The sequence below is a fragment of the Notolepis coatsorum genome (genome assembly GCF_963971535.1).
Source record: "Notolepis coatsorum genome assembly, chromosome: 6".
NCBI lineage: Eukaryota > Metazoa > Chordata > Actinopteri > Aulopiformes > Paralepididae > Notolepis > Notolepis coatsorum.
Genome location: NC_140170.1, coordinates 107,439,499 through 107,511,587, shown reverse-complemented (window position 1 = coordinate 107,511,587; position 72,089 = coordinate 107,439,499). Strand labels below are relative to the sequence as shown.

General features: G+C 47.8%; 2 protein-coding genes across 2 annotated transcripts; one reads left to right on the top strand and one right to left on the bottom strand.

The window, feature by feature from the left end:
* Positions 1-43,526: 43,526 nt before the first annotated feature.
* On the bottom strand, positions 43,527-44,156 carry LOC311230964 (transcription factor HES-5-like; the record flags this gene model as incomplete). The annotated part of the gene is made up of 2 exons (XM_084317420.1): positions 44,065-44,156; positions 43,527-43,958 (listed from the first exon to the last, which is right to left on the bottom strand). The coding sequence occupies exons 1-2, from the start codon at positions 44,125-44,127 to the stop codon at positions 43,527-43,529; spliced, it is 495 nt and encodes a 164-aa protein (XP_084173546.1). The 5' UTR covers positions 44,128-44,156.
* Positions 44,157-60,045: 15,889 nt separating this feature from the next.
* On the top strand, positions 60,046-60,645 carry LOC311229640 (transcription factor HES-5-like; the record flags this gene model as incomplete). The annotated part of the gene is made up of 2 exons (XM_084315717.1): positions 60,046-60,134; positions 60,229-60,645. The coding sequence occupies exons 1-2, from the start codon at positions 60,075-60,077 to the stop codon at positions 60,643-60,645; spliced, it is 477 nt and encodes a 158-aa protein (XP_084171843.1). The 5' UTR covers positions 60,046-60,074.
* Positions 60,646-72,089: the final 11,444 nt, after the last annotated feature.

The following is a 72,089-nucleotide window of genomic DNA, read 5'->3' as shown; positions in this document are numbered from 1 at the left end:
ATCCAATCAGAACAATATTTGTTGGCTACATGAATTGTAGAATCTCTAGTAAAAAAAATAAAAATAAAAAGTATGCTGTGTGAGTGTGTGAGTGAGTGGAGGGTAAGCATCCCAGTGTAGCCTACTTGCAACATGTGGCAAAATAAAATCTTGAATCTTATATATAAAACATATAATCGAATATATAATATAACTCTAACAGGTGATGAGGTCAGGAAACACAAGACGTCTTTGTTCATGTTCACAGACATCAGGGTATAACTTTGCTGACCTCTGTGATCGTCTGGCATAGGAAACAACACTGTGTTGAAGCAGCCATTGAATTCAGTCCATTGTCCCAAGCTCCGACGCCCCTGACTGGCCGAAGAGACGACGACTTGGACGACAAGCATAAATGCAGAGTAGAAATGCACGAATCTACAGAGAAGAGACTCTGCTCACACAAGACCAGCTGCAACAGGAGCAAGGGATTCTTAAAACCTAGGTTGTCTTAATTTGGACTAAGACCAAAACGTCAACCCTTTTCCCTTTGAGAGGCTGTAAACACCAAACTCACATCTGAAAATGCCTCCCTACATGGACATTGCTCTTCAGGTCAGTGTGAAGGAACAAGCCTTTAGGTGAGCTCAGGTTTTGTTTCACCCAATAAAGAGGCCTTCCGCTAACCACATGTTTATGTTTATGTTTATTTAGGATCCCCATTAGCTTTTGCACTTGACAAAAGCTATTCTTCCTGGGGTCCGGCACACACAAATATACAACAACATTCAATACATTACATCATCATCAACATCAACATCAATCACATCATCAATTACATCACTATCAACATCAGTTAGGATGATATTATACAAGATATCCACCAGCAAAAAGCATTCAAATAAAATAACTAAAATCAAACAAATAGTGCTTCCTGAGCAGCACTCACCGCCATCAACTTAAACACAACCAACAGTCAACTGGTTTTCACCGCTATGCCATAAGGGCTCAGTGCATGCTCGTCAGCAGATGGCACTTTAACTTCCTCTTGAAGGTGGCCTTGGATTCTATTTCAGCTAAGTAGCTTGGCAATGAGTTCCATTCCATGATAGCTCTGTAAGTCACAGAAGATTTTAGTAGATTTGTTCTCGGTTTAGGTGCCATTAGATGGCCTGACGTAGCTTGTCTGGTCATATGGTCATGTTCTTCTTTTATGTAAACTATATGATCATAAAAATACTGTGGTTTTTTGACAACTTGAACATTTCTGAGAAAAGTAATGAGACGGGATTGCAGACGTTTCTCAACCGGAAGCCATGATAATTGTCTGTGCATAACTCCAATGTTAGTGCGCTTTGAACAGTGGAGAGCTAGCCTTGCAGCCTTATTTTGAGCTATTTGTAGTTTCTGTATAATGTGTTTTTGCTGCTGATGACCATATGACGGGACAGTACTCAAGATGTGACAAAACCAGAGCCTGGATGACTTCTTTCAAAGTGGTTGGTGTTAAATACTTTGTGCATTTTCTTGTCACAGCTATGCTCCTTCCTATTTTTGTTATGATACTGTCAATTTGCTTTGTCCACTTTAAACCAGAATCAAGAACCATGCCAAGCAACTTAGCCTCTTTTACCTGTTCCACTGGCTGACCAGCCAGAGTCAGGCTTAATTGTGGATCGCTGCTTAATATGTGCCTGGATCCGAACACCATTGCTTTTGTTTTTGCAATGTTGAGTACCAGTTTGTTATTGTTGACCCAGTCTGTTATGGCTTTAAGCTCTATTCCAAGTATATTGTTTAACTCACTACATGTTGATGCTGTACTGTACATTGTCAAATCGTCAGCATACATGATTACACTAGATTTATTTAATACATAAGGGAGGTCGTTTGTGAATATTGAGTATAGCAAAGGCCCAAGCGAACTTCCCTGTGGGACCCCACACTGCAACACCTTACTTTCAGAAAAGCTCCCATTGAAAAATACTCTCTGGCTTCTCCTAGTCAGGTAGGTCTCCATCCAACACATAGCAACAGAGCCAAAGCCATAGCATTTGAGTTTGTTCAGCAGCAGACTATGATCGATCACATAGAAAGCTGCGCTAAAGTCTAACATCACAGCTCCAACAAGCCTCCTATCATCCATGCTCTTAAACCATTCGTCGGTCATTTGGGCAAGTGCTGTACTTGTAGAGTGACCATCTCTATATCAGACTATTACTTGAAAAGTAGTTTTGAATTTGGGTGTATAACATTTTTTCTATTATTTTACTTAACACTGGGAGGAGACTTATGGGTCAACTATTGGAACCAGTGAAGGTTTTTCTTTTGTCTTTAGGTAATGGGATAACATTGGCTTCCTTCCAGATCTCAGGGCACACACCTTGCTCTAAACATTTATTGAAGATGTGACTTAATGGCTTAGATATGTATTTGGCAGTCATTTTGAGCAGTTTACCATCCAAGTTGTCAATACCAGGAGATTTATCATCAGACAGGTATAAAAGCATATTTTCAACATTTTCCTCTGTAACATGGTGGAATTCAAACATGCACTGCTTTTCCTTCATGATACAATCTTTAATGATGTTATGTGACACTGTCTCTATTTGTAACTTTATTTGTAAAGTAATCATTAAAATGATTTGCAATATCTGCTGGCTTGGTAAGGAATTTACCCTCTGTTTCTATAAAGGAAGGATGCATGTTTGAGTTCCTCCCCATTATGTTATTTAACGTTCTCCATAATTATTTCCCATCATTTTTAGAATCACTGATTTTCTGCATGTAGTATTCCTTCTTTCTACATTTATTCAATTTGGTTACCGTGTTTCTTAGTTTACAGTAATGTTGTTTGTCCCATGGATTACCTGTTCTATTTGTGTTTTTTTTTGCATCATCTCGTTGGACCATCAGACTTCTCATCTCATTATTCAACCACGGTGCACAATTTGTCCGTGCATGGGACCCTATTTGTGGAAACAATATGTATGGTAGTCAATGGCGAGAGACAAATAATCTTTTTATCCTGTTTGAGTTGTGCCATGAATGTCTCTGTATGTGTGTGAGGATGTGGCCAAGCGGTGGAAAAATATATTCTTGTGGTGGTTGGTGGTTGGTTTTTATGTTCTGGTTTCTTTCGTTCCCCAGTGGAAAAAAACTGGCAAAAACGTATTTAACATAATTAAACAAGAACAAAAATACAAAATGACTAAACTTCTCCTACAAACAAAATATTGCCCAACAACGACGCCTTAGCACAACTGTGTCTCTCCTTCTCCTTCCACTTCTCCCCCTGAGAGGAGCTTCTACCCAGGCTTTATCCTGGAAGCTCCTCCTACAGAGACAAACCAAAATTACAAACAATCAATTAATCAATACAGACAGACATTATTTTACAGATTAAATAATTCTGTACCACATGGTTACAGCACTCCATACTGACCTACCATTATGAAACACTAAACAGTGTTTAGGGCACTGTATAAGTCTATTCCCTAAGCGGCACGTGGTGTAGTGGTTAACACTGTCGCCTCACAGCAAGAAGGTCCAGGGTTTGATTCCTGCTTGGGGACCAGGTTTCTGCATTGCCAGGTACCCAGGTGGGGTATCCCCCAGGCCTTTCTGTGTGCAGTTTGCATGAACCCCCCCTGTACTCTACCACACTTGGTACCTTCCAAATCTCCCCTCCAGAAAAGTCTTTGGCCTCTCCCAGTTCTGGTTGGGCAGCCAGAGATTCTACCAGGAACCAAGTGTGAGCACAGACAAACAGGGTATTTGATCATTTAAATAAACATAACATGTTATCATTTAACATAATGTTTTTGTCTTGTGCATGGGTTTTACTAATATACTGTGGTAAATTCCCAAACATAGATCTCATGATTAACTAATGTGTAGAAATACTTGGCTCTCAAACAATAATTCATAGATTGTGTGTGTGTTTACATAGACTGATTGCCATTGTGGGCACACAGAGGTCGATTTACATATGGAGTGAGTGGTCAAATGATTCTATTTACGACAGGAACCCAAGGGCCAGCTGCCATGCCCTTGGAAGAGTTTAAGACAATGGGCTCTGTAAGATCGGAACAAAAGACCAAAAGGTCACGTAAACATGTTATCTCACTAGGAGTCTCCTGACACACAGACACACACACACACACACAGACACACACACACATACACACACACACACACACACACACACACACACACATAGTCACACACACACACACACACTCACACACACACTCACACACACACATTTACACATACACATACACACACACACACACACAGAGAAGATCACTATTGCTGTAACTAAATGTATGTTTAAATCCTTAATTTGAGCTCCAAACAAGCTATCTATTTCCTGGTATATTGTACTTGTAATCTTGAATTCTGAAGTCATTGAAGTAAGTTAAAATATAATTAGGTTTGGTCATACTTAAACTAAGTAATTAGTTAAGTGAAAATAAGTCACTAAGATAAGAAATGTGTTCAAGTAAAATATCTCTGTGTTTATGTGGGCAATTGTAATTCAAATATAGATATTAGGAAATGAAAATAATGCAATGTTTAAGGTAGATTGTTAGTATTAAACAAATGACAGTATATATTGTTGACTGTGTAAGGACAGCCTCCGTTTGCAGTTATGTGAAGGGGGTTGGGCTATTAAGCCAAACCCCTAATTTCAAATGTAAGCTTAGCCGGCCTGGCATTGGAGGAAAGAATGTGGTGATGTCATCATTCCGAGACACTGGATCTCGGCTATAAGATCTGGGTGTGATGGGGGGAAAGGACTCTGAACAACCCAACCGACACGACAAGACCTCTACCATCTCATCCACAAAGCAAGGCGGGCAAGGACAAAGGAACTTTTTGGAGGGAAAACCAACTCTTTGTTATCAACAGAGAACAGAGACTTTCAACAACTCAACAACTAGCATTCTCTTTACTGTAATATTAGTCTGGTATAAGGGATCAGTGGCATAGTACTTGAGTACCCTTATATCATTGCAGAATCCATTTCTTTACTTGTAATTTGTATACATTCTTAACTTTGATTAAACAGCTGATATACTACCTTTTCCTCCTAATTCCTTCTGCCTGCACCGCTCAGTTTGAACAGAAGTAATTCCCAGAGCTTAAGAGATATAGACACAACGCAGAGGGAACAGAGCACCCGGTTCTGAAACAGAGCAGAACTGAAACAGCTTGGGAATCCACTTCATTTTGGTGTCGTCACCCGTGAACGGCGGCTGCCCAGGACGTGAATCATTTTTTTTCTCCTTCACTCATCAAACTCTTCAGCGGGCGACAGGGTAACAGCGGCGGGATCTTCGTTCCTTGAGACAGAGGTGAGTGTTATAGGACAATGGGCGGTTCTGTTCGAACTACAAGGGGTTGGAATAAGCTATTGCTTCAATTATGTGAAGTAATTACAAGGCCTCATATTGTTGTGATGTAATGATGTATTGAGATTCAGCGCCCAGCGGTTTGCGAGACGGTCATAAGCGTCGTAATGCGACTGACTACAGGTCTTTCGGGCCAATGGACCACAGTGGTCTAGTTGCATGCGATAGGGTGCGCTTCCTGAGTAATATTAGTACCCCAAAACGGTATGCTCGGGATATGGGGCGCGGAAATGAGTGTTGATTTGAGTGTTCTGAATGAAAAGAGAGCTGTGTCCGATGGCAATTATGACCCTGCTTATAGTCACAGATACGCGGGACGTGGGGCCGTGAGTGAGTGGACAGTATGGGCATTAATGCGTCGGGCTCAATGTATAGTGAGCTCTGTTGTCATTGAGGACATGCAAGTCGCGTGTGGTAAGCGTGAGAGGAGGCCTTCGTGACCGGGGAAATGGCGTGTGAAGTTACAGGGGTATGGATACGTGGTTTTTGATAGAAGCGGGGTGTGTTCGTGCTTGAGGGGCCCAGTAAGGGATGGTTTACTGTCAATTTGCGTGATAGTCTGGACGTTGTCTGCAGGGATTATTCGGCCGAATTAAACGGAGGTGTGTGTTCGTGGTTAGAACCGTGCCGAGCGGACCGCAATGGTCTTGTTTGACTTTAAGCACAACACTATGTTAGTTAACTACTCTACACTGTAACAATAGGTAAGTACTTAATGAAACAATTCGGACTGATAGGTACTTAGTGGGAATTCAACAAAAGCTATGGTAAGCTTAAGCGTGCTGTATGAAAGTGTGTGCGATTACGTTTGGTCTCGCTTTCTAGTCGCGCTGCTGTGCGACGTTCGAGAGACGAAAATGTGCGTGGATGCTGATTTTGTATTTTTGTTTGTGTTAGGAAGCGTGTATGAATGTGTGGTTGGCTAGTGGCTATGGTTAGTTGGCGAATGGCTATGGTTAGGAGTGATTGGTGGTACGTGTGAGAGTATAGTTGTATTATTATGTAATTTAAGTCACCGGTTGGCCGTGGGGAAATGTAATGGTAACGCCGGTTTTCCGGGGCCCGTGGAACGCAGCAGCAGTTAGCTGTTGTATTAGCCTCTGAGGCGCCGGAGGGTACGGCAGGACAAATAGGCATAGGGTCAAATGTATAATGTCGATCGATAGTGTCTTGCGATTACGGGGATGTGTAAGGCACTTAAAAGTTTTCATATTCGTGGCGGATAAAATGGCTATATAATGTTTTAGGGAAGTGGGATTATATGTTGCGGGGACCCGACCCGGAAGTCGTTCTAAGCTCGCCGGTGATGACGACGGAGGGGTCAAACTAGTGTTTTGCTGTTGTGTTTTTATATTTCTATTTAGATCACTACACTGGCGTTTTGAGGGAATTAGGATTCTGTTGTGGGGTATGTGGTGTTATATTAACATTGCGAGGAGACGGCCCGCGCGGCGGAACGGGTCGTTGGGGGACGTTTTTATGGGATCATGGGTGAAGCTAAGCTAATGCTACCTAGCCGCGCTAACGGCTAAAATGGTCGCCGGTTGTGACGTCGTAAGGGTGCGCGGTCTGACGGCCCGCGACGTGGCGAACGAAGCTAAGCTAACTGTGCTGACGTCATGGCATGACGGGGCTCTCGGGATGTCTCGCGAGGGGGCGTCCATCTTAGCAGGGGCGCCGGCGTCCATCTTGGGAGGGCACCAAGCGTCCATTGTTAAGGGGAGGGTGGAGTTTATTTAGGAATACGATAGGGGGTGGAAGAGGACAGGATGAATATTTTTGGATTCTGCTCACAGAACGTTTTCATTAGGGGGTTAGTGTGCTGGTAAAGTGAGGTTGGATTGTTGTGTTTTAATCTGGCGGTGGATTGTGGGGCCTTGGCCCCCCCTCCCCCTCGTACACTCTCTCTCACCCTCCCCCCTCTCCCTCTCTCTCTTTCTTTCTCTCTCTCCCCCCCCCCCCCCCTCTCCTTCTTTCCTTCTCTTCCCCCTCTCTCACTCGCTTTCCTTCTCTCGCCCTTCCCCCTATCCCTCTCTCTCCTTCCTTCTCTCGCCCTCTCCCTCTCTTTCTTTCCTTCTCTCTCTCCTCCCTCCCTCCTCCCTCCCTCTCCCTTTCGCCTCTCTCCCTCTAACCTTCCCCCCCTCTCTCCCTCTCCCTTTCGCCTCCCCCCCTTTCTCCCTCTCACCTCCCCTCCCTCTCTCTCTCTTTCTCTTTCTCTTTCACCCCTCCTCTCTTTCTTTCCCTCTCACCTCTCCTCCCTCCCTCTCCCTTTTCGCCTCTCTCCCTCTCACCTCCCCTCCCTCTCTCTCTCTTTCTCTTTCGCCCCCCCCTCTCTTTCTTTCCTTCTCTCACCCTCCTCCCTCCCTCTCCCTTTCACCTCCCCCCTCTCTCCCTCTCCCTCTCACCTCCCCCCCTCTTTCCCTCTCCCTCCCTCTCTCTCTCTCTCTCTTACCCCCCCCCCCTCTCACTCACTCCCCTCATTCCCACACCGCCTCTCTTCCAGATATTTCCCCCCCCCCCTCGGCCCCCCCGAAACGCTCTCTCTTTCTCTCCTAGTTTGGGCCTGTATATGAATATGTTTTTTTTATGGGTTTCAAACGCGGTGTAGTGCTAGGTATATTGTTTATTGCTGTTTACTGTAGGGTTCAAAGGCGGTAGGTTGAGTTTGGGACTTATTGTGCGTGTTGATGTTCCATATTCAGTTTTATTGTTGTTTTTAGGGAATTTCTAGTGCTGGCAGTGGTATTGGCTGGCGTTGGCGCTACGCTTTGTTCGACAAGGCGCTCGTACTTCTTTCCTTGCATTTGGACAAGCTCCGGCTGGTAAGGCGGGGGCTCCGTGTCAGTTCATGTTGGTGGGCCGTAAGTCGGAGCATAATTACTCTGCTCGGCTGCGCCTGCGATGGGGGTGTGGGTGGACAGTTCGTCGTGGCTCACTGTCTGCCTCCGCGCTTTGACGGGGATGCGCTGTGTGCGGCTCGTCGGTGCTCGCTGTCACACTGCGCACATTTTTCATTTTACAAGGGGTACGGGGACTGCTAAACGTCGTGGCGGGGGTGGGCTCGCTGTCTGCCACCGCGCATTAACGGGGGTGCGCTATGCGTGCACTCGTCAAAGGCTCGCTGCCACACTACGCGCGTCGGATTATATTGTGTGTGGGTATTTGGGTGACTGGTTACGGTGGTTGAGTGGTATCAGGGGTGCTGTATGTGTGTGGCAGTGGTTGTGAGTGGAATGATCTTTGAATATCCTTGAGTAGGGGGCCCGGGGTTTCGCGTTCCAGGTTGCAAACTGGGGGTGATGCCGTGGGCCACAGGACGAGTTGACCAGTGGGATGTCATTGGTCGGCAGGATTTTCAATGTGGGGATGGTGTCGGCGGCCTGTGGTTATGAACGGGTTGTGTGACACTGTTCTAAATGCACGGGGACTTCAGTGACATAAGACACTGATAATTGATTTCTGTTCTCGTGAGAAGCGCGTTTTAACACCTAAGGGGTTAGGTGTTACGGGGGAGATATAGTAACTGTGTGAGAAATTATGAATGGAAAATATGTATGTTACTGATATGTATAATGTAGTATGAGCGAAATACATACTAGGCTTTCACGGACAGAAATAAATATAGTTACACATACACATAGTCATTTGCAAAGAACAATTAGAGTAAAAGTGAGATTATGCACCTAAATTACCATGTCCAATACAGATGTTTAGAAATGATAGGCTGTAAATAACACATTTCTGATTGACCAACAGAAGGAGGAGGCTGGTGCAAAATAAGTTCCCCGGAGTTGTATTAAGGAGGATCATGACAACAGGATTGAGAGTCTGGGTTTCCAATGGAGACAACTGGAAAAAGATTAAGGCTGTGTCATTGATAAATCAAAAACGAAAATTGCACAAATGCTCTCAAGTGATCTTAGTATAGGAGATGCCCGACATTCCATGCTTAAAGACAAATGATGGATTGTGAATGGGAAATGTCACTGATAATTAAGTGTATTTTTTGCTTCTCTCTTCACAGCTGCTCCGGGACGGATGGCCAGCGCTGACAATTCCGAACCCCAACAGGGAAATCAAAGAGACTGTTGACAGTCAGGGGGTATAGTATCACAAGAGCGAGTTATCAATTCCTGTTTACACCAATATAGAAGTGTGAGTGAAATTAACTCAAGTTTGGTAAAAATAGTTTGAATACAGAGAAACTTGCTTTCCAAACGGTGACGTTACGAGTGTTTGAAGAAAGGTGAGAATGGAAAATACACAGATAGGAGCAACCGGAGGGTTAGATGCACTAACCATAGAAAGGGTAGATAATCTGTTTATTTCAACGACTGGAGATGTCACAATAAAAGTGACGAAAAAATGGCCAAAGATATTCAGGCCATTACAGAACCTTGTGGTTAAAGGAGGCCGGTATAGAATGCGTACCCAAATTAAGAAACAGAAAAAGAGATTACGAAAGGTGATAAAAAGAGATAATGTCGGTAGTGGGGTAATGCCGATAACCTCTGCAGACATTACATTGACCGAATTGGATGGTGACGTTAACTTGATTGACTGGAATTTGATTGACTCCCCTCTAGTGTCCAGTGTGACGGAGGGACTGGAAATAATGTCTTTTACTCCGCCACAGGGGGTCGTTGCAGCAAGCGACCCAGAGACAACTGTATTACCAGAGTCGATCCACGCTGAAGTGTCCGTTGCAGGTGACTGCCAGTTAACCAAGAGTCAAAGAAAGCAACAGAGGAGAGCGATGTTGTTGCAGCAGTCCCAGGGAGTTGACGCTGGCCGTACGGAGACCGACAACAGGTATGCGATACTACATGAACAGTTTCTACAGCCCACCTGTGTCTCGTGCCCAGGTTTTCTCCACCCCCACCATCAGTACCAAACTGAGGGATGTGGCCCGATGACTAGGAGTCAGTCAACAAGGGCCAGGGTGGGGGAAGAGGAGAAGACGTGCCTCCCTCTAGAACAACAGCTAGCCGAGGCTAGACAGGTGGTGGAATACCTCCAAGGCCTAATCCAGTCCACACGGCCCGGAGGGGAGACAGGTTCCAATGGAGAACCAGATGGCCAGAGACGGACCCAGGTGGGAACACAAGGGGGTCATGCGCCAGAACAACAACAGAGGTCGAAAGGAGCAATCGGGTGGCAACCACGAGGAAAAGGTGGAGGCAGAGGCAGGAATCTGAATGGGTTCCCGGTGCGGAAGGTGGTGTGTTGGGAGTGTGGGGAGACTGGTCATATCGCACGGGAATGTGGCCTGTGGGACTATCTATCCACAGCAGGAGGTCCTCAAGGGGGGAACAGAGGAGGTGGACGTGGGCAAAACCAAGGTCGGTATCAAGTACAGTGTCCACAGCCCGCTAACTCCCCCTGTCCAGGACCCCCGCATCACCAAGGCCAAGATGAGAGGCGGAGCCCAGCAATGGGGAGTCAAGCCGCCAGCACTGAGATGGGGGAAGAGGCGGCGCCTTATAAGACAACAGGGCGTGTTTGTACAGAAACAGATGGCGGGCCCCTCCCAACAACGGGCCCCTCTCAAGGAACTGTGACTGGACCAAATGGGTACGTGGCTTTCTCCTCCGAACAGGCTCCAGGGAACCATGGCAATGATGGCATACCGCCAGGACAGGTTCTGGGCCCGATGACCCCAGGGTCATCCGGTCACAGGCCACAGTATTGTTGGAGCTGTGGAGTGGAAGGTCATTTTCAAAGGTCATGTCTGCAGAGGCCACCGGCAGAATAAAGATATATACAACTGATTAGGGTAAAGGTGGGATATATTGAATGATAAAATATGCTCCTAATTAGATTAGAATAAAAATAGAATAAAAAAATAAATAGAGGTGTTAGGTGATTAGATTATGAATGAAAGTTACTAAAAACGGATGTATGAGTGACTGACAAATGCATGAACTAATCAGACTAACAAGAGGATCAAATTATGTTAAACAGTTAATATTAGGTATTCAATATTAGAAGCTAGTGGTCAGTAAGTTATCCATGCTTGGTCAACATTCAGATTGGTCAAGGGGTGGACTGCATGATTAAGGAATTAAAAAGACCCATAGTTGTTTCTAGTTTTTTTATGGTATTGATAGAAGCATATTAACAGTTATGAGCAATAGATATAGGTGTTTATTTACTTTTATTTTTACTTCTCTTTTCTAGTGTGGTACGAGCAATTCCTGATTTAGGCCGGGAGCGTTCATTTTGTTTATTCATTTGATTTCCCTTTTTGTTAAGCTCACAAGTTTGGTTTATTTTTTCATTTGTTGGTTTGGCATGGTTTTTCTTTGTGTTTTGTTTTCTGTTTTCTTTCTTTCTGTATATTTTTTCTTAGGGTACCTGGCAAGCTGGGAGTGATCTCGACACATCAGGACAGGGTAGTACATGTCTGTAAAATGGACTGGGAACAAAGTGAAGGAACATGAGCTAGTTATGGATTTTTGTTCTCCGCCCATTGAATACCCGGTTTTAGGGGCTGGGGGTGTGTCGTGATTGGTGAAAGTGTTGGGAAGCATGATTCTCTGTACATTAGTGAAGCTCAATAGGTTTGGTCACTATTGGCCAAATTAGTCTTGTGTAGGGTGTGGACATGTGCAATTGATAATTGGCTTGTAGTGTGGAAGATGAGTGTTTAAGGCGGACTGTGATTTGTTGCCATACACACAGGAGAACTGGGAGAGTGGATGTGTCAGTGCTGACCGTCCGGTCCGGGGTGCAGCTGTCCAAAAGGCGGAGGTAACGATGTTTGAATGTGTATTCCACATCGAGAGGTGGAGGAGTATACTGTTTTGACAGCATAATATAATGAGAGCCATGTGAATTTTTCAGAATTTTGAAAATTAATGATCTAGAAGCCATGAAATATATAGATAAATGATTTGGAAAAGAAAGTTGTCAAAGCTCAGACCAGTAAAGAGAGTCTGAGGGAGGAAAAGTATGGATTCTCAATCAATTGTTGTGGTAGAAGTGACCTGCACTGTCCCCCGAAGCGATATATATTCACTGCAGGATACGGATGGGAGATTGGGGAGACAACAGTCATCAGAGTGTGGTACAAGGAAGACAAGGACTCCATCGGTACTGTTGATCCAGGACACTGGCTAGTGTCTACCCAGCGGTTCCATGGGGAACCACAACACTGCGGAGAACCAGGAGACGCCTACCTCTCGGGCCGGGAGAGTCTTGGCCAACGCAGTGACCGAGTCTTGAGGCTTCAGAGGGAAACGACAGGCAACCAACGAGGAGACAGGCGGCTAGGCCTCAGCAACAACTCCGGCTGTCAACAGAAGCAAGGCCTCAACTATTGACCAGGGGGTCAACAAGCGAAGGGGTGGAGCTGCTATCGCCCCTATCAACGACCAGGCGGAGGGGAGGAGAAACAAACCTCTTCCACTAATCCGAGGGTCAACGGGGGTTGGGCAGCCAGCGATGACCTCCTCACAGCCGTGACAGCGACACCCGAGGAAAGAGCTCCGGGTTCAACTGAACCAGCAATACAGCAGGGGGTCCTACCCCCTAATAGAGGTCAACACGAGTCAAGATGTGCTCGACAGAAGATGGAGTGTGATGAGAAAGGCAATTTGCTTTCTAAATTCCACCTCCCAGAATGGGGAGTTGCACCCAGCAGTCGTGATACTGCACCAGCTCTGAGCAATAAAGAGGAGGCCGGGTCAAATCTAGAAAACATAGACCCCCCTCCTCAATGCTCCAAGTCAGAATTTGACAACTCACAGGTGAAACCAATGGAAATTGATCTTGGTACGAGAACAGGTTGTTAAAGACTGTGCACACGATCACAAAAACTGAAATGGCTAATTTGAATTTTAGGATCTGAGTGTGGCAAACCATATATATTTTATCCTAATATGATTTAAAATGTCTTAAGTATTATCTAGATAGTAGTGTGTAGAGATTGATATCTATGTTTGACATATTAAGGATAGGTAAACTATCTAAGTGGGGAACTGTGGTAAATTCCCAAACATAGATCTCATGATTAACTAATGTGTAGAAATACTTGGCCCTCAAACAATAATTCATAGATTGTGTGTGTGTTTACATAGACTGATTGCCATTGTGGGCACACAGAGGTCGATTTACTTATGGAGTGAGTGGTCAAATGATTCTATTTACGACAGGAACCCAAGGGCCAGCTGCCATGCCCTTGGAAGAGTTTAAGACAATGGGCTCTGTAAGATCGGAACAAAAGACCAAAAGGTCACGTAAACATGTTATCTCACTAGGAGTCTCCTGACACACAGACACACACACACACACACAGACACACACACACATACACACACACACACACACATAGTCACACACACACACACACTCACACACACACTCACACACACACATTTACACATACACATACACACACACACACACACAGAGAAGATCACTATTGCTGTAACTAAATGTATGTTTAAATCCTTAATTTGAGCTCCAAACAAGCTAACTATTTCCTGGTATATTGTACTTGTAATCTTGAATTCTGAAGTCATTGAAGTAAGTTAAAATATAATTAGGTTTGGTCATACTTAAACTAAGTAATTAGTTAAGTGAAAATAAGTCACTAAGATAAGAAATGTGTTCAAGTAAAATATCTCTGTGTTTATGTGGGCAATTGTAATTCAAATATAGATATTAGGAAATGAAAATAATGCAATGTTTAAGGTAGATTGTTAGTATTAAACAAATGACAGTATATATTGTTGACTGTGTAAGGACAGCCTCCGTTTGCAGTTATGTGAAGGGGGTTGGGCTATTAAGCCAAACCCCTAATTTCAAATGTAAGCTTAGCCGGCCTGGCATTGGAGGAAAGAATGTGGTGATGTCATCATTCCGAGACATTGGATCTCGGCTATAAGATCTGGGTGTGATGGGGGGAAAGGACTCTGAACAACCCAACCGACACGACAAGACCTCTACCATCTCATCCACAAAGCAAGGCGGGCAAGGACAAAGGAACTTTTTGGAGGGAAAACCAACTCTTTGTTATCAACAGAGAACAGAGACTTTCAACATAGGGCTGGGCGATAAAACGATAACGATAACTATCGCGATAAATAATTTCCTCGAAATAAACATGAAACGTGGTCGCAAAGTTTCGATATATCGATTTTCCAAGCTTGGCTCCGTTCAGCCTCGGCTCAGCTCACTCACTAACAACAACCAACGTTACGTGATGACGTGTTTACGCACAACAGCTAACAACCAATCAGTGAAGGAGATGGCCGAGAGCGAAATATACCCGGAAGGAGGTAGGACTCACTCAACAAGGCTTGCTAGGCTAATTAGCTTGCACGCCGATGTTTTATATATTTACGTGCCGAGTATGTGTGTGACGTGAATTCTGAGGCCACGTTTATAGTAGTGGGGATATACAGTGGACGTCGTTTCAATATATTGTGGCGGAAGAGAGTATTTTAGTGTAATATTTAGCACATTGTCATGGAATACAGCGCTTAGATACTACAGGCTTGCTAGGCTAATTAGCTTGCACGGCGACGTTTTATATATTTACGTGCCGAGTATGTGTGTGTTTTGAATTCTGAGGCCACGTTTATAGTAGTGTGGGGTATACAGTTCGTTTCAATATATTGTGGCGGAAGAGAGTATTTTAGTGTCATATTTATTGTCATGAGATACTCTGCTTGCTTAACGTGTAACGTGCGCGGACTGATGACGACATCAACTCGACTTGAGACATTCGCAGCAGCATAAGAAGTTAATTAAACTTGACGGACATTATATCGACGATAATTATCGATATCGAATTATATGAAAATAATTTTATAATTTTATCGCGATAACGTTTTTGGTCATATCGCCCAGCCCTATTTCAACAACTCAACAACTAGCATTCTCTTTACTGTAATATTAGTCTGGTATAAGGGATCAGTGGCATAGTACTTGAGTACCCTTATATCATTGCAGAATCCATTTCTTTACTTGTAATTTGTATACATTCTTAACTTTGATTAAACAGCTGATATACTACCTTTTCCTCCTAATTCCTTCTGCCTGCACCGCTCAGTTTGAACAGAAGTAATTCCCAAAGCTTAAGAGATATAGACACAACGCAGAGGGAACAGAGCACCCGGTTCTGAAACAGAGCAGAACTGAAACAGCTTGGGAATCCACTTCAATACCTACAATATACAAACAATGCCAAAGGCCTAAGCTAAATGTTTGGTAATATGACCACATGTGGATGATGTGGGGACCAGGGCTAAACCATAGACTGTCAGGCAACTCAGAGAACCCATTAACCATACACAATCCACAACATTATGCCAGCAAGATGTTATACATAGAAGAGTGGTGTGTGTATGGCCAATGTGCATCCCTAGGCATGGGATAGCCCCATGACAATGTGTAATTTAAATGTAACAGTAAAGTGCAATAGCAATAGCAATGTACAGGCGATTAATATATAGACTGGATATCAAATATATAAATGTAATGTATATCATTTTTTGAGGCTATGTAACGTTAGCTAGCTGACAATTACACTTAAAAAAAATTGTCAAACAAAGGATAAAAAAAGATTTGTCTCTCGTCATTGACTACAGGTCGTATTTCTTCAGAAATAGGGTTCCATGGGGGTCAATGGGAAGGGGAGGGACTTGCCTCTCTATACTCCTAAACATGATTTAATGTCAAATGTATATCTATGTATCATAGAATCTATGTTCATGATTGTTTTGTTTTTCTCAACTCCACACGTTGGAGAGGAAGCGCAGCATTAGCACTGAGAAGCTAAAGGTCATCATTGGAAAACGTCTGCGAAATGGGATCCCCCCTGGAGAAGATTGTGTCTTACTTAGTTCTGAGTATCTTTATTATCATTGTTCTGACTATCTTTATTATCATTGTTCTGAGTATCTTTATTATCGTTGTTCTGACTATCTTTATTATCATTGTTCTGAGTATCTTTATTATCGTTGTTCTGAGTATCGTTATTATCATTGTTCTGAGTATCTTTATTATCGTTGTTCTGTGTATCTTTATTATCATTGTTCTGAGTATCTTTATTATCATTGTTCTGTGTATTTTTATTATCATTGTTATGTGTATATTTATTATCATTGTTTTGAGTATCTTTATTATCATTGTTCTGAGTATCTTTATTATTGTTGTTCTGTGCATCTTTATTATCATTGTTATTCATTATGTGTATCATTATTATCATTGTTGTAGCTAAGGGGCTACAACCCTGACTGTATTTAGATTGTTTAGATTAAACCACTACTAAAGAATATTAATTTAGCCAGACAGTACAGTTACTCCAAATGGCGGACACTCCATTAACTGCGCAGGGACAGGTGTAACAAGTGCCTTGTTGCCTTGTATAGATAATTACACCCCATCACAAAATACACTTTAATACATTCCACTAATACTCCTAAACGTTTTATTTTATTGATTTAAGTTGATTTCATTCCTTTCGTTTTGTTTTATTGCACTTTTGGGAGTTAAGGCTTTTATTTTGAAATCGACACCCTTACTTTTCCGGTCCTCCGGGACACACATCCTGCCTGCTTTCTCGCGGTGAGCCAGCCCCACCTGGAACTCCGTGGGGTGAGCACTAATTATTATGTTCAGTGAAAGACTTCGGTCTAAAAGTTGTTAAATATTGTATGTTACATTCCTAAAACTGTGAAACGAGTTTGTAATGTAACTACTGTTGTTAATATGTACCTGTGCAGTTGTTTTGTGGGAGGTTTGACTGGGTAAAATGCACTTTAATAGCATGTAGGAAGTTTGCACACACGTGCACTGGTAACATGGAGTTAATGGAGTCACGTCTTTTCTCAACCATAGCTCGTGCTGCAGATGTCGTGTTCCTAATGCTGCTGCATATTGTTGCCTTTGTAACCTAACAGGTATGTGTGTACAGTAGCTCCCATGTGTCCGTTTTGTATTCAATTGTGTATATTTTTCCAATGTAACTATGTATTAAAATGTGTCATTCTTATGAGAGAGTCCCACCTGGAACTCCGTGGGCTCGTGCTGCAGATGTCGATGTGTTCCTAATGCTGCTGCATATTGTTGCCTTTGTAACCTAACAGGAGGGAAATAAAGACCGTCAACAGTCATCCATGTCTGTCGTCCTTAACACAACACCGTCAGAGTACACCGGTCACACTTGGTGCCGTTCGACCTCGGACAACGGACAACGCTCGTCTGTCCACCGGGGACGCTGTCTGCACGCCGCTTCTTCATTCAACTGGCTGTGCTGAGTACAACGTCGAACGTTAACGTGTGCGCATAGGATAAGCGCATATGTGATATTGGTTGTTTTTGTTTGAGAATAATATGCTATAGATTGTAATTGTAAATATTATTGTAATGATACAGTAATTGGAAACGACACTAGTTGTACAAGACCATTGTATTTTTTTTTCTTTTTCTTTCATCTGTTATGTATTGTGAATAGATAGCCTATGGTCTAATGTTCAAAGTTTGAGCAGTAACAAGTGTTGCTATCTAACACATGCCCACTGTAAATATAATTAGGAACTAATTTGTTTATATGGTTGGCTGGTAATGAGATATATATATATATATATATATTATTTTCCCCCCCCCCCATCTGTTCTGGTAAATTGTGAATGGATAGCCATACAGTAGCCTACATGTATTCGTGTGTAGTCTAGTGTTCAAAGTCTGAGCAGTAACGAGCGGCCATTTAACACATTCACACATACTTTTCTTTTGTTTATAGCCCTCTAAAGCATTTTTATTTTTATTCTTGAACATGTCCGAAGCAGTAGCACCAGATCTGGAGATGGTGGGTATGATGCCTGTATATGGCAGGGGTTAGTCAGCTCTTATGTATGGGAGGGGAAGACCAGTGGGTCCTACAGAACTGGGTCAGTCAGCTCTTATGTATGGGAGGGGAAGACCAGTGGGTCCTACAGAACTAGGTCAGTCAGCTCTTATGTGTGGGAGGGGAAGACCTGTGGAACTGAGTCAGTCTACAGTTCGCCAGTCAGTGTTTGAAGCAGTGGGGCCAGTGGCCACATCTACTCCAATCACGCATGGCAATGATGCAGCCCCGCAACTCGCTAGGTCAGAGGATTTAGGCAGCCTCGTCACAGACCTTGCCATACAGATAGGAGAACAAATTGCATCTACTCTGCATGCCATGCACCAGACCAGTTATCAGCCCCAGGTCCCCGTCCCTGAGCCCCAGGTCCCCGCCCCTGAGCCCCAGGTCCCCGCACCCCAACCACAATGTTTTTCTGGGTGTGCAGACATGTCAAGGATGAAAGTAATAGTGCAGGCGGAGACTAAACCACCTCCGTTCTTCAGAGGTGATCGCACTGAGCCAGTCTCCATACATGAGTGGGAAGACATGATGCTAGTGTATCTGTCTAGAACGAGTTGTAAAACCGACAGAGAATTGTGTGATCTAGTGATGGGCAGGTTGACTGGTAAAGCTAGAGACATAGTGAAGGTGTCACTGCGTAGCCGGCCTGAGTTGTCTGCCAATATGACCCCTGCAGCTGTGTTTGACATTTTAAAGCGTAACTTCAGCGAGCTGACATACTCCAGTATGCCCATGGCCGACTTCTATGCCATGGTTCCCAGGCCTAGTGAGGGAGTGATGGATTACTGGGTCCGGCTGAATAAAGCAATCGATGTTGCAGATGAGTGTCTACGTCGCCGGGGTCGGTGTGTTGATGATGCGAGCGCCGAGGTCGTGATGATGTTGATCACGCACTGCCCAGATCCCAGTCTAGCTATGTCCTTCCAGCTGAAGCCTGTGGAGCAGTGGACTGCAGCTGAGGTCCAGGAGCGTCTAGATGGTTACCAGAGAGACCAAAGGAGATCCAGTTCACGGGCACAGCAGGTTAACATCTCGGCATGCAGTCAGAGCCCCATGGCTGGTGGCCCATCCCCTCCTGTCCTGTATGGTGGGGCCCAGCAGTCTTCTGTTGTTGTGCAGTCACAGCAGCCTCCCTCCTTTGGCTCTTCTCATGAACAGCTTGGTGAGCCCCACAGGGTCTTAGCCGCAGCGCAGGCCCTCAGCCCTCCTACACCCATCTTAATGACTCCTGCCCCGGCGAGTCCCCCCTCTGTAGACCCTGGCCTTCATCAGGTGGTTGACTTGTTAGACCGTGTGCTCTCACTGTGTTCGGCCTCGCTGGCCCCAGCAGTACAGGCTCAGCCTGGTCAGCCGTCTCGCTCCCACATCCAGCCAAGTAATGGGCAGACGTACCACTCACGCAACCAGGCCAGACCGAGTCAGCAGAGTTACTCGCGCAACCAGGCCAGACCGAGTCAGCAGGGTTATTCGCGCAACCAGGCCAGACCGAATCAGCAGAGTTACCCGCACAACCAGCACGACCCATGCGAAGTGTGTCAAGACAGCAGGCACAACACTTATCAACACTGTATGCTCTATCGGCTGTGCCACCGCTGTTTCCGCCCTGGTCACTATGAGGACTCATGCCCTGGCATCTCCCAGCCATCAGCTGGATCAGCATCTCCCTCCAACAGACCCGCTCAGACCCATCCTGTCAATGCTGCCCCTTTAAACTAGCCAGCCCATGCAGTGAGAGGGATAGTATGGGCAAAGTGAATGAAACCCTCGAGAGAGAACCAGACTTAGAAGCCATCTATGTAAACAGCTGCAGATTACTTCCAGAAAACGAAACAGCCATCTTTGTTGGGTCACAGAGGGTGAACGGAGCTAGTGAACTGTTTTATGCTCCAGTGTTAGTCAGTGACAAGTACACATTGAGGGGGATGTTGGATTCTGGTAGTATGTCATGCATGCTCAGTGAGGAGGGTGAACAAAAGTTACAAACCGCTGGTGTTCTCCCTCGTGTCCAGCCGGCACCTGTGAATGTGGTGCTGGTTGGTTGTGGTGGCTTGACTACTCGACCAAAGTGTGTCTATGATTTGGAGATTGAAGTTTGTGGGTCAAAATTTGTGGTTCCTACGTTGGTTGTGCCAGGTCAGAGAGACGAGTTTATAATTGGCACTAATGTAATCAAGTCCGTTCTCCAAAGGCTGAAGTCGACTGAAAAGTACTGGGAGCTTGTGTCCTGCAGGAACAGAGACCCTGAGTGTGAGAAGTTCCTTGAGCTCTTAAGCTGCACCTCCCGCTGGTCGGGCCCAGACCCGCCCGGGGTGATAGGCACAGTGAAGCTATGCCAGGTGGTTACCCTCCTCCCTCAGCAGGAGTATCTAGTGTGGGGGAAGCTACCAGCCAGTGCACATGTGTCTCCTGGGAGTACAGTCATTGTGGAGCCCACCTCAGCGAGGTCGGCCCCTCGCAACATCATAGTGGGGAGAGTGGTGACTCCCATGTGGGGCGACCGCTGGGTCCCCATGAAGGTCTTGAACCCGACACAGAGCCCCATCACGCTCCGTCGTAATGCCAAACTGGCTGATGTCTCACCTTGTCTTGCTGTTGAAGATCTGTCCATCACTCAGGGCCTGTGTCAGCAGCAGTCTGGTGTCTCCAGCTCCTCCGCCTCTCCTGGCTCCTCGTTAGATGCTGAGCAGATGTTGGCCGACTGTGGACTGGAGGACGTGAACATCAAGTCATGTGAGGTGTCTCCTGATGGGAAGAAGAGGCTAGCTGACCTACTGGTGACGTATCAAGATGTCTTCTCCAAGGACAAGCTGGACTGTGGAGAGGTCAAAGACTTTGTGCACCGTATCCACCTCTCGGACGACCGTCCGTTCCGCCTGCCCTTTAGGCGTGTCCCCCCAGCTGACAAACTGAGAGAGGTGTTGACTGAGATGGAGGTGAAGGGGATAATCTCCAAGTCGATGAGCGAGTATGCCTCACCTCTGGTCATGGTGTGGAAGAAGAATGGAGACCTCAGGATCTGTATGGATTTCCGCTGGCTCAACGCAAAGACCGTCAAAGATGCTCATCCGTTGCCCCATCAGTCCGACTGCCTTGCTGCCCTTGGTGGGAACGCTTTCTTTAGTACCATGGATCTGACCTCAGGGTTCTACAACGTCCCTCTCCATGTGTCTGACCGGCGGTACACTGCCTTCACAACACCACTGGGCTTGTACGAGTACAACAGACTCCCGCAAGGCCTGTGCAACAGTCCGGCATCTTTCATGCGTATGATGCTCGGCATCTTTGGCGACCTCAACTACTCCAGTCTCTTGTGCTACTTGGACGACCTGCTGGTGTTTGCGCCGTCTGAGGAGGAGGCGTTGAAGCGATTGGAGGTGGTCTTCTGCAGACTCAGAGTGAACAACCTCAAGCTCTCACAGAAGAAATGTAACTTCTTACAGAGGTCGGTCAGGTTCCTGGGTCATGTGGTCGATGCCAGTGGAGTCTCTGTCGACCAAGAGAAGGTCTCCGTCATCTCTGGCTTCCAGAGAGAGGATCTGATGGAGTCGGATGGCCGCACTCCCGCTCAGAAGAGAGTGAGATCCTTCCTCGGCATGGTGTTGTATTACCAAAATTTCATACATGGCTGCTCCAGTATAGCCAAGCCCCTCTTTGCCTTGACAGCTGGCCAGAAGAGAAAAGGGAAGACCAGTGCTGGTCGTACGAGAGCCGGTACGTTCCGGAAGCTGACTCCTGAGGACTGGACTCCCGCCTGTGAGACTGCGTTTGAGGAGCTCAAGAGGGCGCTCGTCGAATGTGTAGTGCTGGCTCACCCGGACTTTGAGAGGCCGTTCATCCTCTCCACTGACGCGTCGTTGGACGGTATTGGAGCAGTGCTCTCTCAAGTCCCTGTCGGGGAGGAGAAGGCCAGACCAATCGCCTTTGCGAGCAAGTCGCTCAGCCGCAGTCAAGCGAACTATCCTGCCCACAGACTGGAGTTCCTGGCCCTCAAATGGTCAGTGTGTGACAAATTCAGTCACTGGCTCAAGGGTCACAAGTTCACTGTGTGGACTGATAATAATCCACTCACGTACATCATGACCAAGCCTAAACTTGACGCATGCGAGCAGCGCTGGGTGTCCAAGCTGGCCCCTTACTGCTTTGACATCAAGCATGTGCCTGGGAGGCTGAATACAGTGGCCGATGCGCTGAGCAGAGATCCCTTCGTGAGGCCGCTCAGCCGGCGTCTCTTGACCGAGCCTTACTCCGCTCTTCTGGAGCAGGTGTGTGATGTGGAGAACAGGGGGGTGCAGGATATCTTCCGTCTGTCATGCCAGCCCCAAGCTCTAGTGACCCCTTCTGGATGTGCGGTTGCTGATGTGTCCATGTCGGCGGATGAGACCTCCACGGTGCTTTCCTCCCAGGAAGACTGGGACTCTGCGCCAAGACACAGGGCAGTATCTATGGCGGGTCACCTGTCCACTGTTGTCACTGCCGACCACGACGCAGTCTCCTCCTTGTCGTTGGCCGATCTGCAGGCCCGCCAGCGAAAAGACGCCACCGTCTCCAGAGTCATCTTTTACGTTGAAAGGGGCCGCAGACCCTCCAGATGCGAGCGCTGCTATGAAGATCAGCCCGCCTTGAGGATGCTGAAGCAGTGGGAGAGGCTTGCTATGCAGAACGGCATATTGTACAGGGTTACGAAGGACCACATGACCAGGCACAAGAGGTTCCAGTATGTTCTGCCTGAGTCCTTGAAGTCGGAGGCGCTGTCTGGAGTGCATGACTTGGCTGGTCACCAAGGTCAACCTAGAACGCTGTCTCTCGTACGTCAGCGTTTCTACTGGTATGACATGGAGAAGGATGTGCAGGGCCATGTGAGGAACTGTCCCAGATGCGTACTCAGCAAGACTCCAGAGCCGGCGGCCAGAGCCCCTCTGGAGAGCATAATAACCTCTGCACCACTGGAGCTGGTGTGCATCGACTTCTGGTCAGCTGAAGATAATAACAACAAGTCTGTGGATGTTCTGGTCATAACTGACCACTTTACAAAGCTGGCCCACGCCTTCCCCTGCAAAGACCAAACCGCGAAGAAGGTTGCTAAAAAGCTGTGGGACAACTATTTCTGTGTGTATGGCTTCCCACAGCGCCTGCATTCGGACCAAGGAGCGAACTTCCAGAGTGAGTTGATGGCGGAGCTGCTGGAGTTAGCAGGGGTCACGCAGTCCTGGACCACTCCGTATCACCCTATGGGGAATGGTGGCACTGAGAGATTCAATCGGACCCTGGGTGGAATGCTGCGCTCCCTGCCATCGGAGTCTAAGCACAGATGGCCCCAGATGGTCCAGAGCCTGACCTTCGCCTACAATTGTACACAGCATGAGACGACTGGCTTTGCCCCCTTTTACCTGATGTTCGGGAGGGTCCCGCGTCTGCCAGTTGATCTGCTGTTTAAGAATGTGCTCCAGGACGAGGTGGTCTGTGACTATGATGCCTATGTGAAGTCCCTGGCGGCCGATCTCCAGTCTGCTATGCTGTTGGCCCAGAGGCACACCTCAGTGGAACAGGGGCATCAGGCTGACCAGTACAACAAAAAGATGAAGGGCTTGCCCCTCTCGGTGGGTGATCGGGTCCTGGTGGCGAACAAGGGCGCCAGAGGGAAGCGGAAGCTGGCGGACAAATGGGAGCCGGACGTCTACACCGTCATCGCTTCCAGACCACAGTGCCACATATATCGGATCGGAGACCGGACTGGTCGGGAGAAGACAGTCCACAGGAACCTCCTGCTTCAGGTCAACTTCCTCCCCTTGGACGGGTCATTTGATGATGAGGGTCTAGCCGCGGACAGCGACACCTGTGCGCCTGGTGAAGCCTCCCTCTCAGTCATGCCTGAAGCTAGCGCCTCAGACGCGGACAGTGTGGCGGCAGAGCCTTCCATGGGAGATGGACCTTCCATGGGAGATGGACCTGATGGGGGTCGCACCGCATCATGGGTGCAAGAGGAAGCCTCCCTCCCAGTCATGTCTGAAGCTAGCGCCTCAGACGTGGACAGTGTGGCAGCAGAGCCTTCCATGGGAGATGGACCTTCCATGGGAGATGGACCTGATGGGGATCGCACCGCATCATGGGTGCAAGAGCAGTCTTCAGTGGAGAGTGAGGATGACGGGCTACGTCCGTATTCCCCCCAGGGGATGTCCCCTGCTCTGAGTGAGCTTCCAGTGGCAAGTGCCGCCAGTCCCCCACTGTTGCTTGCTCCACCGAGTTCCCCCCCTGCTGTAGTCCAGCATGATGACAGTGTTGTGTCCACACAACCAGGGCGTACTCCTGAGCTAATGAGTGTCAGTGTGCCTGGTCAGAGCCAGGGTCCACAGACCACTGAACACTACACGTCCAGGTTCGGTAGGGTCATCAAGCCAGTCTTTCGGCTGATAGAGACAATGGTCCAACTTGAGAGTATGATGGGCTTCGAGCCACAAGCCTCTATCAAACGTGTGTGAGGTTAGCTGCAGTGTTGTGTATAGCGCTTACAGCCTGATACAGTGATACAGTGTCCTTTGTGGTGATAAGGAGTAACAGTTTTATTTATGTGTATGTGCCCTCGTCATGGTATGGTCAAGTGTAGCTGGATGGTGTATAAGGCACCGTCGTTATCCCTGGAGGTATGGTGGGAGTTGGCCACTCCTAGTGCCCTCCTGGCCTTTTATTAGGTGACAGGTATCGTTGGATTGTTCCGCAGTGTGTGGTTCTCATAGTAAGCTTGTGACTAGTGTGACACGAGGTAGGCACAGTTTTTTTTCTTCGATGTAGGTGTAATTCTGTGGGGTGAATGTAACAAGTGCCTTGTTGCCTTGTATAGATAATTACACCCCATCACAAAATACACTTTAATACATTCCACTAATACTCCTAAACGTTTTATTTTATTGATTTAAGTTGATTTCATTCCTTTCGTTTTGTTTTATTGCACTTTTGGGAGTTAAGGCTTTTATTTTGAAATCGACACCCTTACTTTTCCGGTCCTCCGGGACACACATCCTGCCTGCTTTCTCGCGGTGAGCCAGCCCCACCTGGAACTCCGTGGGGTGAGCACTAATTATTATGTTCAGTGAAAGACTTCGGTCTAAAAGTTGTTAAATATTGTATGTTACATTCCTAAAACTGTGAAACGAGTTTGTAATGTAACTACTGTTGTTAATATGTACCTGTGCAGTTGTTTTGTGGGAGGTTTGACTGGGTAAAATGCACTTTAATAGCATGTAGGAAGTTTGCACACACGTGCACTGGTAACATGGAGTTAATGGAGTCACGTCTTTTCTCAACCATAGCTCGTGCTGCAGATGTCGTGTTCCTAATGCTGCTGCATATTGTTGCCTTTGTAACCTAACAGGTATGTGTGTACAGTAGCTCCCATGTGTCCGTTTTGTATTCAATTGTGTATATTTTTCCAATGTAACTATGTATTAAAATGTGTCATTCTTATGAGAGAGTCCCACCTGGAACTCCGTGGGCTCGTGCTGCAGATGTCGATGTGTTCCTAATGCTGCTGCATATTGTTGCCTTTGTAACCTAACAGGAGGGAAATAAAGACCGTCAACAGTCATCCATGTCTGTCGTCCTTAACACAACACCGTCAGAGTACACCGGTCACACTTGGTGCCGTTCGACCTCGGACAACGGACAACGCTCGTCTGTCCACCGGGGACGCTGTCTGCACGCCGCTTCTTCATTCAACTGGCTGTGCTGAGTACAACGTCGAACGTTAACGTGTGCGCATAGGATAAGCGCATATGTGATATTGGTTGTTTTTGTTTGAGAATAATATGCTATAGATTGTAATTGTAAATATTATTGTAATGATACAGTAATTGGAAACGACACTAGTTGTACAAGACCATTGTATTTTTTTTTCTTTTTCTTTCATCTGTTATGTATTGTGAATAGATAGCCTATGGTCTAATGTTCAAAGTTTGAGCAGTAACAAGTGTTGCTATCTAACACATGCCCACTGTAAATATAATTAGGAACTAATTTGTTTATATGGTTGGCTGGTAATGAGATATATATATATATATATATATTATTTCCCCCCCCCCCCATCTGTTCTGGTAAATTGTGAATGGATAGCCATACAGTAGCCTACATGTATTCGTGTGTAGTCTAGTGTTCAAAGTCTGAGCAGTAACGAGCGGCCATTTAACACATTCACACATACTTTTCTTTTGTTTATAGCCCTCTAAAGCATTTTTATTTTTATTCTTGAACATGTCCGAAGCAGTAGCACCAGATCTGGAGATGGTGGGTATGATGCCTGTATATGGCAGGGGTTAGTCAGCTCTTATGTATGGGAGGGGAAGACCAGTGGGTCCTACAGAACTGGGTCAGTCAGCTCTTATGTATGGGAGGGGAAGACCAGTGGGTCCTACAGAACTAGGTCAGTCAGCTCTTATGTGTGGGAGGGGAAGACCTGTGGAACTGAGTCAGTCTACAGTTCGCCAGTCAGTGTTTGAAGCAGTGGGGCCAGTGGCCACATCTACTCCAATCACGCATGGCAATGATGCAGCCCCGCAACTCGCTAGGTCAGAGGATTTAGGCAGCCTCGTCACAGACCTTGCCATACAGATAGGAGAACAAATTGCATCTACTCTGCATGCCATGCACCAGACCAGTTATCAGCCCCAGGTCCCCGTCCCTGAGCCCCAGGTCCCCGCCCCTGAGCCCCAGGTCCCCGCACCCCAACCACAATGTTTTTCTGGGTGTGCAGACATGTCAAGGATGAAAGTAATAGTGCAGGCGGAGACTAAACCACCTCCGTTCTTCAGAGGTGATCGCACTGAGCCAGTCTCCATACATGAGTGGGAAGACATGATGCTAGTGTATCTGTCTAGAACGAGTTGTAAAACCGACAGAGAATTGTGTGATCTAGTGATGGGCAGGTTGACTGGTAAAGCTAGAGACATAGTGAAGGTGTCACTGCGTAGCCGGCCTGAGTTGTCTGCCAATATGACCCCTGCAGCTGTGTTTGACATTTTAAAGCGTAACTTCAGCGAGCTGACATACTCCAGTATGCCCATGGCCGACTTCTATGCCATGGTTCCCAGGCCTAGTGAGGGAGTGATGGATTACTGGGTCCGGCTGAATAAAGCAATCGATGTTGCAGATGAGTGTCTACGTCGCCGGGGTCGGTGTGTTGATGATGCGAGCGCCGAGGTCGTGATGATGTTGATCACGCACTGCCCAGATCCCAGTCTAGCTATGTCCTTCCAGCTGAAGCCTGTGGAGCAGTGGACTGCAGCTGAGGTCCAGGAGCGTCTAGATGGTTACCAGAGAGACCAAAGGAGATCCAGTTCACGGGCACAGCAGGTTAACATCTCGGCATGCAGTCAGAGCCCCATGGCTGGTGGCCCATCCCCTCCTGTCCTGTATGGTGGGGCCCAGCAGTCTTCTGTTGTTGTGCAGTCACAGCAGCCTCCCTCCTTTGGCTCTTCTCATGAACAGCTTGGTGAGCCCCACAGGGTCTTAGCCGCAGCGCAGGCCCTCAGCCCTCCTACACCCATCTTAATGACTCCTGCCCCGGCGAGTCCCCCCTCTGTAGACCCTGGCCTTCATCAGGTGGTTGACTTGTTAGACCGTGTGCTCTCACTGTGTTCGGCCTCGCTGGCCCCAGCAGTACAGGCTCAGCCTGGTCAGCCGTCTCGCTCCCACATCCAGCCAAGTAATGGGCAGACGTACCACTCACGCAACCAGGCCAGACCGAGTCAGCAGAGTTACTCGCGCAACCAGGCCAGACCGAGTCAGCAGGGTTATTCGCGCAACCAGGCCAGACCGAATCAGCAGAGTTACCCGCACAACCAGCACGACCCATGCGAAGTGTGTCAAGACAGCAGGCACAACACTTATCAACACTGTATGCTCTATCGGCTGTGCCACCGCTGTTTCCGCCCTGGTCACTATGAGGACTCATGCCCTGGCATCTCCCAGCCATCAGCTGGATCAGCATCTCCCTCCAACAGACCCGCTCAGACCCATCCTGTCAATGCTGCCCCTTTAAACTAGCCAGCCCATGCAGTGAGAGGGATAGTATGGGCAAAGTGAATGAAACCCTCGAGAGAGAACCAGACTTAGAAGCCATCTATGTAAACAGCTGCAGATTACTTCCAGAAAACGAAACAGCCATCTTTGTTGGGTCACAGAGGGTGAACGGAGCTAGTGAACTGTTTTATGCTCCAGTGTTAGTCAGTGACAAGTACACATTGAGGGGGATGTTGGATTCTGGTAGTATGTCATGCATGCTCAGTGAGGAGGGTGAACAAAAGTTACAAACCGCTGGTGTTCTCCCTCGTGTCCAGCCGGCACCTGTGAATGTGGTGCTGGTTGGTTGTGGTGGCTTGACTACTCGACCAAAGTGTGTCTATGATTTGGAGATTGAAGTTTGTGGGTCAAAATTTGTGGTTCCTACGTTGGTTGTGCCAGGTCAGAGAGACGAGTTTATAATTGGCACTAATGTAATCAAGTCCGTTCTCCAAAGGCTGAAGTCGACTGAAAAGTACTGGGAGCTTGTGTCCTGCAGGAACAGAGACCCTGAGTGTGAGAAGTTCCTTGAGCTCTTAAGCTGCACCTCCCGCTGGTCGGGCCCAGACCCGCCCGGGGTGATAGGCACAGTGAAGCTATGCCAGGTGGTTACCCTCCTCCCTCAGCAGGAGTATCTAGTGTGGGGGAAGCTACCAGCCAGTGCACATGTGTCTCCTGGGAGTACAGTCATTGTGGAGCCCACCTCAGCGAGGTCGGCCCCTCGCAACATCATAGTGGGGAGAGTGGTGACTCCCATGTGGGGCGACCGCTGGGTCCCCATGAAGGTCTTGAACCCGACACAGAGCCCCATCACGCTCCGTCGTAATGCCAAACTGGCTGATGTCTCACCTTGTCTTGCTGTTGAAGATCTGTCCATCACTCAGGGCCTGTGTCAGCAGCAGTCTGGTGTCTCCAGCTCCTCCGCCTCTCCTGGCTCCTCGTTAGATGCTGAGCAGATGTTGGCCGACTGTGGACTGGAGGACGTGAACATCAAGTCATGTGAGGTGTCTCCTGATGGGAAGAAGAGGCTAGCTGACCTACTGGTGACGTATCAAGATGTCTTCTCCAAGGACAAGCTGGACTGTGGAGAGGTCAAAGACTTTGTGCACCGTATCCACCTCTCGGACGACCGTCCGTTCCGCCTGCCCTTTAGGCGTGTCCCCCCAGCTGACAAACTGAGAGAGGTGTTGACTGAGATGGAGGTGAAGGGGATAATCTCCAAGTCGATGAGCGAGTATGCCTCACCTCTGGTCATGGTGTGGAAGAAGAATGGAGACCTCAGGATCTGTATGGATTTCCGCTGGCTCAACGCAAAGACCGTCAAAGATGCTCATCCGTTGCCCCATCAGTCCGACTGCCTTGCTGCCCTTGGTGGGAACGCTTTCTTTAGTACCATGGATCTGACCTCAGGGTTCTACAACGTCCCTCTCCATGTGTCTGACCGGCGGTACACTGCCTTCACAACACCACTGGGCTTGTACGAGTACAACAGACTCCCGCAAGGCCTGTGCAACAGTCCGGCATCTTTCATGCGTATGATGCTCGGCATCTTTGGCGACCTCAACTACTCCAGTCTCTTGTGCTACTTGGACGACCTGCTGGTGTTTGCGCCGTCTGAGGAGGAGGCGTTGAAGCGATTGGAGGTGGTCTTCTGCAGACTCAGAGTGAACAACCTCAAGCTCTCACAGAAGAAATGTAACTTCTTACAGAGGTCGGTCAGGTTCCTGGGTCATGTGGTCGATGCCAGTGGAGTCTCTGTCGACCAAGAGAAGGTCTCCGTCATCTCTGGCTTCCAGAGAGAGGATCTGATGGAGTCGGATGGCCGCACTCCCGCTCAGAAGAGAGTGAGATCCTTCCTCGGCATGGTGTTGTATTACCAAAATTTCATACATGGCTGCTCCAGTATAGCCAAGCCCCTCTTTGCCTTGACAGCTGGCCAGAAGAGAAAAGGGAAGACCAGTGCTGGTCGTACGAGAGCCGGTACGTTCCGGAAGCTGACTCCTGAGGACTGGACTCCCGCCTGTGAGACTGCGTTTGAGGAGCTCAAGAGGGCGCTCGTCGAATGTGTAGTGCTGGCTCACCCGGACTTTGAGAGGCCGTTCATCCTCTCCACTGACGCGTCGTTGGACGGTATTGGAGCAGTGCTCTCTCAAGTCCCTGTCGGGGAGGAGAAGGCCAGACCAATCGCCTTTGCGAGCAAGTCGCTCAGCCGCAGTCAAGCGAACTATCCTGCCCACAGACTGGAGTTCCTGGCCCTCAAATGGTCAGTGTGTGACAAATTCAGTCACTGGCTCAAGGGTCACAAGTTCACTGTGTGGACTGATAATAATCCACTCACGTACATCATGACCAAGCCTAAACTTGACGCATGCGAGCAGCGCTGGGTGTCCAAGCTGGCCCCTTACTGCTTTGACATCAAGCATGTGCCTGGGAGGCTGAATACAGTGGCCGATGCGCTGAGCAGAGATCCCTTCGTGAGGCCGCTCAGCCGGCGTCTCTTGACCGAGCCTTACTCCGCTCTTCTGGAGCAGGTGTGTGATGTGGAGAACAGGGGGGTGCAGGATATCTTCCGTCTGACATGCCAGCCCCAAGCTCTAGTGACCCCTTCTGGATGTGCGGTTGCTGATGTGTCCATGTCGGCGGATGAGACCTCCACGGTGCTTTCCTCCCAGGAAGACTGGGACTCTGCGCCAAGACACAGGGCAGTATCTATGGCGGGTCACCTGTCCACTGTTGTCACTGCCGACCACGACGCAGTCTCCTCCTTGTCGTTGGCCGATCTGCAGGCCCGCCAGCGAAAAGACGCCACCGTCTCCAGAGTCATCTTTTACGTTGAAAGGGGCCGCAGACCCTCCAGATGCGAGCGCTGCTATGAAGATCAGCCCGCCTTGAGGATGCTGAAGCAGTGGGAGAGGCTTGCTATGCAGAACGGCATATTGTACAGGGTTACGAAGGACCACATGACCAGGCACAAGAGGTTCCAGTATGTTCTGCCTGAGTCCTTGAAGTCGGAGGCGCTGTCTGGAGTGCATGACTTGGCTGGTCACCAAGGTCAACCTAGAACGCTGTCTCTCGTACGTCAGCGTTTCTACTGGTATGACATGGAGAAGGATGTGCAGGGCCATGTGAGGAACTGTCCCAGATGCGTACTCAGCAAGACTCCAGAGCCGGCGGCCAGAGCCCCTCTGGAGAGCATAATAACCTCTGCACCACTGGAGCTGGTGTGCATCGACTTCTGGTCAGCTGAAGATAATAACAACAAGTCTGTGGATGTTCTGGTCATAACTGACCACTTTACAAAGCTGGCCCACGCCTTCCCCTGCAAAGACCAAACCGCGAAGAAGGTTGCTAAAAAGCTGTGGGACAACTATTTCTGTGTGTATGGCTTCCCACAGCGCCTGCATTCGGACCAAGGAGCGAACTTCCAGAGTGAGTTGATGGCGGAGCTGCTGGAGTTAGCAGGGGTCACGCAGTCCCGGACCACTCCGTATCACCCTATGGGGAATGGTGGCACTGAGAGATTCAATCGGACCCTGGGTGGAATGCTGCGCTCCCTGCCATCGGAGTCTAAGCACAGATGGCCCCAGATGGTCCAGAGCCTGACCTTCGCCTACAATTGTACACAGCATGAGACGACTGGCTTTGCCCCCTTTTACCTGATGTTCGGGAGGGTCCCGCGTCTGCCAGTTGATCTGCTGTTTAAGAATGTGCTCCAGGACGAGGTGGTCTGTGACTATGATGCCTATGTGAAGTCCCTGGCGGCCGATCTCCAGTCTGCTATGCTGTTGGCCCAGAGGCACACCTCAGTGGAACAGGGGCATCAGGCTGACCAGTACAACAAAAAGATGAAGGGCTTGCCCCTCTCGGTGGGTGATCGGGTCCTGGTGGCGAACAAGGGCGCCAGAGGGAAGCGGAAGCTGGCGGACAAATGGGAGCCGGACGTCTACACCGTCATCGCTTCCAGACCACAGTGCCACATATATCGGATCGGAGACCGGACTGGTCGGGAGAAGACAGTCCACAGGAACCTCCTGCTTCAGGTCAACTTCCTCCCCTTGGACGGGTCATTTGATGATGAGGGTCTAGCCGCGGACAGCGACACCTGTGCGCCTGGTGAAGCCTCCCTCTCAGTCATGCCTGAAGCTAGCGCCTCAGACGCGGACAGTGTGGCGGCAGAGCCTTCCATGGGAGATGGACCTTCCATGGGAGATGGACCTGATGGGGGTCGCACCGCATCATGGGTGCAAGAGGAAGCCTCCCTCCCAGTCATGTCTGAAGCTAGCGCCTCAGACGTGGACAGTGTGGCAGCAGAGCCTTCCATGGGAGATGGACCTTCCATGGGAGATGGACCTGATGGGGATCGCACCGCATCATGGGTGCAAGAGCAGTCTTCAGTGGAGAGTGAGGATGACGGGCTACGTCCGTATTCCCCCCAGGGGATGTCCCCTGCTCTGAGTGAGCTTCCAGTGGCAAGTGCCGCCAGTCCCCCACTGTTGCTTGCTCCACCGAGTTCCCCCCCTGCTGTAGTCCAGCATGATGACAGTGTTGTGTCCACACAACCAGGGCGTACTCCTGAGCTAATGAGTGTCAGTGTGCCTGGTCAGAGCCAGGGTCCACAGACCACTGAACACTACACGTCCAGGTTCGGTAGGGTCATCAAGCCAGTCTTTCGGCTGATAGAGACAATGGTCCAACTTGAGAGTATGATGGGCTTCGAGCCACAAGCCTCTATCAAACGTGTGTGAGGTTAGCTGCAGTGTTGTGTATAGCGCTTACAGCCTGATACAGTGATACAGTGTCCTTTGTGGTGATAAGGAGTAACAGTTTTATTTATGTGTATGTGCCCTCGTCATGGTATGGTCAAGTGTAGCTGGATGGTGTATAAGGCACCGTCGTTATCCCTGGAGGTATGGTGGGAGTTGGCCACTCCTAGTGCCCTCCTGGCCTTTTATTAGGTGACAGGTATCGTTGGATTGTTCCGCAGTGTGTGGTTCTCATAGTAAGCTTGTGACTAGTGTGACACGAGGTAGGCACAGTTTTTTTTCTTCGATGTAGGTGTAATTCTGTGGGGTGAATGTAACAAGTGCCTTGTTGCCTTGTATAGATAATTACACCCCATCACAAAATACACTTTAATACATTCCACTAATACTCCTAAACGTTTTATTTTATTGATTTAAGTTGATTTCATTCCTTTCGTTTTGTTTTATTGCACTTTTGGGAGTTAAGGCTTTTATTTTGAAATCGACACCCTTACTTTTCCGGTCCTCCGGGACACACATCCTGCCTGCTTTCTCGCGGTGAGCCAGCCCCACCTGGAACTCCGTGGGGTGAGCACTAATTATTATGTTCAGTGAAAGACTTCGGTCTAAATGTTGTTAAATATTGTATGTTACATTCCTAAAACTGTGAAACGAGTTTGTAATGTAACTACTGTTGTTAATATGTACCTGTGCAGTTGTTTTGTGGGAGGTTTGACTGGGTAAAATGCACTTTAATAGCATGTAGGAAGTTTGCACACACGTGCACTGGTAACATGGAGTTAATGGAGTCACGTCTTTTCTCAACCATAGCTCGTGCTGCAGATGTCGTGTTCCTAATGCTGCTGCATATTGTTGCCTTTGTAACCTAACAGGTATGTGTGTACAGTAGCTCCCATGTGTCCGTTTTGTATTCAATTGTGTATATTTTTCCAATGTAACTATGTATTAAAATGTGTCATTCTTATGAGAGAGTCCCACCTGGAACTCCGTGGGCTCGTGCTGCAGATGTCGATGTGTTCCTAATGCTGCTGCATATTGTTGCCTTTGTAACCTAACAGGAGGGAAATAAAGACCGTCAACAGTCATCCATGTCTGTCGTCCTTAACACAACGCCGTCAGAGTACACCGGTCACACAGGGATACAAGTTGAACAAGCATCAGTTTAATGTTAATAGTAAACATACATATTATTTAACACAGCTCTCCTTTAATACTTTAATATCAGTGTCACAATGTCCACGGTAACGATAGTTCCTATGCTACGGGTACCCGAACCGGTGGAGCTCTGAATGGAGTGGATTGAAACGAAGCACGCAGAACAGGGAAAGCAAAATGGTGGCTGGAAACGGTGGTTCTCTCTAGAGCTCCGGCTCCAGAGAAACTGTAGACTGTTGGGATAATCCTGTCGTCGCTGGGAGAATGGGTCTCGTGTGGGACCGGTCCTTGTATTCCTAGCGCCCGATGGCAGCGTTAATAGCTATTAGTCCAAACGCCCGTTGGCATGGTTGATAGCTAGTTAGCCCTTGGTGCTAGGCTAACCCGCATAGTTATGTCCAGAACGTCGCTGAGTTCCACTATAAGTCTCTCCACGTTACTTCGCTTACACAAGTCACTATACTGTGCCAATAATGGCTCGACAATATTATAGTTGTATCTAATTAGCCATATGGCTCTCTATAACGATACACTGCTCTCGGTCTGTGTACAACTGCACCAGACGTCTTCTCTCTCGCTCTCTATCTTAGTTCCCTGTTGGACTCTGCCAGTTCACCTGTACAGATCAATGCGCTCGCTCCCTTGAACGGGCATGCCTGAACATGTTCTGAAAACATGTCTAGGGGGGCGCGCGCCCTGGCGCCTACGGCGTTAAGAATGGGACATACAATAAGCGAATGATGAATACTGGTAGGTAAACAGATGACGTAAAGATATATATCTTATATATATAAACAATATATAAGTTATACAAAATAATAAACGCAGACTTTCAGTGTTAATCTGGACCTTCAGAACAGCCGCCCCCTAATTAGTCCGAACCTAATTAGCAAATAAAATGTGGGGCACAGATTAAGATTAAGGGTCAAGTCAATTTCTCCATAATAGGCTTTTGGAAGTTGGAAGTAATCTATAAAGTCGGTGGGTTATCGTCGTCGTCAGGGGGGTCAGGGAACGCAGGAAGCTCTATCAACTTAGCTACTGGTCTGGTATAAGTCCACCCATTGTACGATGACCTCTGCCGCTCTGACCTTCCCATCCGAACCATTGATCACTCTGCTCACACGGCCGGCTGGCCACGTAGCTCGGGGTAGTGACTGGTCTATGATCATCACGACGGTCCCCACGGTCAGGTTGTCCCTGTCTTTCACCCATTTCTGACGGGCTTGAAGGGAGGGCAAGTAGTGTAGGAGGAAGCGGGCCCAAAACTGGTCGGCCAGTACTTGGCTGTGTCTCCACATCCTCCGTCCGTTCATTTCGTCCTGTCTGTACACCGTCTGAGGAAGGGCAGGGTCCAGCCGCCCCATCAAGAGGTAGTTTGGGGTGATGGGTTCGATGTCAGCTACGTCGCTTGGAACGTAGCCGAGGGGCTTGGAGTTCAGAACTCCCTTTTCTCGAGCCCTCAGGTAGGCCACTGATCCGTACGCCACTTCTGAGGCGTCGCTGAAGACGTGCAAGTCGATCTCACGAGTCTCCAAGCGCACGGTAGGAGGGAAGTAGCTCCGCGGGATGGCAACCTCGCGGAGTAAGACAAGTTCATCCTCCCCCTCTCTCCATGTGGTGGCTAGGTGCTCGGGTATGGGGTCGTCCCAGCCCTGCTCCTTGGCCCACAGTTCTCTCACCAGCATCTTCGCCCGGGTGGTGTAGGGGAGGATACACCCCATGGGGTCGTACTGGCTGGCGAGTTCGGTACACACTCCGCCGAGTGGTCAGTCTAGTCGTCTCCTGATCCGTCCTCAGAGGTGTGTGTCGGTAGTGAAGCGAGTCCATCTTGAAGTGCCAGACGAGGCCCAGGGTCATCTCTTGTGCTTCGCCTGGGGTGTGCGCCATCCAGGTCTCGCTGCTCGCGGCCTTGGTCTCTGGAGGGAGGTGCCGGAGAACTTGAGGGTCGCTACTGGCCCACTGTCGGAGGTCGAATCCACCTTTGGCTAATGAAGCCCGTAGCTTCAGTAGGATGCTCTCTGCTTCTTCTGGCGTGGATACGCTCTGTAGACAGTTGTCCACGTAGAAACTTCGTTCAACGCTGTGTCGGACATCATCGTCGGCTCCGGGGTCTTCGGCCACGTGCTTCTGTAACGCGAACGTGGCGCAGCACGGGCTGCAGGTGGTGCCGAAGGGGAGTACCTCCCATTGGTATATCGAGGGTTGTTCGTCGTCGAGCCTCTCCCTCCACAGAAACCGCAGTAGAGGCTTGTCTTCTTCCATCAGTCGAACTTGTAGGAACATCCCCTTGATGTCGCCGCTGATGGCCACTTTGTCCTGACGAAAGCGTATCAGGACGCCGAGGAGGGAGGGTCCGAGTGTCGGGCCGGGCAGGAGTAGGTTATTCAGATTCTGCTGTCCAATCTGATAACTGCAATTGAACACGATGCGGTTCTTTCCGTTGTGGGTGACCTTGTGGTGGGGCACGTACCATGACTCTGTCGTCCCTTCTGCCTCGTGGTCATCGATTTTCTTTATGTGGCCAGCCGTTACCAGCTTCTCGATCTCGGTGCGATAGATCGTTGCTTGGGGGGGATCCTTGGCGAGGCGCCGCTCAGTGCTCTGTAGGTAGTGGTGCGTTGCTCCCTTAGGCACATGCAGAGTGGGCATCCCTTCCCGCCTCAAGAGTGGGGTTGCGTATCTTAGCACTCCGTCGACCTCGACCCTCGTAGTCTTCTGCTGGAGTAGAGCGATGGCATACTTGTCCTCTTTGGACCGAACCATCTTGCGTTCGTTCTTGAATGGCAGCGAGTCTAGTGTCCGGAAGGCCCGGAGAGGGGGCCCTGGAGCGTCAATCCCAGTCGGGTCTTAACCGCGGCTGGGCATCCTCGGGATCCGATGTGGACCGCATCAGTTGGGACAATGAGGTCCGCGTGGTCGGAGCCAATGAGTAGGGTCGGTGTAGCGCCGCTGATGAGCGGTATGGGCAGTTGGCGTAGGTGGTCGTACTTTTCCCTCAACTGTGGGATGGGGTAATCGTAGCGTGACAAACCTATGTCGTAGCTCGTGAACGCCTTGCTGATGCTGTACCGCTTCTCAGGCTGGTCGATCGCTGCAATGGTGAACGAGACGTTTTCACCTTTGATTGTCTTTAAGTCTCGACGAATGGTACGGAGGGTCATGGTCTCCTCTGGACCCCGCAGGTCCAACTGGGTCACGGCGGAGGCGAGGAGTGTCTTCTCCGACCCGTCGTCGAGGACGGCGTAGGTGTCGAGTACATTGTCCCCGTGACTGAGGAGTACTCGCACCACCTTGAGGAGCACCCTGGAGCTCCCACTCTTCGCGGGGTCGATGTAGAGTACTTCTGCTCTCGAGTTGCTTTGTGGAGCTGGGTTTCGCTTGTTGCTCTCGTGCAGTGCTTCGAGGTGAGCGCCGTCACACTTGCCACACTTCTTCTTAAGGCGGCATTCTGCTGCCATGTGGCCGCGCGCGCAGCTGCGGTTAGCTTTAATCCACTGACTTACTTCGACGGTGGTCAGTTTCTTGAATGCGTCGCACTGTGACAGCCAGTGTTCATTGTTGCAGTATTGACATGCGATCTTCCATTTTCCCTTGGCGGGGGGGTTGTGACTCTTCTGCCGTGACACCGACTCGGCCTGGTGCATCACTGTGATGGGCCTGCTTTGGTGGTCTTTAGACCTCCTAGGTCCCTCTTTAATGTTCGAGCCACCCCATGCGAAGGTGTCAATTCTTAGGCTGCTAACCTCCCTGGCTAGGAAGTCAGCAAGATCCAGCAGTGACTGTTCTGGGCCATTCGGGTCACGGTAGTTTCGTTGCCGCCGAAAGCGTTCTTGGCGGAATGGGGGGAGCTTCTCCAATATGCGCTCCACGTTGGAGTTGCCGTACAACTCGTACATCCCCCGCTCTCGTTGGGACCCGAGCATCCCTACTAGGGACTGTACCTTGACGGATAGGTCGTCCAGGGCTCGGTTGTCTCTAGCCGGGGGAAGACGTTCGATCTCACGTATCTCCTGAATGACATAGTCCCATGTTCGTCCGTAACGTGCGTCGAGGGCCGCCAGGGCATCAGAGTAGGGAGTCCGTGAATTGGAGTATGCCAGCGCAATGTTGTGAGCTCTAGTTACCTTGAGATGCTTAAGGAGAATGGCGTACTTGTATGACTCGTCTTGTACTCCTGACATGATTGTCTCTAGGCACATAATGCAGCTCGGTGTACTGCGCTCTTCTCTTGTGAAGTCTGGGAATGTGGGTGTCCCAATGTAGGGTGCCATGGATGGCTGTGACACTGACGCACGTGGGGGGAGAGGCATCCGTGGCGAGTCTCCCTGTACGTTGGGTCGTTGGTTCGTGCTGGGCGGGAACCAGGGGGTGGGTTCCCAGGCACTATTCCTTGGTGCCGTCTGGTGCTCGAACTCCCCACTGGGGCGTGTTGGGGGTTCATAACGCAGCGTGTCGGGACTGAGACCGGGGCTGCGCTGAGCCTCCTGGTCTGAGATTGGGTAGTGTGGGTGGGCTTTCTGTCCTCCCTCGTCCTCCGTCAGGCTTTGTAGTCGCTCGGCTAGCTGCTCTGCGACGTAAGCAGGTTCTTCCCGTAGGCGGGGTCCCGTGTAGCTTTGTCGGGGAGGGGAGGGTGCCCTCGACCCTTGTCGTGATGATCTCCGAGAGCTCCGGGTGGAGGAGTGGGGAGTCCCATTCTGGAGCGCTTGCGTCATCATTTGTGCTTGTAGACGGTCTCGCTCCACCTCGCGCTGCGCATTGGCGCGGTCTCGCTCCATGGTTTCTTTAGCCTGGAGGCGTCTCTCTTCCAGTCTGAGATGTTCGCGCTCACTCTCTCATTGCGCCGTGGCGTCAGCCTGGAGGTGTCTCTCTTCCAGTCTGAGATGTTCGCGCTCACTCTCTCGTTGCGCCGTGGCGTCAGCCTGGAGGCGCCTCTCTTCCAGTCTGAGATGTTCGCTTTCGCTCTCTCGTTGCGCCTGGAGGCGTCTCTCTTCCACTCTGAGGTGTTCGCTTTCGCTCTCTCGTTGCGCCTGGAGGCGTCTCTCTTCCACTCTGGAATGTTCACGCTCACTTTCTCGTTGCGCCTGGAGGCGATCTCTTTCCGCTGAAGCGGTTATCGTGGCGATCAGGACTTGCGCTAGCCTCTGGTCGGCCTCGCTTGGGGATGACGCTGATGATGGTGATTTGGAGTTGGCAGGGCTTGGCGGTGACCTGGTCTCCTCACGCGCTCCGAGGTCCATCTCGGAGGCGCTGTACTTTGTCTTCTCCCGTGCTCCGAGGTCCATCTCGGGGGCGCGGTGCTCTTTACTCTGGTGCGCTCCGAGGTCCATCTCGGGGGCGCATTCTTTACCTTCTTGCGCTCCGAGGTCCATCTCGGGGGCGCGGCGTTCTATGGGTATAGTCAAGTCATGCCCCACTTGTCCCCCCCATAAGCTAAGTCAGTTTCACTTAAACTAGCTTGGGTCTCTACTTCTGGGGTTGACAGGTTGATAAGGTTGGGCATACTTGAGCTACTAATGTTATCCTTGCTTAACGTCCTTGTAGATAAGCTAGGGGGTAACTCTACAGCGTAGCTCTCCAAGTGGGGAGGGGGCTGACGCTGGCGCCTAGGGCGCTCTAATGGGGGAGAGCCGATTGGAGAGTGTCTGCCGCTGGCCATATTATCACTAATATTATTATTACTGATACCCTCCGGCTCGAAGGACCAATTGTAGCTAAGGGGCTACACAACCCTGACTGTATTTAGATTGTTTAGATTAAACCACTACTAAAGAATATTAATTTAGCCAGACAGTACAGTTACTCCAAATGGCGGACACTCCATTAACTGCGCGGGGACAGGGATACAAGTTGAACAAGCATCAGTTTAATGTTAATAGTAAACATACATATTATTTAACACAGCTCTCCTTTAATACTTTAATATCAGTGTCACAATGTCCGCGGTAACGGTAGTTCCTATGCTACGGGTACCCGAACCGGTGGAGCTCTGAATGGAGTGGATTGAGACGAAGCACGCAGAACAGGGAAAGCAAGATGGTGGCTGGAAACGGTGGTTCTCTCTAGAGCTCCGGCTCCAGAGAAACTGTAGACTGTTGGGATAATCCTGTCGTCGCTGGGAGAATGGGTCTCGTACGGACCGGTCCTTGTATTCCTAGCGCCCGATGGCAGGATTAATAGCTATTAGTCCAAACGCCCGTTGGCATGGTTGATAGCTAGTTAGCCCTTGGTGCTAGGCTAACCCGCATGAAGTCTTTGATGAATAGTTATGTCCAGAACGTTGCTGAGTTCAACTATAAGTCTCTCCACGTTACTTCGCTTACACAAGTCACTATACTGTGCCAATAATGGCTTGACAATATTATAGTTGTATCTAATTAGCCGTACGGCTCTCTATAACGATACACTGCTCTCGGTCTGTGTACAACTGCACCAGACGTCTTCTCTCTCGCTCTCTATCTTAGTTCCCTGTTGGACTCCGCCAGTTCACCTGTACAGATCAATGCGCTCGCTCCCTTGAACGGGCATGCCTGAACATGTTCTGAAAACATGTCTAGGGGGCGCGCGCCCTGGTGCCTACGGCGTTAAGAATGGGACATACAATAAGCGAATGATGAATACTGGTAGGTAAACAGATGACGTAGAGATATATATCTTATATATATAAACAATATATAAGTTATACAAAATAATAAACGCAGACTTTCAGTGTTAATCTGGACCTTCAGAACAATTGTTATGTGTATCGTTATTATCATTGTTATGTGTATCATTATTAACATTGTTATGTGTATCTGTATTATCATTGTTATGTGTATCTTTATTATCATTGTTATGTGTATCTTTATTTTCACCAAAGGGGATTTATTCATGTTTAAAATGTTAGACGAAATGTTCAAGCAAATAAATAAACTAATTCAAATCTATTTCTTATCTAATTTAATACCACCATTTAGATTCAGATATATCATTGCCAGGTCTATAGATTAATAAATTAATACAAACTTACACTATATCGTTATATTTATATATAATAGTTTTGTGACTTAGAAATGTCTCTCTCTTTGTATTTAGAATCAGGACCATGAAAGGCCTGTCGGGGCAGGGCTCACACCCACACCTCCTTAACAGGAATGAATGAATGACCTTTATTTATATAGCACCCTTCACAGCACGAATGCACAGGGTGCTTTACACTACAGCTTAATATAAAAAACACAATAAAACAAAATCAGAAATAAATGACAACAACAGACAGCAGTTAAAAACAGTGAAACCAGATAGAAAAAGTAGAATAAAAGAATTTGGATAAAATCATGAGTCACTAATTAAAACAAAACTATAGGAACAGGGAGGACAAGAAAAAAGTGCCTATGTATGACCAAAGGCCTGTCTGAACAAATGTGTTTTTAGTTGTTTTTTAAAAGAGTTTTCAGAGGGGGCAGTTCGCAGGTCCAGGGGGAGAGCGTTCCAGAGCCTTGGTGCTGTCACGTCGAAGGCTCGATCACCCCTTGTTTTCAGCCTGGACCTGGGGACCACCAGGAGGTGCTGATCGGCAGATCTGAGTGAGCGGGTGTTGGTGTAGGGATGGATGAGTTCAGTGATGTAGATAGGGGCCTGACCGTGAAGTGCTCTGAAAGTGAAAGTGAGGACTTTGAAGTGAATTTTATTGTACCGGGAGCCAGTGCAGGGATACCAGAATGGGAGTGATGTGACATGATTTTTTTGACCTTGTGAGTAGCCTGGCTGCAGCATTTTGGACCATTTGTAGTTTGTCTGTGGATCATTTGGTGAGACAGGTGAAAAGTGAGTTGCAGTAGTCAAGGGAAGGGGGTGGCCTTTGCCATTTCATAGATATCCTGCCCCACTTTCAGGGGAGATGATTATAAAGTTACATAATGTATCTGCACATTTATGATTCAATTGAGCCCCCTTTGGACCCTATCTCAGTTAGTCAGCCACAGAATGATCAATTAATGATCAACTGATCCACACGGTCACGTCCTAAACATTCTTGTCCATATTGATAATCAACTTGTGAAAGCACAATGACAATGTGGCTAAAAGCTTACAATTGTACAATGTGATTTAAAGGTATAATCTGTAATGCTGTCAGTGACCTCTATATGCAAAAGAGCCCCGTTTGGTATTCCACTTTGTTTACTTTTTTGTTTTGGTCTGACATGTGGGTTGTAGTTTAGTAATGTATTATACTAAACTATTATACTATTATTATACTATTATACTAAACTACCCCCCCCCCCCCCCCCCCGACTGTATACACACTGAAATACAATCCACACATCAGACAAAAACAAAAACTATAAACAAAACACAGTACCATGTTGTCATATTTTGCCTACAGGTCGCTGTTTGACGACATTACAGATTGTACCTTTAAGCAGCTGCGGTCATGAGGTTAGAGTAGTGACAGCCGTGATGATTCAAGGATTGGAATGAATGCCACAAAGACACTGTGGGCTGCTGAAAGAAGCCTCAATGTTCAAGCTAATATATTCATCAACTATACTGACCTATGACCTGCACAAAGGAAATGTCATGTTCGCCCATAGAACATCTATGAATATTTTTATACCTCACAGAAAAATGTAAACAGTGGAGTAAAACAAATGAGGCTAGAATTTCTTTGATTGTTTTTATTCGCATCAACTTGGCTTGAAGAAATACATTCAAAACTGTTTTCAACAATAACAATGCCTTCATTGAAGGTAAGACTGCTGTCACTCCCAGAATGGTAAACCAGCACATTTTGTTTTGATAAGATTCCTTATCAAAGAAAAAATAGCATAAAACCGTTCATCTGTCAAAAATGACGATAATTCAGATCATACTCAAGTGAGTATTTTTTTATCAATCAGATATTGAATATCAATATAATTTTTGTTAACTGAAATAGAAATGTGAATCAAATGAGCAAATATCACCTCAAAGATAGAGGAAAATGTCATCGACAATGTAAATATTCCCATAGGGAACTATTGGTAACATTTGATTTTACAAAGTATGTAATGAATCAGAATAATCAGATTATTTTTGTATGTTGTCTGCAAAAATCACAGTAACAAATAATGTAGCCTTTACAAAAGGCAATGAATACAAATAAAAGCATTCAGATAATGAACATAACCGTTGTCTTGAAAGCAAGACAAGATGACCCATAACCATAACAAGATGGCAAAGTAGCTGTTTTCATATAAGTTGTATAAGATTTGTTAATTTATGGGTTAAGAAGTTGTACAACCTTGTCTCTCCTGAAATACAAGTCTGTGCTGCAGGTCTCTACCAGGGCCTCCAGGGGGCGCTGTTGACTGGCCTCTTCTCTTTGGTGATGCTGGGCTGGACCGAGGAGCTCAGCAGAAGCAGATCACTGTCCCTCGTATTCTTATCAGAGGATGAATGCAGGTTCTGAACGTGGTTCAACAGTCTTCTGTGGGACTGTGTCTTCATCTCATCCTTGGACAGGAAGTGCACCGTCTCTTGGACACACCTGGAGTAACCTTGATTGACAGCTGTTGAGCAGGAGGAGGAGCTCACTGTGTGGTACTGATGCTGTCTTCTCATCAAGCAAACTGTCATCTCCAGGATGTCAGCTTTCTCCAGCTTGGAGTCAGGCTGTTGGTTGAGGAACTCTGGACCCAGAAGAGACTTGAGCTGCTCAATGCTGCTGTTGATTCGCTCTCTGCGCAACTTCTCCACAAGTGGTTTTCTCAACTGTAGAAAGAAGAGAAGTCATTAATACACTTATTCTGGAGAAAAACATGAGCATGTACATTAAAGACCAATCACTGTGTTTAAAACTCCATGAACTTCAATTTACCTTGTTGGTCAGAGTCAGGTGTTCCTTAGAGTAAGTCATTGCTGCAGTGATTGTAGGAGCCATGGCTGGTCTCTGTGCAGTAGAGGTCCCTGTGTAGAGTGAATCTGGTCTCTACTGGCTTCTTCACTCCTATTTATAGTCCCCAATCTACATATGAATGTGTGGGTCTTGGTTTGGTTGGAGTTTCTCACACTCTGTAGCCAATGGGAGAGCTTGGTAAGACAATGAGGAATGCGACATGCTCAATGCTCTTATTGCTGGGGGACAATGGTTAGGTCTCAGGGGAACAGGTGGAGGGCTGGGGGTGATGGAGAGAGACTCACAGAGCTCTGTGTGAATCTGGGAAAGTGGTGACCCTGTAAAGAGACCAAGTCTGCCGCCTGATGTTGGGATCAATGACACAGACAGAGCACACGCTCATCAATCCATCACACACGTCGGAGACTGACATTGATTACCTAAATAAAGTGTCACTTGTTACTTTTTTATTTTCATAAACAACCAAGAAGTGTGTTTCTAATGTCTGTCTGTTGTACCATGTCAATCTAATCATGAATCTACCCTACTATTATAATTATAATTATAATTATATTTATAATTATAATAATTATTATTATTATCATTATCATCATTACAATCCAAACAATTTCCATTTAATTCCTCAGTGATTCTCAGTGAACGATTCTGTAACTTGATATATGAACAAGACAAATTTCATGGAATGGATGAAACCTAATATTTGGATATTAAATAGGGTAACATTTGTTTTCTCTGAGCGTGACATTACCCAAAACCCAACAAATATTAACAAACCAAACTAGCAACAACAAACACTTATTTTTTTTATCCTGCTCCTGTTGTCACTGGCTCTAATGCTGTTTTGGACAGAGACGGTGGAGGTGTTTTTGATTGATATTTGATGTCACATTGTTTTTATGACTTGTTGAAATGAAGGGGAGGACTTTGAATAAACCCTCTGGGCTTCCTTCCTCCTGCAGAATGAACAACTTTTTTACTGTGATCATTTGATCATAATTGTGCAAAAAACTATCAAACTATCGTCAGATATCATGAAGAAGACAGCTTAGCGTTTTCAGAACATTCATAATGATGTTATCACAATAGCGTTGGCAATTGGAATCTATAAGTATGGAATTCCAAGATAGAATTCTGATCAAATGTATAAATAAAAAAATGACACACACCTGAAAGGGTTAAATAAAGCGAAAAGGAGTTATTTTAGAGAGTAGTATTCCTTCTCATTTAAAACATACTATGGCAGCACCCTATAAAGAGTGGTGTGTTTATCTAAACATAAACAACCTGGAATGTGGGAGGACAATTCCAAGCGAGGGGGGGGGGGGGGGGCGTAGCATTTTAATTTTCATTCATCTTTGCTGTGTCTATGTCTTTGGTATGTTTATGTCCTTGGTGTGTCTATGTAGTGGCTTAATATGCCCTTTCACAAAAGCCTCATAATGACATGTAATGTTATTCTTGATGTTTGGAATTTCTCATTCACAGCCAGTGAGACTCAACTCCCAGACAGTCCAATTCCATAGTTAGCGTGATGTGCAACCAGACACACTTCTTTTGTTCTGAATGGAAGCAGTGAATGAGCAGAGTGTGGGAAGCAAGGGACAGCCCACTCGCAGGGCCCCTGTGGGACAATAGATACAGACCTCCAGACGTAAAGGTCAGGGAGGAGAGAGAACCATTTCACTATTACATTTCTTACTCAAATTAAATTCAACCCTTTTTTTTTTACATTTAAATATATATATATTTTTTCTTTTGTTATCAATTAAAGGAAGGCCTATTGATTTTTTGGATATCTACCTTTTGCCTGCATGTGTATTTTCTCTTAGGGCAGTGATTGTTGTTTGTAACTCAAATATATTTTCAAATCTATGTCAGAGTATATGGAGCACTTAGTTCACATTAGTTCCCAGCTTACATTTCAAGTAAAAAATATGTATGTTTATTACGCTTAATTAAGGAATGTCTAAACAACACACTTTACCCTCAGGGGATGGTCGGGAGCTGCTTGTGTGTGGATGAATTAGCATTTAAACAGGCACACGCCTATTGTTTACTGGAAGCTCTGTCAATGGGCAGAGTGTGGGAAAGCTCTGGAGAGCAGAGTCACAGTTCAGTGGCATTAGCATCATCAACCCCACCACCAGCACCTGACTATTCTCAAAGGGGAATCAGCAACACTTTGGGACAAAAATCCCCTCTCTCTCTCTCTCTCTCTCTCTCTCTCTCTCTCTCTCTCTCTCTCTCTCTCTCTCTCTCTCTCTCTCTCTCTCTCTCTCTCTCTCTCTCTCTCTCTCTCTCTCTCTCTCTCTCTCTCTTTAATTTGGTGATTAATTGTCAGACACATATTTAACACGCTGTTAAATACCTGGTCTGTTGTGTACCTCATTCTGTAAACAAGCAGCTAGAGTGAAACATTCTACTGGCTGCTTAAAGAGTGAGTACAATTTGAGTAAAAACCTCCTCACCAAGAAGCCTGCCAGCCGCTCCACACCCAGACCATGGCTGACAGATTCAATTAAATTCAAACCTTTATTTATCTCCAAAGGACAATTGAGGTTACCCTCATTTTCAATGTCATCGAGACATATTAGATATAGAAAACTCTATCATAGCACCTTTCACACATGGAACGGTCCAGAGTGCCCCACAGCAATTAGTATAAAATGAACATAGGCATAAAATCAGCACACAGTTGGCAGCCACACCAAAGGAGCCACAACTCCAAACACCCAAGCAGACAGACACAACAGAAGTTAAATGAGAAGACACGCAGTACCGGGACGGTCCGAGATGACACCGGGACCCCTGGGACACCCCGAAACACAGCAGAAACCGCAGCAAGCCCCCCATGCAAGGAACCCCCAAAACGCAAACCGAGGGAGCCCAAATGATGAAAAGCAACCAAATTCCACCAAAGCACACGCAACTCCAGGAAAAGTCCGGGAAAGGCCCAGCCGAAGCCATAGGGTCCAACCAAACCTCCCCCCAACCCACCGACACCCCAGGGATCCCCTGCATGAAGAACCCACCACAACCCCCACAGCACCCCAAAGCGTCCCAAATGTCCCAGTGCCATCCCAGACCCAGACCATCCACAATGCCACACGCCCCCCCATCCAACCAGCACCATGTCCATCCACCTGAACATCCAGAATCGTCGCAGAATTTTGCCTCAATTTACTGGCAAGGTTGTTGTCTATATGATATATATTAGTGCTGTCAGGCGATTAAAAAAATGTATCTAATTAATTACAGGATTTGTAATTAATTAATCTAATTAATCGCATTTTAATCGCATAACCTAACATAACATAATTTTATGCCTGATATTCTATATTCTATAATCATATTTCAAATTGCATGTGTCCGGATGGCAGAATTCAGTACTGTATCTACAAAACCTTCTGTTTAATCATCTTCCATCTATTAATTTGCTTAGGTTTTTCAGGTCTGGTCAATTTGAGCATAGTGTTATTCACAGTCAAAGATACAATTTCTTTTTATTGATATTCTCATTTGGTTCATTACAATTTACTCAAGCCTAGTAACAGACACAGTATTTCTGACACTGGGAATACATTCCCTGAGATCCATATATGTCCCTAGAATCAGATACCAAGAACATGCAAATGGACCATATAAAAAAAAGTCTGTAATGTGTATTCTACGTTCTTATGGAATGAATGAGATAAAAAAAAGTTATTTATAAAAAAAAGAAAAGAAAAAAATTGTAATTAATTTTGAGTTCATTTTCATAACGCGATAATTTGCTGTGTAATTAATTAATCTAATTAACGCGATAAACTGACAGCCCTAATATATATATATGATAAACAAAAATGTATCATTATATATTATATCATATTATATTCAGTTACCCTTTCTATGTCAGACCCATTTCTAGTCGATATAAGCAAGCTGTTGTGATCAATATTTCTGGCCCGAGAGAATACCATTGAATTTAGTTTTGCTTGCATTTAGTACAAGCTTAAAGGCCAACTTGCAGGTTGTATTTTTGTTCAATAAACAATGTGAACTAGGCCAACGGTGACTTTCATGAAGAAGGGAAAAAAATTATTGAAATTGACCCAGTTTTAGCGTTTTTATCAAACATTTTGTCTGCCCAACACAATCACCACGCACGTGGATATTTTAATCAATGGTTCATAACGTGCGCGTGTGATCGAAATTATGTCGTCACGGCAGGTACAGGCACCAGGGGGCTGAGAGTCACACACAGCTAGTGGCAGGCAGAGAGCCTTGCTACTACTAGCCGAGTGATCTGTTTCACCTAACAACACTATTGCTCCGTGATCATAGCCATCCATCTCTAAAGCGAACCACTATTTGTAAAAGCCACAACCACGTTACCATATGTAATAATGTAAATCATTGTGTCGTTGTACATATTGTGTATACACCGTTAGAAGCTAACGATAGCTTAGCTTGGTAGCTATTGTTGTGCTAACAACATACCCCGACACCCAGCTTGTTAGCCAGCATGAATGCCCGATTTAAAATGGTTCTCTCCTCCTTGTATACCCCTGTCCTCACAAGTATTCTGCCAGGGAACTTATGGACATGACAATAGTAGTAGTTATAAGGTGTTTGATCATTGTGTCGTTGTACATATTGTGTATACACCGTTAGAAGCTAACGATAGCTTAGCTTGGTAGCTATTGTTGTGCTAACAACATACCCCGACACTTAGCTTGTTAGCCAGCATGAATGCCCGATTTAAAATGGTTCTCAGTCTCCTCCTTGTATACCCTTGTCCTCACAAGTATTCTGCCAGGGAACTTATGGACATGACAATAGTAGTAGTTATATCATTGTGTCGTTGTACATATTGTGTATACACCGTTAGAAGCTAACGATAGCTATGAGCTAACTAACACTACAAGCTCAAACACCCTACAACCACCACTATTGTCGCGTCCACAAGCTCCCCCGGCAGAACACCCGCGAGGACAAAGGCACACAAAGAGGAGAGAACCACCCCAAATCGGGCACTCATGCCGGCCAACAAGCCAGACGCCGCAGCACGTTGTTAGCACAATAGCAGTGGCGTCGCATGGGTAAAATAACAGGGGAAGCCAAAAAAAATTATTAAAAAAAAATTATTAAATATTTTTATTAATTTTTTTTTTTTTTTTTTTTTAAGTCAAGCAGTCACCATGTACACTACAGTATGGCTCGGCTGCCAGTCAAACTTTCTTAACAGATTGCAGAATGGGTACAATACAGTACGGCTCAATACACACAATTGTATAAGGGGATGCAGACCAGAGAAAGACGTTTGTCTTGTTTACATCAGGGTCCCCCATTTTCAATTCATAGTGACATTTATGACATACAAGACATCATGACATCAAATATACAGTACTGTTACCCATAGATCCTGACAGAGTATATACATATGATGGGGAGGGGACTGTACATTAGGAGGGGGTGGGTGGGTGGGAGAGAAATATACATACGGCCGGGAGAGAATATGACTGTCTATTAGACAAACGTGACAAGACAAACGTATTTCTCTGGTCTGCATCCCCTTAACAATTGTGTGTATTGAGCCGTACTGTATTGTACCCATTCTGCAATCTGTTAAATAAAGTTTTCATTCATTCATTCATTCATTCATTCATTCACGTGTCTGTTGCGCGGCGCGCCCAGCCATCAGAGCGCTCCTACTGTAAAATGCGGAAGCAGCCATTTCAGCCTCAGTTTTACTCGTTTATAAAAATGATTTAAAATGTTTATTAGCAACGCCAAGCTTTCAAACCCCGCCGCATCTGTGTGTGAAACCCTAATGGAACGCTGGGTACCTTTGACATTTATATCCGATATATTTTGGACCCACCGCTAGCTTTTAAGCAGTGCTTGATGGTGCACATTAACCTGGCTACTACGGAGGAATAAGTGACTGCGTATTCCAGCCCCTGGCTTGCATTGCAGTCATGAAAGGGTCTACAAGCTTGCCTGATAACGTTAGTTAGTCAGTCAGGCTGCTCAGTGCTTACCTGGTCAATAATGTGGTCCTCCTCTTGCCAGATAGATTTGTTAAATCATAATATCCACAGTGGTGTGCTCTGCTGGTCCTCAGTAAATGTCCCGCCGGCGAAAATAAGTTGCTATTAAAGTGCTAAATGTTAGATACACTAATAGAGGATTCGAACGTGCCCGCTCTGTTAATAACATTTTCAATCAATCCCGCGAGGGGATGATGTTCAGACATGTTTGTAGTAGACTACTAGACTGAGTGACGCCAGACAGTTTTATACTACTAATGGGATGTCACGTTAGGTAGTCAGGTGGAAACGTGAACTTCTGACCTGCCCCGCCTCCAGGGGGGAAAATATGCTGAGTGTTTTCCTCCCAGCTCCGTTTTAAACTTTTAGGGTGTGGCAGTCAGCTCGAATCTGATTGGCTAGGATCGGATTTGGACTCTATAATGCTGGAAGCCTGGAGAAAGAGACCTACCCACTGCCTCTCTCCTATACTAGCTGCAGTGAGCACAGTGAGTCTGACAGTGTGTTAGAGGGAGTGAGAAGGAGAAGAGGGAGACATTAAAAAAAAATATATATATATATAACACAGATGAAAAAGAATGTAAACTATATTAAAAAAAATTATATATTTTTTCTTTTTTTCATATTTCATATTTGATATGAATTTATAGGGAGGCATGGCTTCCGTTGGCTTCCATAAGGATTCGCCACTGCACAATAGTGGGCCACCATTTATCAACATGCAGCGACGTGTAGCTTGCATGATGCGTGTGCAGTGCTTTGCCACACAGGTCTGAGAAGAGGACCTGTACATGATTTTACTCGTTCCCCAAACTCCTCTACATGCCCCGATCTAAAATGGTTCACGACAGTAGCCATAATGCTAACGTTAGCGCGGTAACGTTAGCCAGTAGTACTATGACCCGGACGGGCATAAGGCATACGTTTCCTGACATGACGTCACGGCCCTACTAGCGTCTGATAAGCTTTTTAATTTGCTTGTGCATGTTATTCGTGCGTGGACCTTTTTAACCATTTCTGAGTGGCATTTCCGGCATCAAATGGGGAAAAAAAATTATGAAATTATATACCAATGATGTAAACTACCCATAATTGATCAGTAGGGTTTAACCTGCAAGTTGGCCTTTAAGGCATATAAGCTCATCTTGCAGAGCATTAAATGAATGTAGATTGTCAGTAGCTAATTGTACAGAATCTGCGGTACAGTATAGATAATTGTGTCATCCGCATATAAATGAGCTTGATAGCCCTTCAAAGACAAAATAATATAAATAGTAAATAAAACGTGGCCTAAGGAACACCTTTTGTAATGGGTAACAATTCTGACTGGGTTTTGCTCACTTTCACACATAGGTTTTTGCCTGATAAATAGCCCCGGAACCAACCGCAAACAATCTCATATACTACAGTCTATTCAACAGAAGAGAATGATCAACCGTATCAAAAGCTTTCTATTCAAAAGACAAATCTATAAATAGGGCAGCACAATGTTTATTTTTGTCCAATGCAGAAACTATATAATTTATAACTAAAGTGGTAGCTGAGATTGTACTGTGGTTGGCTCTGAAACCAGATTGACGGGGGCTTAGAACAGAGTGGTTAGAGATGTTTTGAGTTGGTCACTAGTGATTCCAGGATTTTAGCTAAGCAGGACAACTTGGAAATTGGACAATAATTGTTCAGGTCAGTTCTGGCTCCACCTTTATGCAAAGGAGAGACATGGGCCGTTTTCCAAATGGAACTGTGCCTGATATAGAGAGATAAAAAATATATGCTATTTGCTCTGTGATTACTGGAGCAGCGAGCAGCCGAATTGTCCTCCCCAGTCAACTTTCTGGTATCAATAGACATCAACATATTAAAAACTGCATTAGGAGTAATAGGCTCAGAGAGAAATGTAGTGGCAGGCAGGCCCCTGACACTGTTCCGTCCACCTGGAAAGACTCTATTATTATTCCTGTTCCTAAGAAAGCTAGCTGCAAGGAAAATAATGACTCAGGCGCACCAGACAGTACTGTCACTAAAGATCCATTCAAAACTCCAGTCCTTTTGAAGTGCATTGAGCACAGACCACCGGGCTCAGGGTGAGAAACCTAGAGCAACTCGTTGATTGATTGATTGATTGAAAACTTTATTAACAGATTGCAGAATGGGTACAATACAGTATACAGTACAGCTCAATATTAACAACTGCTAAGAGGATGCAGACCAGAAAAATACTTTCGTCTTGTTTACAAGGGTCCTCCATTTTCAATTCATCAAGACAAAATTATGACATACAAGACGAAGACATACAAATATACGGTACTGTGTAAGAAGAAGAGATCATAAAAGAATATACTGTGGAAGTCAATAAATGAGATGAGCAGGGGAAGGGGAAGAACGGGGGGGGGGGGGCATCGGGGGATTTTGACATTTACCGGGGCGAGTTTCTAATTGCAGCCACCCATAGGTGCTCTTTGAGAGTGGTTTTGAAGGAGGGTAGGGATTCACATTCCTTTACGGCTGTGGGTAGGGCGTTCCACATTATTGTGGCATAATTGCGAAACACTCTCTCACATGGACTACTAGCCAACAGACAGAAAACACACATTTGTTACATCTGGACATGCAATTATTAACTCAATAGAACTTTTCTGTTACGTTTAACAAACATCTATGTGCATAGTGTAGCGACCCTGGGATTTGGGTGATTGGTCAGCCGAGCTGTCACTCTGCACCTGGGGCTGGCAGGCGACGCTATTGGTCGCGCAAGCCCAGGGTTGGTAGAGGGGAGGGGGCAGGGGCTGACCTGAGGAAAGGTATAAGAGGGTGTGGCACCTAGGGTGCGCTCTCTTGGTGTATGGGAAGTTATGGGGATGAGTCTTACACTTGCAGGCAGAGGTGATGCACCCAGACTTGTATGCTGAAACTGATGGTAAGCGTTGAATAAACTAAAGAGTGAGAAATAACAACAGCCTCTGTGAGTCATCCTTTTCCGAATACATTACAATAGTATATAGAGTGCATAGAGTTTATTTAGAAAATAACATCAACAACTGGCCTTAATTCGCTTAATGAATCAATTATTAAAAAATGTAGGCATTTTGAAGCAATGCATGTTTCAATTTCTTTTTTAATATCTTTTACAAATGTCAAATAAATTGTGAATGTAAATAGGACTAAACTGTAGGTTATCAAGTTCAGATTTCCTTCACTGCCATGGCTTAGGCCTACATACAGTAGGCTATATAAATAATTAATAAGTAACAACACTACTGTAACTGAGGGGTACAATTCCCTGACTGTATTAATCAAGTACTGATATCATTAAATCACTACCGTCTATGTACTCCTGGCCAATACTGTACATAAGTATTATTAGATTAGAACACTCCCACAATAACACGGTTTTCCACACAAAATACTCGTTTACAATATTTATTACATAAAGGGGATTATATTACATTACTTTGGTCAATTGCGCTTATAAGGCAAATAGAATGTGCATAGGCAAATCAATAGTAAATGTTAAGGATTATCTCTGGTACTCTGGGATAGGGGTGTACTACCGGTTGTAAGCCAGCAGAGGGGGGCAATGCTCTAGGAATGTCAATGGTTCACGGAGGCAATGTCATCCCTGGAGCAGCGGGGAGAGGCAGCCTGGTCCCAGGATGCGCGCCGTGTAGGTGAAAGCTGTGGAGTCTCTGGTACGACAAAGACGGGCTTGAGTGATGTCTCCACGGGCACGTGGATCCCACAGCAGTGGGTGTAGACGGTTCTCTGCTTCCAGCAGTACTGGTGAAGAATGAAGAATAATAATCCTTGCCGGAGAAGTGGCACTGCTGGTGGGGTGTAAATCCCCCGTGGTGCTGCTGCTCCGGTGTAGATATCCTCCGGTGCGGTAGTGCACGGTTGACCTTGACGTTACTATACTATTAGCACGGGCAATAAGTGCTCTATGTCGACGCACAATTACTCACTCCACGTGGTCTTTGACTCGTAATGAAGGTTTACTAATAAATAGAGAACGATACGACAAACAGACGTATTAGGATAACACGAGGCTCTATCTTGGGGCAATGCGAGCCCAGCTCTGCCCACGTTGCGTAGTGGGTGAGACGTTGCTTGGGTAACTGAACCAGACTGAACTGAAGGCGAACTGGAAGGGAACTGCAAGGGGAAGTTCTGTATTTGCTTGCGCCCTATTTATATGTACCGTGGACAAATAGTGCCTATCTCATTTCTGTCGCCTCTCGGTCTCGTAGCCGTGGGCGAAAGCGGGCATGTTTGGGCAAGTCCTGGCGGTAGCTTTCAAGTCAGCTCGAGGGGGGGTATGGCGCTGGCGCCTAGGGGATCGCTTCCAATAGGAGAACGAATATTATGGTCTGTCCAGTAACTACTAGGTTAAAGGGATATTCAGTGCATATTGTACAAGGAATATACAAGGGATATCAAGCGATATACAAATATTATACATGGGATCTCAGGCAATAAATATATATATTCGGTTTAATCTGACCCTTTGTAACAGCCGCCCCCTAATTAGTCCCACCTAATTAGCTAAGCAGGGACAGATTAACCGCACTGTCCACTACTCAATGTCTGTGAGGGGTCGGGCAGGTCACAAAGTCAGGGGGTCATGGTCGTCATTAGGCAAGTCGGGGAGCCTTGGCGACTCGATCAGCCTCGCCACGGGTCGGTTGTAGATCCGCCCTTGGCCGAGCGCTTCTGCCACTCTGACCTTTCCGTCGGCACCGGTGGTCACTTTGCTTACGCGGCCGGCCGGCCACGCAGCTCGGGGTGGTGACTGGTCTGTGGTCATGACGACTGGACGGGATGGAGGGGGGCTTAGGAGGAAGCGGGCCTGAGACTGCTTTGATCTGTGCTTGGCTGTGCTTTCTCCTCCTCCTCCGTCTGTTTCGTTTGTTCGCTCTGTACCCCGTGTGAGGAGGGGCCGGTCCCGGCCGCCCCATCAAGGAGTCGCTTGGGGTGCTGGGTTCGAGGTCAGCTACGTCTGAAGCGCAGCTGAGGGGGGTGGAGTTCCGAACTCCCTCTGGTACCCACGGTTCTCTCACGGGCATCTCGCTTAATGTCAATAGCCTCTGCTGTACGGGGGAGAGGCCGGTGTCTTCTTCTGTCTCTCTGGAGTGGAGGCAACTAGTGGCTGCTGTTCGGTTGAGAGATTTAGCGAGGGGGCCTTGTAGGGTCCACCCTAGGCGGGTCTCGACTGCTGCAGCAGGGTCGGGGTGGCGCCGTCTATGAGCGGGATAGGTAGTTGACGCAGGTGCACGTATTTGTCCATCAGCTTGGTGACAGGGTAGGTGTACTGCGATAGTCCTATTTCTTGGCTGGTGAAAGCATTTGTGATCTTGTACCGTCGCTCTGGCTGCCCGCTTGCTGCGATAGTGAAGGAGACATTCTCGCCCTTTATCGTCTTTAAATCTCTTCTTATTGTCCGAATCGTCATTTGGTTCTCGCTCCCCCGCAGTCCCAGCTGGGCCGCAGCGGACGCGAGCAGAAGGGTCTTCTCTGACCCGTCATCAAGGACGGCGTAAGTGTCCATGACTTTGTCCCCGTGGCTCAGGAGCACTCTGACCACTTTGAGGAGCACACGGGGGGTCCCGCTATGCTGGGGGTCTATGTGGAGCACTCCTGTGGGTGGTGACGTAGACTCTATGTGGCACGAGTCGCACCTTGTCCGCCAGTGTCTGCCGTGGCAGTCGGGACACCAGGGAGCGGTCTGGTGGAACTTTGGTTCTGGTGCCACCGCCTCGGCGTGGTACATGACCGCGACGGGCCCACTCGGTTGTCCTGGCTGACGCTTGTTGAGGTCATGCAGGACCTCCAGGTGGGTGCCACCGCACCTGCTGCACTTCCTTTTCAAGTGGCACTCAGCTGCTAGGTGGCTGCGCGCGCAGCGGAAGCAGCGGCGGTGGTCCTTGACCCACTGGCTCACATCATCCGTGGTCAGCTTCTTGAAATCTTCGCACTGATGGAGCCGATGTTCTCCCTCACAGTACTGGCACTCAATCTTCCACTGGTCCTCTTTTGTCGAGGGGGTGTTGTGGTTCTGGTGCTGCGGTACTGACTCTGATTGGTGCATGACAGTCACCGATCTTCTTCCATCATTTATTCTCCTGGGTCCCTCTCTGGAGCTTGGCGTGCTCCGCCCGAATGTATCTAGTCGTAAGCTGCTGACCTCTCTCGCCAGGAAGTCGGCCAGATCAAGGAGGGATGGCTCGGGGCCGTCGGGATCTCGGTAGTCCCTCTGCCGCCTAAAGCGCTCCTGTCTTGCGGGTGGCAGCTTCTCCAAAATCCTCTCAACGTTAGAGTTGGCGTATAGCTCATGCCTGCCCTTCTCCCGTTGAGCTCCCAGCATCCCCACCAGGGACTGCACTTTGATTTACAGGTCGTCTAGTGAGCGATTGTCTGTGGCTGGGGGTAAGCGGTCAGTATGCCTTATCTCTTCTATTACGTAATCCCATATACGTCCATATCTCTGGTCCAGCGCCGCTAGTGCCGCTGTGTATGGTGTCGAAGAGGTGGCATAGGCCAGCGCTATATTGTGCGCCCGCGGTACTTTCAGGTGCTTCAGTAATATTGCATACTTGTGGCGTTCATCAGCGACATCCACCATCATTGTCTCTAAGCACATCCGGAGCTCCGTGTACTGTGCTCGAGTCTCATAGGCGAAGTCTGGAAATGACGGCGTGGCAATGTATGACGCTGTGGGTGACTGATACATCGGTGAGCGTTGGGGGAGAGGCCTCCTAGGCGAGTCTCCTCTTGCGTGTCATCTTGGGCTGGTACTTGGTGGGTACCGAAGGTCGGGTACCCAGGTGCTGTTCCTCGGGGCTGGCGGTGCGTCAAACTCACCCGTGAGTTGAGTCGGGGGTTTGTAGCGCAGGGCCTCGGGGCTGACTTCTGGGCTGTACTGGACCTCCTGGTCCTGAGTACTTGGCTGCGGGTCGGGGCTGTACTGGGCCTCCTGGGCCAGAGCACGTTGCTGCTGGTCGGCTTGACACTCCTCCTCTTCCTCCTCCTCTTCCTCTGCTAGGACCTGGAGTCTTTTGTTCAGTCTCTCGGCGTGGTCCGGTTCTGTACCCCGGTTGCTAGGTCTCGTATGGACCGGCTGGGGAGGGGGTTCAGAGACGTGGGCAGGCTCCTCCTGTTGGCGGGGTCCCGGGTCGCTTCGTCGGGTAGGGGAATGTGTCCTAGACCCGTGTCTTGACGACCTCTGAGAGCTCCGTGCGGAGTGAGGGGGTGTCGCCATGGCAACCAGTTTGTCCATCAGCTCCGCCTGCAGCCGGTCGCGCTCTGCCTCGCGCCGGGCATGGGCTGCGTCGCGCGCTGCTTCGCGCTGGGCATTGGCGGCGGCGCGCTGCGCATTGGCGCTGGCCTGGGCAGCGTCGCGCTGTGCGTTGGCGACGTCGCGCTGGGCATTGGCGCTGGCATGGGCAGCGTGGAGCTGTGCATTTGCGGCGGCGTGCTGTGCATTTGCGGCGGCGTGCTGTGCATCGGCGCGGCTTCTCTCAATGTTCTCTTCTGTCTGGAGGCGTCTGGTCTCCAGCCTTATGCGGTCGTCTTCACTCCTTTGTTGCGCCTGGAAGCGCTCTCGCTCGCCTGCAAACTGTTCGCGCTCGCGCGTCTGTTGCGCTTGAAGTCGATCGCGTTCGGTGGAGGCTGCCAGGGTGGCGATGAGTGCTTGCGCCAGCATCTTGTCCGCCGCGCTGGGGGAAGACGCCGTTCGGGGCGATCGGCTCCCGGCAGTACTTGTTGGAGACCCGTTCTCCTGTTGCGCACCGAGGAGATCCATCTCCTGGGTGCGCGTCTCTTTAGGGTTGTCTTCCTCCCGGAGCTGATCGGGGGCTATTTGTTCGGTATTGTCTGGGGGTAAAGTCGTGTCAGTTCCCTCCTGGTCCCCACCGTGAGCTTGGTCAGTTACATTAGCACCCACTAGGGCCTCTGTGGTCGGGGTAACCTGGTTGTTAGGGTCGGACATAATTTTACTTTCTACTTTTTCCGCGTTTGACTTCCCTTTAAAGCTAGGTATTGGACTGACAGAGTATGCCTCTAGGTAGGGAGGTGGCTGTCGTCTGCGCTGCGGGCGATCTAGCTTAGGAGAACCGTTTGTGGAGTGTTCGTCATCGGCCATGTCAATATTAATATTATATTAATATTACGCTAATTATTATCCGGGGCTCGAAGGACCAATTGTAACTGAGGGGTACAATTCCCTGACTGTATTAATCAAGTACTGATATCATTAAATCACTACCGTCTATGTACTCCTGGCCAATACTGTACATAAGTATTATTAGATTAGAACACTCCCACAATAACACGGTTTTCCACACAAAATACTTGTTTACAATATTTATTACATAAAGGGGATTATATTACATTACTTTGGTCAATTGCGCTTATAAGGCAAATAGAATGTGCATAGGCAAATCAATAGTAAATGTTAAGGATTATCTCTGGTACTCTGGGATAGGGGTGTACTACCGGTTGTAAGCCAGCAGAGGGGGGCAATGCTCTAGGAATGTCAATGGTTCACGGAGGCGATGTCATCCCTGGAGCAGCGGGGAGAGGCAGCCTGGTCCCAGGATGCGCGCCGTGTAGGTGAAAGCTGTGGAGTCTCTGGTACGACAAAGACGGGCTTGAGTGATGTCTCCACGGGCACGTGGATCCCACAGCAGTGGGTGTAGACGGTTCTCTGCTTCCAGCAGTACTGGTGAAGAATGAAGAATAATAATCCTTGCCGGAGAAGTGGCACTGCTGGTGGGGTGTAAATCCCCCGTGGTGCTGCTGCTCCGGTGTAGATATCCTCCGGTGCGGTAGTGCACGGTTGACCTTGACGTTACTATACTATTAGCACGGGCAATAAGTGCTCTATGTCGACGCACAATTACTCACTCCACGTGGTCTTTGACTCGTAATGAAGGTTTACTAATAAATAGAGAACGATACGACAAACAGACGTATTAGGATAACACGAGGCTCTATCTTGGGGCAATGCGAGCCCAGCTCTGCCCACGTTGCGTAGTGGGTGAGACGTTGCTTGGGTAACTGAACCAGACTGAACTGAAGGCGAACTGGAAGGGAACTGCAAGGGGAAGTTCTGTATTTGCTTGCGCCCTATTTATATGTACCGTGGACAAATAGTGCCTATCTCATTTCTGTCGCCTCTCGGTCTCGTAGCCGTGGGCGAAAGCGGGCATGTTTGGGCAAGTCCTGGCGGTAGCTTTCAAGTCAGCTCGAGGGGGGGTATGGCGCTGGCGCCTAGGGGATCGCTTCCAATAGGAGAACGAATATTATGGTCTGTCCAGTAACTACTAGGTTAAAGGGATATTCAGTGCATATTGTACAAGGAATATACAAGGGATATCAAGCGATATACAAATATTATACATGGGATCTCAGGCAATAAATATATATATTCGGTTTAATCTGACCCTTTGTAACAACTACTCTATGCACAGTACTGGGCTAGTTCCTAAAGCAGCTAGCTAGTGCATGTTAAGATGTACCAGAACCTTAGTCCAGTTTTGTTTAATCTGTGTCAGTCTCCCACGTGTGTGATGGGATGATGAGCGTGTGCTCTCACAAATCAACTGATCCCAACATCAGGCAGCAGATATATATATATCTTTCCAGGGTCACCACTTTCCCAGATTCACACAGAGCTCTGTGAGTCTCTCTCCATCACCCCCAGCCCTCCACCTGTTCCCCTGAGACCTAACCATTGTCCCCCAGCAATAAGAGCAGTGAGCATGTGTCCCACAGACAATGTTGTCTTACCAAGCTCTCCCATTGGCTACAGCGTGTGAGAAGCTCCAACCAAACCAAGACCCACACATTCATATGTAGATTGGGGACTATAAGTAGGAGTGAAGAAGCCAGTAGAGACCAGATTCTCTCTACACAGAGATCTCTACTGCACAGAGACTAGCCATGGCTCCTACAATCCCTGCAGCAAGGAACTATTCTAAGCACCTGACTTTGCCCAACAAGGTAAATTGAAGTTCATGTAAAAATATGATTAATCATTAATGTTCATTAAGCTTGTGTTGTTTTCCAGAATATGTTAATAATTAATCGCATTCCTCTTCCTTCCATAGCTGAGAAAAAGGTGCGCAGAGAGAGAATCAACAGCAGCATTGAGCAGCTCAAGTCTCTCCTGGGCCCAGAGTTCCTCAACCAACAGCCTGACTCCAAGCTGGAGAAAGCTGACATCCTGGAGATGACAGTTTGCTTGCTGAGACGACAGCAGCAGTACCAGACAGTGAGCTCCTCCTCCTGCTCAACAGCTGTCAATCAAGGTTACTCCAGGTGTGTCCAAGAGACGGTGCACTTCCTGTCTAAGGATGAGATGAAGACACAGTCCCACAGAAGACTGTTGAACCATGTCCAGAACCTGCCGTCGTCCTCTGATAAGAATATGAGGGACAGTGATCTGCTTCTGCTGAGCTCTTCAGTCCAGCATCACGAAAGAGTAAGCAGTGCCCCCTGGAGGCCCTGGTAGAGACCTACTGAAGGTCTACTCTACTAGAACCAAATTGATCATATTGGTCAAAATATACATTAACAAAGACATTATTCTAAATGTAATAGCATTATTCTGTATGAACAGTTTTTGTTTAAATTACTAGGCTCAGTTGGTTTCACATTCTGCATTCCTATAGTGAGAATATTTTCAAAGGAAATGTCTAAATGTTGCAAATGTCTTAGTGAATATTTAAAGAAATTAAGATGTATAGTCTATGACTAACATATGTTTCTCTTTTGTGATCAATATGATAAAAAACTAAAAAACCTGTATCAAGGTTAATAGCATCACTTGCTTATTTCTTTTTGAAAGGAATAGCACTTCATATTACCGTATTACATTTTTGTACCTTCTGTGATGTTAATCCATGATGACTATTGACCCAAACTGGGTGTTATTATTATTACCCCATTAACCGATCTGTTTTAAGATTGTGTTTTTGTTTCATGATTTATGTATACGTAATGTGCACATTGGAGCAGAAAATAGCTTACTTGCCCATGCACAAGCAAGTGAAGTTATATGTTCTCTTAATTTAATAGAGTACTGTGTCTTCAACGAAGACAGCTGCTCTGTGTACTCTCCTCTGCTCTATTTGAGTACAATGTTTCACAGAGTACAATGTGTCCAATTTCTTGTTGTGATGTATCATCATCTATACTGCCTTTTATTCAGGCAGACAAACCTGATGTAATTATATTTCAATAAATGTTCAGCAGCTGACATTCTAACCATTGCAATTTCCTTCTTTTGTTTTTAAACCTTTATTCATCAGAGAATATGTTGCTTATTTTCTTTTCAGCAATGGCCTTGGTCATTCAAGCATACACAACATAAAAAGGACATGGGAGGATGGTGGAAAGATACAAGATTTCAAAAAGAATGTGGTGAACTGAAAAGATAGAGACCATATAGGATGACAACACTGTCAAACCCTGCCCTACTGTACACTCAGTAGTACTAATTTGTATATCTTGTACCCAGTTTAATCACCTGTACATTGTATATCACTGTTGCACTTTACTGCTACATTTGCACTCTGGTTGGATGCCAACGTTATTTTCGTTGTACTGTACTTGTGCTGTATAATGACAATACATTTGAATCTAATCTAATCGAATCTAATCTAATCTAATCTAATCTAATCTAATCTAATCTTTTCTTGATCTTCCAATCACAACTGTTGCTTCAATTATGATTGGATGATCCAAAAAAGGGAGTGAGGTTTGAGACAGGTGAGGGAGAAATGGAATCTGAAGAATAAACTGTGAACAATGGATTTGTTTGGAGGTTTTTGAAGTTGATAGGCACACATGAGGGAATAATAGTCACCTGAATGATAAGGTCAAAGTCTACTGACAAATATAACAAAAAGAAAAAGTGAAATCTACACTTTCTGCAAAACATTAAACATACATAAGACATTAAAGTGTAACAACACCCAAATAAAAATAAATTACATTTTTTGTGAACATGACCTACTCTCTCCCAAAACCAGATAACTTTATTCTATAGTAGGCCCAGTGTCTAGAGAATACACCTATATACTCAGAACACTCTCCTGAATTCTCAGTGTCACCTTTACCCAGGGACGTGCACAGACATTTTGGGAGGCATGGGTGCTCAACCTTGCTGTGCTGTCTGGCACGTTACCTCTTAATCAGCCTCTCTCTCTCTATCTCTCTCTCTCTTGCTCTCTCTCTCTCTCTCTTGCTCTCTCTCACTCTCTCTTGCTCTCTCTCTTGCTCTCTCTCTCTCTCTCTCTCTTGCTCTCTCTCACTCTCTCACTGGCTTGGTGTAGACAGTGGCGCTGCTGGCTCTCCGGCTAGTGACGTCACTGGCGCGCCGGCTGTTGTGGAGGGGGGGGGGGCAACCGCGAGGGGGGGGGGACGCTCTCTCGTTGTCGGAACACAGTGTGAGAAGAGCATTTATGCAGGTGAACACCAGGAAGGCTGCTGGCCCAGATGGCATAACAGGACGTATACTCAAGACCTGTGCCAACCAGCTGGCCCCTGTGTTCACCGCCATATTTAATCAATCACTGGCGGAGTCAGTGGTCCCTGCCTGCTTCAAGATGTCTACCATCATCCCTGTGCCGAAGAAACCCTCCCCAGCATGTCCAAATGACTACAGACCGGTGGCACTCACCTCTGTGGTCATGAAATGTTTCGAGAGGCTGGTCAAGGACCACATTTGTGCCTCCCTCCCCAGTGATATGGACCCTATGCAATTTGCATACAGGACAAACAGGTCCACCGACGACACGGTCTCCCAGGTACTGCACAGCACCCTCTCGCACCTTGACCGTCAGAAGGGGGGCTATGTGAGACTGTTGTTCATTGACTACAGCTCAGCGTTCAACACCATAGTCCCCACCAGACTGGTGGACAAGCTGATCGAGCTAGGTCTGAGCTCCGCCCTGAGCGCCTGGGTACTGGACTTTCTGAGCGAAAGACCCCAGGCGGTCAGGGTGGGGGGTCAGACCTCCAACACCATCACCCTGAGCATCGGGTCCCCCCAGGGCTGTGTTCTGAGCCCCCTGCTGTACTCACTCTACACACATGACTGTGTGGCCAAGTTCAGCTCCAACTCCATAGTGAAGTTCGCAGATGACACTGTGGTGGTGGGGCTGATCTCGGACAACGACGAGAAGGCCTACCGGGAGGAGGTTGAGGTACTGGAACGCTGGTGCCAGGACAACAGCCTGCTCCTGAACATTGGCAAAACCAAGGAACTGATCGTGGATTATAGGAGAGGACAGCAGGAGACACACACACCACTGATGATAAACGGGGCTACCGTGGACAGGGTGAGCAGCTTCAAGTACCTGGGGGTCCACATCTCAGAGGACCTGACATGGTCAACACACATAGACACAGTAGTAAAGAAGGTGAAACAGCGTCTCTACCACCTGAGACAGTTAAGGAAGTTCAGAGTATCGGGGAAGATACTCCAGTCCTTCTACTCAGGAGCTGTAGAGAGCATCCTGACCGGAAACATCACTGCCTGGTATGGAAACAGCACGGCACAGGACAAGAAGGCCCTACAGAAAGTGGTGCGCTCAGCCGAGTGTACCACGGGTATTGCACTACCCCCCCTGCAGGTTCTATACAACAAGAGGTGCAAATCCAGAGCCTGCAGGATAATGAAAGACCCTCACCACCCCAATAACAGCCTGTTTCAGCTGCTGAGGTCAGGCAGACGCCTGCGAACCCCAGCTACTAGGACAGAGCGGCTTAGGCTCAGCTTCTTCCCCCAGGCCATCAGAGCCATGAACAATGAACATTGAGTGCTCAGAACATTGAACTGTCCACACACAAGCACACATGAACACACACACGACACGCACACTGTGCACGCTCACACACGAGCAGCCACTTAACACTTTAACATGAGCGGGCACACACTCATGTCGCACACACGCACACTTATGGCCAAAGGAAAGGACACTTTAAATTAGAATAACAGGAACAGTGTATTGCACTACCAAAGCTAACTAGCATGTCACACATGCTCTGTAAATAACTATGTACAGATACCGAGATGTCACTCCATGTTACCTGCTACCTGTTACTGCACAATGTTGTTTCTTCTTTTGATTCTATTATATGTACCACTGTATTGCACATCGTTGCGGGCAAGACCACCCGCATTTCATTGTATACCTGTATGCCGTGACAATTAAAACTCTTGACTTGACTTGACTTGACTCTCTCTTGCTCTCTCTTGCTCTCTCTCTCATTTACACTCCTTTGAAACTTGTCTTGCAGTGTTGAGCCCTCAATGTCATAATTTATAGGCTGAGCAATAGAGAATTCGGCACCCCAGCAACAAGTGCACAAGGTTTTATTAAACAAATTAGTTTTTGTATCCTCTTTTTCTCCGCCTGATTTTCTATTTTTTTTCTCCCCATCCCAATTTTAGTCGTTATGCCAATTCCCCCCTCCCCTACCTGGTTGTTGTGCGCATGTTCCTCCTACTGGTCGGTACAAGGGAACCCTGAAGTCCACCACATGCTTCCTCCGACACATGTGGAGACAGCCAGTGGCTCTAGCTCTTCTCACCTGGCAGCGAGGACTCTCATTGGTGAAGCGTAACACGTGGGAGGTCACGCTGCCTTCATCAAGTCCTGCCTCCGCTGAGCAGAGCAGGCGCCCAGACCTGACCTGTAGGCGTCGCTGTCCACAACGCCAGATTACCACCCACGACTTCCCTCCCCATAACTCAGCCAAACAAGTTAGTATGACGACCGGCCCAAGCCGCAGGGCAATGCTGACTCCGGGAGTCGAGTTATTAAACAAATGTGTCAATAAATTGCCAGGCAATAGAGAAGTCTGCACTTCTCTAAACACAAAATAGTTTCTGTTTGAACTCATTAGCCATTCCATGTTGAATGAGCATAATCCACTTCAGTAGTTTCAGAAACAGTTACATCCTGCCGCCTCCAGTCCAAGTTTGTACCCTGATCAGGTGTTCCCCAGTGTGATGTGTAATGTCTGATTGTAGTCCCCTGTCCCCTGTCTTGTAGTTCTTTGGTCGTTTCCCTCCCAGGTGAATCCATTTGTAATCAGCCCAGGTGTTTCTTGTCTCGTCATCCCCTTGTGCATATGTGCTCTGTTCTCCCCTAGTGTGAGGCTGATCCTATCTGTGCAGTCCTGTCCTTTGTTTGTTATACTTTTTATGTTATCCCTGGCCTTCACCTTCACCAATGGTAAATAATATAATTAAACCTCTTTTTGTTACTTTGGCTACCGTTTCATATAATGTTTCATTGACAAGACAACGAGCACTTTAGATCAAATCTGTTATGGTTTGAAACCGACCCCAATCGCACAACACAAGACAGGTATTAGAGTAAGCCAAAACAGGGCAATATTTATTATAGAACAAAAAGCGGCACAGTCCCTTTAAGGGAGAACACAAAAAACACAAGAGTCATGAAATATGAAACTGCGGCACTGTGCCTTTAACAGGCGAACAGGCTAAGGGACCAGGGCTAAGGGCCAGGGCTAAGGGCCATGGCTAAGTGTCAGGGCCAGGACCAGAGCTAAGGGCCAGGGCTAAGTGTCAGGGCCAGGACCAGAGCTAAGGGCCAGGGCTAAGTGTCAGGGCCCGGACCAGAGCTAAGGGCCAGGGCTGCTTACAGGGATGAGGACAGGGTTACGACGGCGGAGGCCGGGCACGGGGACAGGGGCCCGACGGTGGAGGCCGGGCACCGGGACAGGAGCCCGACGGCGGAGGCCTGGCACGGGGACAGGGGCCCGACGGCGGAGGCCTGGCACGGGGACAGGGGCCCGACAGCGGAGGCCGGGCACGGAGATCCTCCTCCCGTCCCTACACCGAGTAGGGCTCTGCTGCTCAGGAAGGAATCCTCCTCCTCCTCCTCGGATGCTGCAGACGGGCAGCGCAGAACAAAGGGGTCCGAGGCGAAACGGGATGGGCACACGCCATCCTCCCGTGGAATACTAGGGAGCGACGGCGAGCCTGGGTCCGAGGGGAAACGGGATGGGCACACGCCATCCTCCCGTGGAATAATAGGGAGCGACGACGAGCCGGGGTCCGAGGGGAACGGGATGAGCACACGCCATCCTCCCGTGGAATAATAGGGAGCGACGGCGAGCCTCACCCCAGGAACGAGGATCACAAAGAGACGCCTTCCTCCCGTGGAATCGGGAGCGATGGCGAGTGTAACTGAGGGGTACAATTCCCTGACTGTATTGTTAGATATGATATTTAATACCACTACCTCATGTACTTTAACTTCTGGCCACCCAGTACAAGATATAAGTATGATGAACACTTTCCCACCTGATGAAACGAACCAACACAAATGTACCAAATCGAATATTTAATACAGCAAAAGGTGTATACAACATTCACTTAATTACATTTATGATTTGAAATATTGAATATGCACTTTTATGGCAAATGAGTATTCGTAGGTAAATCAACATTGAATGTCCAATCTCTGGTTGCGCAGGGAGTAAGTATACAACCTGGAATATTTAGGAAACGATAGCGATGGTACTTAAATGATTATAGCTGGATACACTAAGGGGGGGGGGGGGGTCCCGCTGGTTGTAAGACAGTAGGAGGGGGGGGTTAGAGAAGCCGCTGGCGGTATCCCATCTGGCCGACGGTGTCTTGGGAGAATCCAAAGTCTTGGACACGGTGCCCACAGAACCTCGGGCCGCAGACGAATACAGCTGGACCCTCTGTGGAACGGTATCTGCCGGTCCACAACGGAGAGACGTGGTGCGACCTCACGTGTAGAGCGCCGCCTCACCTGGAGTCCTCTCCGGGGGGTAATTCCAACACTCGGCAGTGTTGGCCTTTATCCATGGAATAATCAAAGCACACAAAGCATAATCCAAGAGCCGTGGAAGGCTCGCCGTCGTCTGGGTAGAGTAATCCAATATACAGGTCCAGTCGCTCTTGACCCGGAGCTCCTCGGATGCAATCACCACTAGGGGTCTGACCAGCCTGGTTAAGCGTCCAGATAACGTCAGGAACGATGGGGGTGCTGATAACTGTAGAACTCTAACCGAACGATGCACCATACATAAATAGACTATTATTAGCTTAATAGAATACGTCCAACTCGACGGTATGGTGCCAAACTATGACCATTCAACTATTAATCTACACGATATCTCAATGCCTATTCTGGGCCAAGTAGGCCTTACTACACCGCACGTGCGTCGTGGGGAGGCTTTTGCGTCTGTCACTCTGTTGGAGGGTAAAGAACTGGACTAAAAGAAAGTTCTACTTTACGAGCGCCATATATATATGCGCTATGAACAAATAGTACCATTCGTATTTCGCCCGGCATATTACTGCGCGGAACCGGGGGTTGCCTCGACATGTTAGGCGGCACGATTGAACTTGGACCTAGGGGTATGGCAACCTGGCGCCAGGTTCTCGTCCAATGGTAGAATGAAACTATTATGGGCTGTTTAGTAGAAACGGGGATATTCAATGCATATTGTACAAGGAATATACAGGGGATATCAAACGATATACAAATACAATTAAATATATATATATAAATAAATATACATATTCGGTTTAATCTGATCCTTCACAACAGCCGCCCCCTAATTAGTCCCACCTAATTAGCTAAGCAGAGACAGATTAACCGCACTGTCTTCCACTCAAGGTCCGCTGTAAGGGTCAGTCAACTCACAAAGTCATAGGGTCATGGTCATCATCGATAGTATCTGGGAGTCGGGGCAGTTCTATGAGGCTCGCCACGGGACGTGTGTAGGTGCGCCCTTGGACGAGTACTTCAGCTGCTCGGACCTTGCCATCGGCACCGGTGATCACTTTGCTTACGCGGCCAGCCGGCCACATAGCTCTGGGGAGTGACTGGTCAATAATCATGACGACTGTTCCTTCTGTCAAATTGTCTCTCTCTTTTACCCACTTCTGGCGGGTCTGTAGAGACGGTAGGTAGTGAAGTAGGAAGCTGCTCCAAAACTTGTCAGCTAGTACTTGGCTGTACCTCCACATTCTTCGGCCGTTCGCTTCTTCGGGCCTGTACATTGTCTGGGGTAGTGCGGGGTCCAGCCGCCCCATTAGGAGTGTGTTGGGGGTGACTGGGTCGACGTCTGCTATATCACTGGAGACGTAACCGAGGGGCTTTGAGTTCAATACTCCCTCGATCTCCGTGAGGACTGTCATTAGGACTTCCTCTGCCACAGTCTGGGCTCCGAGTACGGCATACAGGGCTGTCTTTATAGAACGTACTTCTCGTTCCCAGGTTCCACCGAAGTGGGGTGAGTTCGGGGGATTAAACTGGAAGTCAACCTGGGCTGGAGCGAGGTGGGTCTTAAGTTCTGGGCCCATAGCTTGGAAGCTCTCTCTCAGCTCTCTTTCTCCGCCTTTGAAGTTGGTCCCGTGATCAGACAACAATGTAGACGGTTTTCCTTTCCGTGATGTGAATCTCCGGAAGGCCATAAGGAATGAGTCTGTGCTCATGGTCGGAAGGAGCTCGATATGTATCCCTCTGGTGGTCATGCATTTGAATACAATACCCCACCGCTTCTCGGTGCCTCTTCCTCTCTTTATATACAACGGGCCAAAACAGTCCATGCCTGTGGAGTGGAATGGCTTGTCGCCGATTCGGAGGCGACAGGGGGTAGGTCAGCCATCCGTGGTATGCTGGGCTGCGCGCGCCACTTACGGCAGTCTAGACAGGTTCGCTGGAAGCGCCGTACTGCTTCTCTCCCTTGCAATATCCAATAACGACGTCTGATCTCCGCGAAGACTCTCTCTGCTCCTGCGTGGTGCACATCCTCGTCGTATTTCTTTATGATCAGCTCTGTGACCTTGTGTCGGCTGTTCAAGACGATCGGGTGCTTAATGTCATCTGGTAGATCGGGGGCTCTCCGCAGGCGACCACCCACTCTGATGAGATTATGTGCGTCACTCTCTGGTGCCAGGTGAATCAGTCTGCTGTCTGATGGGACGGGGTTTCCTCCCTGTAGACAGTCTAGCTCATCGGGCAACGAGTCTCTCTGGGCTCGTTGTAGTAGAAGAAGTTCTGCTTCTCCGTAGTCAGCTGCTGACATGTCAGTGGTGGGCTGAATCTCTGGGTGGTGCCGCAGGAATGTTCTTTGTTGCGCACTCTCTAGGGTAATGCAATCATCTATGTTGGGGTCTGTGGAGGCGACAGTGCTCAGTCCACAGAACATAGGCTTCTTGTTCTCAGCCTCCTCGTTACTTGCTTCCCTCGGGGTGGGCGTAGGCCAATCTCCTTCCGGGAGCTGGAGGAATGCTGGTCCGTCACTGTAGATGTTGCGACGGGTTAGGTCATCCAGGGACATTCCCCGGGTGATGACGTCAGCTGGGTTGTGTTTGGTATCCACATACCTCCAGCTTGCTTCTTCTGTTAATTCTTGAATCTCGGTGACTCTGACTCCCACGAAGACTTTGTATCTGCATGAATCAGACTTAATCCATGTGAGTACTGTCGTGGAATCTGACCACAAGATTGTTCTATGCACCGGAATGGTGAGTTCACGTTGGATTAACGTGGCTAGATGCGCTCCTGCGAGGGCTGCGCAGAGCTCTAGACGTGGGATAGATTGTTGCTTACGTGGGGCTATTCTTGAGCGGGCCAGTATGAAAGCAGTGTGTATCTCTCCTCCCATTTCTTGGGCACGCAAATAGGCAACCGATCCGTAGGCTACTTCGGAGGCGTCGCTGAAGACGTGTAGCTCAATCTCGCATGTCTCTGGCCTCACTGTGGATGGGAAGTAGCTGCGGCGTATATTGACACCTGGGAGTGAGCGGAGTTCCGTCTCCCACTCTCTCCATGTTGAGGCAAGGTGTGCGGGTATTGGGTCGTCCCAGCCCTGGTCCTTGTCCCATAGTGCTCGTACAATCATCTTTGCCCTGGTGGTGTAAGGTAGAATACATCCCAACGGGTCATATTGTCTGGCGAGTGTTCTGTACACACTCCGTCTGGTGGTCGGTATCGCCGCCAGGGCTAAGTGTCAGGGCCAGGACCAGAGCTAAGGGCCAGGGCTGCTTACAGGGATGAGGACAGGGTTACAACGGTGGAGGCCGGGCACGGGGACAGGGGCCCAACAGCGGAGGCCGGGCACCGGGACAGGAGCCCGACGGCGGAGGCCTGGCACGGGGACAGGGGCCCGACGGCGGAGGCCTGGCACGGGGACAGGGGCCCGACAGCGGAGGCCGGGCACGGAGATCCTCCTCCCGTCCCTACACCGAGTAGGGCTCTGCTGCTCAGGAAGGAATCCTCCTCCTCGGATGCTGCAGACGGGCAGCGCAGAACAAAGGGGTCCAAGGGGAAACGGGATGGGCACACGCCATCCTCCCGTGGAATACTAGGGAGCGACGGCGAGCCTGGGTCCGAGGGGAAACGGGATGGGCACACGCCATCCTCCCGTGGAATAATAGGGAGCGACGACGAGCCGGGGTCCGAGGGGAACGGGATGAGCACACGCCATCCTCCCGTGGAATAATAGGCGAGCCTCACCCCAGGAACGAGGATCACGAAGAGACGCCTTCCTCCCGTGGAATCGGGAGCGATGTCGAACCGGCTTGACGTCTGGAGTGGGAACACTGGAAACCTCCCGTAGAGAATTAGAGAGCGAAGGCGGTGTCCCACTCCAGGCAAACGGCGACAGGTGGTGATGGCTGGCACGTCGTCTCACGCCGGAGACACGGCAGGTGATGGTAACGTACAGAATACAGAACGAACACAGAACGACCCGAACCGGACTGGAGGGGAGTCTGCAACCTAAGTACTCTCCCGAGCTGATTGCAAACTCCCAACAGGTGCGTGAAGGTAGAGGAACAAGAATGTCCAAGGGTGGGGGCTGGTGAAGAGTAGGAGACAGGGAAAAGTTCTCGCAAGGGTGGGGGCTGGTGAAGAGTAGGAGACAGGGAAAAGTTCTCGCAAGGGTGGGGGCTGATGAGGAGAGGAGACAGGGAAAAGGGGTCCAGGGACAGGCGAATCCTCACAAAATCAAAACAAATTTATTTGTAAGGCCCGACAACACACGTTAATGTCCCCATAGTCAATGGTAATGTAATACCAAGTAAAGGAACACTTTTCTCTCATCAAACATCCTAGAATATTTTAAATCTTAACACGTAGTTTTGTATCTATAATTAGATCAGATTAGATAAAAATGTGTTGTTATACAGCACAAGTACAGTACAACAAAAATAAGTTTGGCATCCAATCTTAGTAAACTGCAGCTCACTCAAAATAGAGCTGCCCGCCTGACTCTTCACTGCTCTATGAGGAATAGTGTGGGGGGAATGCATGCTAGACTGTCATGGATGAGGGTGGACGAGAGACTAGCTTGCAGTTTGATTCGGTTTTCTTAGGTTTAGACAGCATGGTGGTGTTTTAGGAGGTAGAACCCAAATGCAGACAGGGAGAGGAGGAAGCAGGCAGGACACGGCAGGGTGTAATTAAAAAAAGAGCACTTTACTTAACATAACACTAAAAGCAACAAACAAAACGCACTTTCAAAAACAAGAACTAAAACCTCAGCAATGCTGGCAGAGAACAAGGTACATAAACTAACACGCGGAAAAACACAAACTGACACGAGGAGACTAGGAACGAATACGACAGGAACAAACAGCTAAGCAGGATACAGGATAACAGAGTAATGACCCGACAAGGAAGGCAGGGCAGACAAGACATATATAATTATATACACAGACTGATTGACACATGAGGGTTGATTGGAAACGAGACGCACCTGGGATGGGAACAGAACGACAAGACTAGAGGTAGGCCATGTCCCCACGTATCTGGATCTTTTGCCAAACGCACATTTTATTCCACGATTGGGCCTTTCATCCACCCGTAAAGGGTGTTTTCAGAGACATAAACAGAGATTTTCTCAAGCGCATTTTAAAGTGAAGATTTT